The following is a 70,925-nucleotide window of genomic DNA, read 5'->3' on the forward strand; positions in this document are numbered from 1 at the left end:
GGGCCGGCTCTCGCCGCGCCGGAAAGGCCTCAGGTGGCGTCGCCTCCCTCAATTCCCCCCCACCCTGCTCGCGCAAACCTCATGTCGCGTCACATTCTTTTTTTAATGTATTGCATTACATTATTAAATTTAGACATGGAAGTTTGCTGAATTGAAAGTTTCTGTTCACGTTAAATGAGTGCACTTAACAATGGAGCAGACTTCAGTGCATTGTTTTACGTGCTGCAGAAGATTTTTCGAATCCAGTCATAAGTGTCCTCTCGCTCGCAAGCAAAAGCCACATCGAGGTGATGATCTTCCGACATCAATCTTGCTGTGCCGGTCACGTCATCCGGATGTCCGACTTGAGACTCGCAAAGCAAGTTTTATTCTCTCAGCTCAGTCAAGGAGTATGCTCGAGGGAGAAAAAAAATGCTTCAAGGAGGTCCCCAAGGCCAACATGAACAAGTGCAACTCTTGGGAGACTATTGCCCAGAATCGTTCCAGGTGGAGGACGTATTCTGCTGCAACGATATCAGCACTTCAAAAGCCTACAATGAAGACAGGAGAAACGAAAAATATCAAACTAAACTCTTTGTATTTTACAGGATAAGGCCCACTGAGCTATACAGCTCTTTCTCAGAAGCGACCTGGCCACAAATGATAGCTCAACGAAGTAGCTTATCACGTGGAAATTTATAGCACCCAAATACTCCAAACGGTGTTTAAAAATGCAGATGTCAGGGTCGGGATCGAACCTACGATGTTCTGTATACCAGGTGAAGTAGTTAAAATCTCTCCACTATGGGTGTGGCAGAAACAGCCGTGTGGTCGCAGATTGAATCAACAACCCAGAGCTACCTATCCCGCTAGGAAACACTTCCCAAGCTGCGACAGAGTCTGTCAATCTCGGATCAGTCTCATCCGCTGTCTTCGGACCCACAAAAGCATTGAAGACAATTATCTTCGACTGCGAGTGATTGCCAATGAAAGGATGGCCAGGGGGACGGCGACACGTCTTAGCGTGAGTGCGTTCACCACTTAGTGGAGAGATTCACCGTTCTCATCCAAAGGCCACCCCGATTGTCACCGCGGGCAAAATAACCATGGCAATACTACACGCCGCCTGTTGCACAGCCGACGTTAAAGATGTCCCCGATGTCATTCGCAAGAGTAAGACCGTTGCGTGGCAGTGTCAGGGCCCAAATTGATAAAAGTCGAAAATAATTCAGAAATTATTCAATATGGGATTACACATACCAACATCACCCCCCACTGGCAGCCTAATGCCCCAGGTCACTTGCACACGAGACTCATCCTGGTCACTTGAGTTCTCACCTGGTAAAAAAAAATGAAACTTGAAATTTAATTACGTAAATATGTAATTCATCCTTTATTTAAAATCGATCGAGATCCTGTTGAGACCAAAAGTCTCTTTTTCATCAGAAACCTGAGTAACAAAACAGAGGCATTAATCTGATATTATCTCATGTCATGAATCTGATATTCATGTTGAACGTTAAAAGACAACTATGAAACATTATTCGCAATAAATTAACAATGATCAATGCATACACCATAAACATTCATGCAATATAAACTTAAACATATAACATCATGAATAATAGATTTGTTTATCTATGTGTAGAGGAGTAGAATGGGGAAGTGGCGTCACGTGTGCTGTCCAGTGCGATGACGTCACGTGACGTCATAAGCTCGGGGCAGCAGAATGACGTCACGGCTCCTCAAGTATAGAGGGGACCCCGTGACGTCAGCGGGGTCGTAGCTGGAGAGTAAGGTCTGAGAAGGGTGGAACGGGGAGCCAGGGGGAAGAGGGTAGGGATATGGGAGAGCACAGTGCCAGGGCTAGACGTGGCTGTGCTCCTCGGTCGGCCGTGTTGGCTGATCCCACGGCCGGCGCAGAGGAGACAGCACAGGGCAACCGACTGTGTCGGGACCTAGCCCGGGACCCCTAACCCCTGGGAAGTTGTTCACCCCCTGTGTGTGTTGTTAACATTTGTAATAAACCTTTGGTGGAAGCCCTTAACTTATCTCAGCCTCCGAGTGGGTCGTCGGGAACTTCTCAACATATGGAACAAGCAACAGTTTGACAGCAATTATATGCAAGTTGCCACACGACAAATCTACGTTTACATAAAACATGGACTGGGAAGGAATAGTTTAAAACAAATAGGCTTTCGCGACCAATATCGATGATACAGGTTTTTTGGGTTAGATCGCGCCAATACAGATGTGTCGTTAAACCCGCCGCCACCCGACACAGCCAATTAGTAAGGTTTGTCACGTAAACAAAACATGTCAAGTTGTTACTAGTACAGCACACCGGGAAGGAAGTTTTGAGATGTTGCCGAGTTGAGGCTCTAAGACCAAAAATGTCTAGCAACCAGTGCCCAGCAACAAATGGCACGATTGAAGGTGTTTGTTATTATATTCCTGCTTATGGCAATGTTAAGAAGCTAAATGCCAATGCCGATGTCTGATAGGCACAAGGGGGGCTTCAGGAGAGAGTTTCTGTAGTTTTGCTGTTCCTCGGCTGAAGGAGCACAGACCACAGTGGTTTGCATGACCACAAGTTACACTGCTCTGCCTACTGGACCTGTCTGCTGTGTTTGAGCATCTTAGTCGATCACCTTCAGAGCATTTATGGCATTCATGGTACCGTACAGGTCACCGGTGACATGCCGTGTGCCACTTGGCCCGGTGCTGTGCTTCCTCCACACTGGCGTCCTCGTCGGCATGGCCCGTCATCATAACGGCGTGCGTTAATATTTTTTATATGCCGATGATATACAGCTCGACTTTCACTCAAATGCCAATTTGTGCGTCTCTCGCATCCCATGCCTGATATCGTGCGTTGCCGACATAAACAGCTGAAGTTGATTTGGAACAAATCTGAATTCATCACACGCAGGAGCTGCCATCAGCTCGCATGACAAAATTGTGAGTCCATCCGCATAAACGGCTGGGACATTCCAGTGTCAGATAAGGCAACGTGTCTCGGCATTCTTGCCGAGACACGTTGCCAACCAGACGGTACGTCATGTGCTGACCGTCGAGACAGCCAGGGATGCTCGTCCATGCGTTTGCCTTCAGCCCTGTGGACGACTGTAACAGCATCTTTGGCTGTGCCAGCGCTGTGCAACTGAGTCCGCTCCAGTCGGTGCTAAACGCTGAAGCCCGTCTGATAGTTTGGAAGCGGAAATTTGACCCGACCACGATGTCGATACGAGACGATCTCCACCGCTTACCTACTAAACATAGCATTGCTTACAAACTGTGCCTTCTCATCTAGAGGGGTCTGAACAAATCCGCTCCGTCCTATCTTGCCGATCAGTGTGTACCAGTCTCAACAGACCCAAATCGACGTCATCCACGATCCCCAAGCCCACGATGATCTGCTGTACCCGCGTGTGAACCTTGTGTGGCGATACGGCAAGCAGTGCCGTTTCGGGGTCTCCGGCCCAAAGACTTGGAACGAGTTACCAGCTCAATTTCGGGATCCATCCCTGAACCTGAGCCAGTTTTGCAAGAGACTCCCAAGAGAGTGTTATTGCAAACAGCTTACTGCGTGTGACGAGTGCGAATTTGTGATTGGCTGGACTCACAGGAGCGCGCGATAAGAAACGCTCAGGCTTACAATCGCACGAGAATGTCTCGTCTTCAATTTGCCATACATGAAGGAGACATTCACATCGACCTGTTGATGTTCTGATGATGCGGTTGATAGTTACACCAGCGTCTTTGAGAAGGAATGTCAAAGCCAGGAGGTGCGATGTTTGGGTCTTGAATGAGGCGTTTATTCTGGACATGAGTGCTGTTCCACTCTGTTGGCCAGTATTGGAGGAGAGTTACTATATTGTTGAATTGAGAAAGGTTGCACGAATTTGGGGAAATACAACCGTGGGAGATCATGGCAAAGAGCAGTGCGAGGGAAAAAGCAGAGAGAAAAGCGTTGTGACCTGCAGTGTGGTGGATGAGTTAATACAGTCTGGTAGTCCTCAACACGTGTAGACGATTCAACAAGTGAAGTTCACAGGAGCGTCAACCATGATCGTCGACGCTCCAGTGGGGCGAAGTGGAGGCTCCGAGCCCCCCACCCCACCCCGCACTGTGTCGACAGCGATGCCCCGTGGCTTCAGCTACTGGCTTAAGGCTGCCTCATGCCGGTCGAGCCATGCTCCTTCAAGGAGTGGGTGCGTGGGCCTCACGTCAATCACCTCCACGCCCACGCCCGCCACCACGAACTCCAGCTCCCCCTCCCGCCGACCCCTCCGCCAATCGAACGCAGCCAAGTCGGCTACGTGACTCAGGCAGCTCACGAGCGGCTCGGCCGTTCCAGCTCCGGTCGCCACGGCGACCAGTCGCCACAGAGACAGGCGCTGGTCGGCGGACACGGCGGCGACGGTTGCCTCGGCGATGGCGTCCTGACGAGGTGGTGTTGGCACGGAGATGGCGAGCACGGCGACGGCCGTGACCTGCGCAGCGTGGGCGTGGTCAACGCTCACCGACGCGAGCGAGCACAGGACCGGTGGGGCCCGGCCGCCGGGCGTTTCCACAGAGATGGTCACCATGGAGATAGCGCCATCGTCACCGCCGCTGACAACGAGGAGGCGGTGGTGATGTCGCCCGTCCCCATGATCGTTGTCCACCAGTTGGACCCGCACGCAGCTCACCCCCGACTGGTGGACGCGAAACGCTCCGCACGGCGTGCCCAGGTCTGGAGAGGAGAATAATGTCTTCTCATTCTCAACTTTACAAATGATAACAAGACAGTGATTTCCTGGTACAACGAGCATTGAGGCAATGCTCATCACCTGTTTACAGCCCTGAACCAGTGGTGGAAATTCTTCATTCCTATGATTGTGGAAGTGTTAACCATAGACATCTACTGTTGACTTCCCAACAAAGTGGTACCCCCAACCAGGATTTTAACTTGGAACCTTCCGATTGCAAGCCGTTCGCTCAAACACGGAGCCACCTGGCCGAATTACAAATCTGCATAACGGAGCACATGTGCGGTCAGTTACATGAGGTGTAAAATTCAAGGATTCGTGAAAACATTCGGCCATCTATTTACAACTTTTAATTATTGTTTTTTTAAATAATTGATCCAATATTTCGGCGGAAAAGAAAAACAATCGCCATGTTGCGGCAGGCCGTCTCTAGCCGGCGTGCCGTCTCTAGCCGGCGTGCCGGTGCGCGCTCGCTCACCAGCCGGCTGGCTCGTCCCTCCCGGCTCGGCGCTCGCGCTGGGCCGCCCGCCCACGAAGCGGCCGACGTCCCAGAATGCAACAGTGCCATCGGTGGCACCGCTCGCAAGTAGAACGCACCTGAGGAGGCCGCGCGGTCAGAGACAAACAGCAGGCGAGGAGTTGCTCTCCCAGCCACCGCCCAGGCCAGCAGCCGGTCCAGGATTTTGTTCCAGCCGCTCCAACGAAGCCCGCTACCGAGGTGCGGCCTCCATTTGATTTATTTATTCATTCATTGTTCCCAATTCTATTCCAGCTGTGCTGGCAGCGGCATGTCAAGGGACAAAGAGAATCCATTTGGAATTCTTGCACAGCAGCGCATCGCTCCGTGGTATAGAATGGTCTGGCAGAAGCAGATAACACAGCAGTACTTTTGAGATACCTATACAAGTTACCTTTTTATACACTTATAAAACAAATGAGTTTATTTAGAAATACATGCTTGATATAAATTAAGCGTTTGTCTGTTGCTCAGTGTCCACTAATAGGCAACTTCATATGCCAATTTTAAGCCTGCTCATCGGAAAACAGTTTTTGAATTGTATTTTCATCAGGCCCCATGGTATTTAGTAAAGTCTCCAACTATTATACATTCTCCTGGGTCTCTATAAGTATGTGCTATGAAAGACCATTGCCTGAAACGTTGCCTATTATTGTGGGCGCCATGGTGGCGAGATTTTAACTACCTCGCCTGGTGTACAGGAGGTCATGGGTTCGATCCAGACCCTGACACCTGTATATTTAGTAGTATTTTGGCTCCTATAAAATTTCCACATGATAAGCCACTTCATTGGGCTATCATTTGTAGCCGGTTCACTTCTAAAAAATAAGTATATAGCTCAGTGGGCCTTACCTGTGAAATAAAACATATTTTATAGTTTGATAGTTGCCTTTTAGCTCACCCTGCAATATGACTTACTCAAGTTTGGCTTCGAGAGCTTTGACTGTATTATTATTGTTAAAATAAGGCAGCATCACGATTGACATGAAGCCAGGATCCCTTCCCCATCCTCCACCCCGCACCTCCGGCCGCCAAGGTTGGATCCCAGGTCCACGGAGTCGACGCAGAGTACGCAGCGCTGAAGGGCGTCCGATTCGGCCAGCAGCTCCAGACTCCTCGCTCGCTCCTCAAACGCAAAGAGCCTGCTTCCCGGAGAAGAGACAGCGGCACGCGGATCACGTAGTGTGCAGAGCGAAGACGACAATGACGATGATGACGACGATCGAAGTGACGGTGCAAGGCGGGTGGCTATGTCTCCGTGATCTGGTATCAGGGAATATAGGTTTCCGCAAAACTGGATTTTAATAATAATAATAATAGTCAACTCGTATCGCTCTGCTTACGATCGCGTAGAGAGGTGATGACTCAGAGGCGCAAGAAGGAAGCACAGACAAGCGGGAAGGCAGCAGCAGCCACACAGTGAGCCGATACCAATACTTTCCTAAGCTCAGCGGTCCTCTCTAGGTGATGATATCTCACCCAATTAATGAGTGTTCATTTAATGTGATGTGCTGCTGGTTAATATTGTAAGCAGCACAGTATAAGTAACGTTCGTATTTTTTGGTATTTTCTCTCCGACGTGTTTTCCTGGGCGAATAAAGATATATTTGTTTACACCGGCACCAATAAGATCTTGGGTTTGAATTCTGCTTTCAGCCTTCCATGATTAAACTGGGTTCTCAAGTATAGCGAGTTGATAGTCTCAACCCCATAACCAATGACTGTACAACCAAAACTATCCCTTTAAATTTGGGTTTTCAAATAAATTGGCCAGTTCAGCTTTGTCAACATCTTTGCAGCAGGGCATTGTGGAAAAATATAGTTTCCCTTGTATGTGCGATGAAGGGCCCTTGTCAGAAGCATTGTCTATTATATATGCGTATGACCACAATGTTATTGATGAACGTGTTTACGTTTTTTTGTGGTATGCGGATTAAGTGGTCACTCAAAAAGGCATCTCAGAATTAATTTTAGGCTACCTGGCTTCTACGCACCATGCTCTGAAGCGCAGGTGTCTCACCGCTCTGCGGGCATTCCGAGCGGACACCTCTTGTTCTCATGACACAAAGCCGAGAGCACAGCCAGAATAAAAGACAGCAGCATGGCTGTTCTGATAACATCACGGCACCTACTTGAGGAGCCGGATCAGGAAGGCACACGCACTCTCGAGATCCCAGCTCTCGCCCACTCCTCATGATGCGGGCGTAAGAATAATATTAATCTCCAGAGAAAGGTCGTACAACGCACTCACATTTTGCTCACTTTGCAACGTAACTGGTTTTGCAGCGCAATTATCCACGTGACAACTCGATTAGCTTGGCTGTGTCAGGTGGTGGAGGGTTAGTGCTACAATATGCACGATGATCAAACCAAAAACACAAATCATATCGGTGGCGAAAGCCCAGGTATGAAATTAATATATAAACGAAATCGACATTGGCGAGCGGGCGAGCGAGCAGCCTCACCTGACGTATGCGTCACTGCAGGCGGCAGCCACCAGGTGAACCCCGCGCGTTCCAACGCTGGGCCCTACCACACACACGCACATGTACCTGCGCCGTGGCGGCAGTGCGGGGGGAGAGAGGTGAAGGAACCGGCACTCCACGTCAGGTTTTGCATCGTCGAGTAAATTTACCATCGCAACATTTGGACGTGGGATCACTGCCGTGATGTGGCGATGAGCATGCTGGGCCTGAAATCCAGAGGTCGCCGATTCAATGTCCCGGCACTGCAGCAGGAAATATAGCAGAGGTCATTGCCGGAAGTGTCGTCTAATATATGCGTATTCCTGTTTAGGGCAGCGTTATTGACGAATGTGTCGAGTTCTCCGATTTGCGTTTGTCCAGAGAAAGTGCGATGCTGCATTTTTATCTCGGCATCAAAAGCAGCGGCGGTACCAGCAGCAGCACCGGCAGCAGCATCAGCGGCAGGAGCTGCGCTCATGCTCACCGAGTCTCGGGGTCGGCCTTGACGAACCGGTGCCGGTCTCTCCGCCGCTCCCACTGCGCGTCGAGCCGGTGCGCGGCAAGGCTCTCCACGTGGCACGCCGTGCCGCCCGGCGCCACCGTGATGCGGCAGCAGCGCAGCTCGGCTCGGCCGCCCGCCGAGAACAGCAGCCGCGAAAACCCGCGGCGCCGCTGCACCGCCGCGTCCGGTTTCGGCTGCGCCAACAGTGGGGTCCTCGGCCCGCCCGTCACCCCTGCTGCCGCTGCCACCGGCGGCATAGTTACTGAGCGGCCGTCGGAGGAGGTGCCCAGCAAAGCGGCGCAGTCGGCGATCGCTAGCGCCTTGACGCTCGACACGTGTTCCCGAAGGGTGAGGAGGGTCACGAGGTCGGGGTCGCAGGGGTCGCGAGGGTCGCGAGGATCGCGGAGATCGTGGGGAACAGGGAGACGAGAGACACGCACGGTTGTGTCCTCGCTGGCCGTGACGATGAGCCCGTCGCCAAGATAACGCACACACGTCACCTCTCGCCCATGCAGGCCCTCGCGTAGCACTGGCTGGAAGTGGTCGCGTGACCTCCGGCCACTACGGCATAAACACACCCGGCCAGCTGTCGACAGGAAGGAATGCACACAGATTATGCTTTGATTAACGCGTTGCGAAGATTTCAATGAAGGCAAATTCACTTGCTTCTTCATTCAAGAGCTCGCGAAATAAGCATATAATCAACCCTCTCTGCGATACCATCAATAGCCCTGTCACGAATTCTATTCAATAACGTTTTTGTTTCTACTTTCATGTACTGTTTGTACAGTCTTGTTCTCTGCATTCGTCTAAACGAGTTATTCGCGTATAATTTTCATGAATCGTAATTAACCTGTTCTCCCGCACGAGCAAAGTCGGACACGTATCGTGAGCATAACAATACATTTTGATCGTCAAAGCCACGGTCCGTTACCCGCCAACCATGACTCGAGACGGACCTTTGATGTAGGCGAGGGCCCTGGGGCCGAGCTGGGGGCCGCGCGAGTCCTGCTGGTAGGCCCAAGAGCGGTGGCCGCCCCCGCACGGCACACTGGCCAGCAGACGACCCGTGCGCTCGCAGATCGCAACGAAGTTCCTCGACCGAAACCCTAGCACCACGACCCGCGGCTCCCGGGCGTCAGAGTCGACGTTCACGTCTGCCGTGGACGGCGCGGCGTCGTCGATCAGCAGCAGGCGTTCGAGCCAGTCGGCTCGCTGGGCCGGGCGATGCGCGGACAACGCAACGAGGCGGAGGCCACGACCGGGCCTCGCTGCTACGGCCGTGGTGCGGTAAACGCCGTCGCGACCCGTCGAGTAGACCACCGTGGTGTCGCCGCCACCCTCGTCACCACCGTCCATACGCGCGCGCACGACCAAGGACGTCACGCCATGCCGGCCGTGCAGACCGAACAGCGACGATGCGGGGCCTGGGATGCCGTCGTCGCTGCCGGCACTTTTATCCTCTTCGCTGCTGCAGCCGTCGCTGCCGTCGCTCCTGCCGATGCCTCCGTCAGTGTTGCACTCTTCGCTGGCGCGCGCGGGGCGGGCGCTACCGGGTTCGGCAGCAGAAGGTGGCGGTGCAGCACCTGTGTTATCACCCTCGTCACCATCGTCATCGCGACTGCAGCCCTCACCAGCAGTGCCACCTACTGACTTCCCGACGTTACGGGAAGACACAAACAGCAGCAGGGAGCCGCGGCGGTCGCCGCAGACGACACTGGCCCGCGCCGAACCCGGCACAAAAGAGGCGCACGTGTGCCAGCGTTGGCGGCACATCGGCAGCCGGAAGCGGGCCTTCTCCCGCACGGTGAGCCCCGGTGCGTTCGCACTGCCATCGCCTGCCGGGATCGCGACCTCCCACCAGATGAGGAGGCCATCTGGTCCGGACGAGAACAGGGACCGCGGCCTCTGACCCGTCGCAAAAGCCACCGCTACCGCCCCTCCACCGTCCGTCTGTGCGTCGGCCCAGGTCAGGTTGTGAACTTTGCCCTCGTACGGCTGGCTTTCCCAAGACGTGCCCGGACGGACGAGGGGAAACACCCGGACCTTCCCGTCTAGGTTGCCGAGGGCGATCATTGTTTCCTCGGCAGCGGTCCCCTGGGTGACGGCCATGAGGGAGTAGGAGTGGAACTCTGGGTGGGAGAGCATGGTGCGGGTTGTGCCACCCTCCAGGTCACGCCACAGGACCTCTCCTGCGTCCGTCATCACGATGAGGTCCCGCAGCGTCGGCAGGGCCAGGATCTTGGGGGTTCCCGCTGCGTGCAGACCAAGCTCCTCAGTAGCCATTTTGCTTTCGTCTCCCCCCGTGGCACTGCCCTTCAAGTTCAGCTGGAGGTGAAGGGGGCATGGGTGTCACAGCGATTATTTCACTTTTTAATTTAGTCAGTGTCTCGCTGTGGATTTAATTTCGTCATGCTCATAGTCTCGTCGACTAAACCATCAAACTTGCGGTCCACTATTACTCAAATGTTGGTGTGAGGGGTGTGATATTCGTGACGCCATGATATTATTTGGTCAGCCAATTGATGAACTAGTTTCACATACATACAAATATAGCCAAATACCATTCTTGGTTTTCCTTAGTGCACTATCTTCCACAGTGTACTCACAATCGAAAATCGATCAACAGGACCAACTAGGACCACCCCGAACCCCCGCCAACCCCCAGCCCACCTGCCAGAGCCGCACGGCGGAATCGGCGCCGCCCGTTGCCACAACGCCGGTGTCGGCGTGCACGGCGAGGGCTCGCACGCCGCGGCCGCCCGGGTGGCCCCGCGCCGAGCCCAGCACACGCCCGTCCGCCAGGTCCCACATCAGCACGGCGCCGTCCTCGCCGGCACTCGCCGCCACGCGGCCTCCAGTCCCGGGGAGCACTCGCACCACGAACACGCGCGCCTGGTGCCCGAACAGCACCCGCTCGGCCGGCATGTCTGGTGGAAGTCGTTGGCCCGCGCCGCCGCTTGCGCCACTGCCGGGGCTTGTGCCGCCACGGTGACCCGTACCTTCATCACTCCGCTCAGAGCAGCCGTCGCCGTCGTCGTCGCCCGGCGCGGCTCCGACACGGACCGACCTTGTGGTGGAATTATCCGTTTGCTCGGGAGGGTGGGCAGCGTCGAACGTGGGGTCAGGCGGGTCGACCGTGGAGCCGCCGAGGCGCCACACCCGCACGCTGCGGTCATCGGACGCCGACGCGAGAACGCCCGACCGCTCGTCGTAGTCGATCGAGAAGATGACGCCCGAGTGGCCGGCCAGCCGGCGGAGCACCGGCGCATGGCCATCCGGCCCGGCCTGCGGAGGAAGAGCAAGCGATGCAGGACTAGCGGCGGTTATGGCCGTACTTTGGTGGCTCCGGTAAATAAAAAAGTCCGAAATGCAATCGCATCTCAAAATGCCGTAAAAATTTTAAAACAAAACCACATTAGGGTGGAAGGGGACTGAGGGGGTGCAGGGGTGGGTTATCAGGCCAGGAAACACGGGAGAGAGGAGCGACAGTGCCACCACGGCACGATTCGGGACGAAGCGACTGCGGCTCAACGCTGCGGTGGTTTTGCGTACCTGCGCCGGTTTCCACAGCACCACGTGGTTTCCCACGGTCCCCGCCAGGCAGCAGAGCGAGTCCCACGTGGAGCCGACGAGGCGAGCCGAGTAGAGCACCTGCGTGTCGGCGCACCGCGCCTCGCACCTCACCACGCCACGCCGCCACTCCCACAGCCGCACAGCATTGTGGGCCAGTGCGACTGCCAGCAGATCTGCCAGGCAGGGGCGAGAGGGGAGCAGTGGGAATGGGGCTCCGTGGTGATCAGGTGACGTGCGCAATGTAGGGCGGTGATGTGGAGAGGTTTGCGGTTCGATCCCTTACGGCCACCCTGGTTAATGCTGCCGGTGTATTGCAAAAATACTCGATTTATGCTTCACACTGCAAGTAAAAAATGCGCTATTATGTTGTATGAAAGAGGCCATGTGTGTTGGTGACACAGGCTAAGCCAAATTTGAAAAGAATACTCGCGAATTACATAATTGAATATATTCACTTTATCACCAGACCTAGGCAGCATATACTCCTCTGTGAAACACAGGGCCTTCGTGATTGGAATTGCACTAGAATAGTGCAAATAACATGTCTGGGTCGTTGGCATGGGTTGTCACGCGGGAGGCAAGGCTTAATCTCATCCGGGTCTGTCCGGAAAATATTTCCGCACACGGCACACCACATCCAACAAACCACCCTTCACTATGGCAGTGGCAACTAGTAGTCGCGAGCACAAATCAGATTTGAAACACGGCAGAACGAATTCTTCTGCCGTGGCTGATCATTGTTACAACGCTGTGGGTGATCATGATATTGTTTTCTCCGATACCAAGGTGCTCTGCAAACCTACCGGTTATTATCAGAGATTTGTCCACGAGGCCATCCAGATTTACAATAACAGACACAACTTCAACCGAGAGGATGGTTTCAAATTGAGCAATCACTGGAAAGATGTTATAAATCAAGTCAAACGTTAGCTGCTTCTCAAATTTTTTGTACAGCCATTTCCTTTTCTCAGTGGTTGTATATCAAACTTCAGCTACCTTATAATTGAACAGCCGTTTGCACCCGCTTTCAAAATCCCCCCGACCCCCCACGCAGCATCAGCCGTTTTGCACCCGCTTTCAAAATTTCTGCGACCCCACACGCAGCATAACAAAAGGTGGGTTTTTTACCCACTCCCGTGCAGTGCGAAGTGGTTCTTACCCGCAGGAACCTATCAAAAGGCTGCTTAACCCAGCCCTCCCACCCACCCACGCCCCCTTACTGACTCCTCCCCCCTCCCTTAACCTGTATATAATCCCGGTTGTCTCTGAACTGTGCTCCTGACACAGATACTCTGCGTTGACTTTTCCACCTGAAGACGGAAGCTTGTGTTGCCTCCGAAACGTCGTGATTTAATTATTTTCTTTTATTTTATCTACGTGACTTTACCGAATAAAACCAGAGTAGTAGTCAACATTCTGCATGCAGTACTCCAGTCTCCCAGGGAAATATTCGGTGAGAAATAAATCCCCCCTGGTCGAGGGTGGGGAAGTGACCTGCGTGGGTAGTATACCTTCGTTGCTGCATCCGGAATCTTGTACAAATCTCGAGTCCCAGATCCAGTCGCGCTCCACGCGAGGTTCCGAAAGCTTCTCAATGAACGGAGTACGCGGCCAGCACTCCGCCGTTTGCCCCGCCCCGTTCTCGCGCTCCGACCAATGGCTGCAGGCGGCTCTCTCTCGCCCCGCCTCCTTATTTCGGAGCCCCGCCCCACTGTCGCTAGAGCCCGCCTCCTGTTCGACAAACCCCACCCGTTGATTAGCCCCCGCCCATTTAGTTCTAGGCCCCGCCTCTTTATCAACAGACCCCGCCCCTTGCTCAATAGGTCCCTCCCACTGCTCGTCAGACCCCGCCCCCTTGTCAACAAGTTCCACGCCTTCGTCGCTAGGCGCCTCCCATTGATCGTCAGGCCCCGTCCCATTATCAGTAAACCCCGCCCCCTCATCGCTAGACCCCTCCCACCGTTCGTCAGTCCCCGCCCACAGCCTCGCCACAGCGAATTCCTTCCCTCCGAAGGCCGCGACCAAGTCCCCGGCCTCGCCTGGACGCGCCACCCGGACGCGGAGGCCGTGCACCCGGTGCGACCCCAACAGCAGCAGGCGGAGCAGGGGCCCCGGGCGACGCGGGTCGCACACAAGGAGCCAGGGGCCCTCGCCTGGGCGCGAGAGGAAGGAGAAAAAAAAAGCAAAATAAACGCGCGCAGGGAGACGCCACGAGACGCGGCGGTGAGCAGGCCGCTATGAACAGCTGATTGCCAATATGGCAGCGCCCATTGCAGCACCATGTGTGCGCCTTCCACACACACACGCACGTGTCAGCTGATTGCTAAACGCTAATTGCAATTGCGGGTGAGTAATCACAGTCGAGGTGGCGGTGAACTCGGTATCAATATTCATCAATCCACTGCTGGATGAAGACTTCGCTATCTCACACCTCCGGGAATTGTAATTGAGTACTACCTCGCGCGACTTAAAACTCGCCATGGGGCGATAAAGTGAGAACCACTTTGTGCGATATCAGCCACTGTTTGTAATTCGGACTGACTTCGCGCCCCGCCATACCAATATGGAATTACCACCAATGGCTAAGGTACTGTAGGAGCACGAGCTGAGAGCGACATACATTGAAAGCGAGTTTTTATCATAGCCACCAATCGGCGCTGAGAGGCGGTGTTAGGGTGGTTCGTGAGAGACTTTGACTCACCGATAAGCAAGTATCGGCCCGCAAACTCCAGAGCGGTGATAGGCGCCCGGAGAAGCGTGGAGGCCGCGGCGAAGAGTCGAGGAGGGACCTGCCCCGAGGCGACCCCAGGCCTGGGGGTACACGGGGAATCGGGACCCCGAGGCAGGGACGGGAACCCGCCTGCCTCTTGCTCCATTCCGTGGCCTCGATGTTCGCTTCTTCGTCCGGGCTTGGTTGTCCCGAGCGCCCCCTTGTGTACGTACCGTGCGTGTGTGTGTGCTGTGTTTCAGGGGAGTAGTGGCGTAGTCGTTAGCGTATTTCGACTCGAACCCGGCTTCCTGAGTTCTAGTCCCGTGCACGGCCAACAGTGACGATTATCTGAACCGGTCCTGGGCATCCCCTAGCTCGACCCGGCCTCAAATGAGTACCTGGTGCGATGTGTAAAAGCATCGCCATTGGGGAGACAAAGGCGGTCTGGGCGTGGTGCTGGCCACCCACCACCTCTTGTGCTGTGTCGGCTTGCGTAGGTGCTCGCTAACAGCACTTGTCCCAACAATCTGTTAAGGATATACGGGGGGTCTCTGTATGGTTAAGGAAAGTGGTTGGCCTACTCCAACTCTCAAACCCGGCCACCCGAGTTCGATTCCCGCTCATGGCTGCCTTCAATCAGTTTATTTTGTTACATTGCCCTTTGCGGCCCACAGCATAGCATTGCAGCAGCCTATAATACCTGTTTCTTGGATGGTGGTAGCACATACAAGCATTATTCGGGCGCAACCCTGCTCATCTTCTGAGATCGACGCATTCCGGGTGATTTGGGCACAGGCTGGCCTCTATCACGACCAAATTGAAACAACAATGCAAGATCTCCATTGCGTGTTTTCAATTATGACTGGTTTCTTATTCCCCCGGCAGGAATGTAGAATTTCTACAAACATAGATCTGCAAAGATATGACCCCCACCTCTGCGCTCGTTCAAGTGGTACACCATATTTGTTCACGTCAGTATTCTCTTGTTTGTGTTTTCCACAGGTTCCAACTTTACCAGGACCCACCACCCTTACTGGGACCACCTCCATAACTAGGACCACCTCCTCACCCGCCGATGGCGATGCCCGCTCCATTCCGCGCCCCCAAGCGCAAGCGCTGGCCTCGCGAACCGTACGAGGGGCCCTTTCCGGTGCCCATACGTCGTCGCGCCCCTCTCCTGCTGGACGGTTCATCGCCCATCCCTCCCGAGAACGAACCCTCGGACGTGGGCGCCGCTGACCCGTCCACCACAAGGGGTATCGGGGAGGCGCGCCAGCAGCCTGGCAGCGTCGCTCACGCCGCAGGGCCGAGCGCCGCTGTTGAGAACAAAAGTGGTTCCACGTGTGGGAACCTCGGTCTGCCTGTTGCCGCTGCTGCCACTGTGACTTTCGGCGAGGGGAGAAAGGGGAGCGAGGGGAGAGAAGGGAGCGATGGGTCAGAGCGCTACAGAGGAGAGCTGGTGCACGGTGCGGTGCTGGTGCGAGACCGCGGGGACATGGAGGCGCTGTACAGCCGAGTAAGAGCGCTCGCTCCATTCTGCACGTGTGGGTGTGTGCTTCCTAGACCTGTGACGATTCCCTACCACGTCCCCACTCCGGCTCGCAGTGCGATGCGATTCAACGTCGTCATTTGCTTCCGTAAATTGTGTCGTCTCGGTTGTGCCGTTTGGTGTCTTGTCATGAGATGAGGAATCAATTCGGAACCCTTCTAGATCAGTGTCAACACTGTGCTAGAGAACGGTCCACAGAAGTTGATGTAACAGAACTACTTCGAAGATCCCTGTCAGTGTGGAGACAACGGAGACTAGTGACACTAGCGGGTAGACTGTAGAGATCCCTAAATTCACTTGGATTCTCACGTCAACATCCCTTTTTATTATTGTTTTATTACAAGATAGAATTCAGTTAATTAACACCACTATCAACCTTGAAGCCGAAAGAGTTGACTAAACAAGTGAAATGCGCTGCTCGAATCGTTTTTTCCTGTTTTGTTTTGCAGGGATTTTTTGGGAAAGGGTTTCTGTCGAAGAGCAGACCTCAGTTTTCTGAGACCCGACGTTTCACGCCTCCGGGAAGCCAGCCTTGCCGGGACCCTCGGAGGGATCGTGAACAACCCGGCACGTTACCCGGCACGCGCAGCGTGGAGGCAGACTCACCGCTTTGCGGCGCCGCTACGAGCAACGGCGACAATGACGCCGTCGAGGACGGCGCTCGCCCCCGCCAACGCGTTGGTTCGGCCGTCGGCCGTGATGATGGAGATGACGCAGCACGACGAGAGGTGGACAGGGACAGTGGCGGTGCCGCATGGATGGATTCAGCGCATGCCGCTCATACGGATTCAGGGGCGACAACGGCGACCGAGGGGGTGCCGGATGAATCGTGCAAGCCCGTTGTCGGGTGCCAGCAAAAGACAGAGCGCATTGCAGAGCATCTGCAGCTAGCGCCGGAGGAGGTGAGTGAATTGAGGACCTCCTTGGGGATGAATTAAAAATGGGGCAGCAGACGGCAGTGTAGAAAAATCCGTTGTACTCAACTTTCCATGCGTCCAAGTCGGCGATCTCCTGGTTCGCACTGACCGGCGTGCTGAAGTATGGTGACTCGCATGGTGTGGAGAAGCCCTCCATACAGCACTGTATTGACATGGTTGGCTACGTACGGTGCGAAAGAAGTTAAACATTCATACAAAGGGCTGTACAAGTACATTTGGAAATTGAAAATGTAACACTGGAGGGCTTCCAGGAAATAAATTACAAGGGAATCCATTTTAATCTGGCCAACCGCTTATAACACATTAGCTCAGGTTATTAACTTTTTGCATTACAGTGCTTACATCATGCTGTCTGTATAATTTTTGGTGTGGCGCTTCTGTTTTTCTAACTTGGCCCGGTTGTATTTTTTTTGCTTCAGGCATTTTTTTTGGCATACGCCCTGGGGTGCCTGACCGTCTCCCTAAACGAGGTAAGCGATGATGGCACCCTGATGACGGCGATGGAAATAAACCCGGGGCGTGGACCTTTAATTGCATGTTGACAGGCGTTCTAAATTCAGTCCGCCTGCACCATGCACCACGTGGCGTGGCGAGACGGTGAGAGGTGGTGACGGCCTCTGGAAGCCTTCTTCCAGCAGTGGATGGATCGTGGCTAGTGATGATGATGAGTGTATGGGGCGACATTTGTTTAATTCCAATAGCGCTTGTCTCTACAGTCTGTTAAAGGTTGCACGGGGGTGTTTGTCTTTCATGTGAATGTGCGAGTGTGTTCAAATGTGCATGTGTGCACACGCGTGTATAACAAAACCAGTTGTAGAGCTCAGGCCTACAAGAATATCAAGAGACCATAAACAAACAGCACTTTCAAAGTTGTAATAGAGTTTGTGCATTTATTGACTTGTGCAAGGTTACATGAGCTTGGAAAAAATAGATTTTAGGAGGAATTTCGAAAGTAGATCAGTGCCTGAGAAGAAGCAGAACGAGAAGTACGGTGGTTGACACCGTGTGGCTGGGGTGTGTGGATGAAACGTGTGTGTGTGGATGAAACGTGTGTGTGTGTGCACACACGTGTGTGCAGTAGTGTAGCGCGTAGCGTGCTGTGCTCCGAACCCGGCGACCCGAGTTTGATTCCCGCTCACGGGCCAAAACCAGTTACGATTATCTGAACCGGTCTTGAGCATCTCCTAGGTCGACTTAGCCACAAATGAGTACCTGGTGTGGTGTGTAAACATTGCCGCTAGGGAGACAAAGGCGGTCGGGTGTGGTGCTGGCCACCCACCCCCTCATGTACCATTGCGGCCTTAATAGGTGCTCATGAGCAGCACTTGCCCCAACAGTCCGTTCACGCTATACGGGGGACCCTTGTCTTTGTGTGCACGATGCAGGAGGAGCTGTCCCTGAGTGAGCTGTGGAGAGTGTGCGTGCGCGCGTGCCCACGCTTCCTAGCCCTCTACCCGGCCTATCACTACTTCCGCTCCCGAGGCTGGGTCCCCAAACCCGGCCTCAAGTACGGAACCGACTTGCGTGAGCACCAAGCACGGCACCAGCAGCAGCCGACGCGTGCCCTCACGCTCTCACACACACCCTCCGTCTCGCACGCCCCCGCTCGCACTCTCACATACTCACCCTTGCTCTCTCTCTCTCTCTCTCACACACTCACCCTCGCTCTCTCACTCTCACACCACCAGTAGGCATTGCTCACTTGCTGTCACACACAGTTCCGAGAGAGTAATTACAGTCGACTTCTCGATTATCTGGGGTGGGGCAGGGCGGGACTAATGCAGGCGGCTTTGTGGCCCAGGGTTTCCGAATTTGAGCATCCTCAAAAAATATACACAGCTTGGTAGCCGTTGAAACGCAATACTGTGGCACGATGATAAATCCTCTCGGGAATTCTGTAATTAAAACCATCGCGACACCATGTGTATCACTGCCAGTTGTGTGCCAAAATTAATATAGTTTTGTTCCTTGCTAACTTTGACTTGGCTTGACAATTTGTAAATTGCATAGAAATAAGAGACCCCCCCCCCCCCCAAATACAACAGCCCCAGGCTCCTCATCAAATTTTAGCGAACCTGGGAGGAGGACAGCGGACAGGGGTATCCTGGATAAAACCAAAGTGCAGCTAATGACAGCGGCCTAGCGGTAGTCATCGTGAGTAATTTATCATTACGAATGCGTAACGTGCAAAGAGAAATGATTCGGAGGCGTGGGAAACCACAGACATGGGAAGGAGCCAAAACTGGCTACGGCAAATTGCCCAAGCTCCGTGGCCCGATATTGGGATGTTTGGCCAACTCCATTTATCAGTGTTTTTATACACGTGGGAGGAAACCGGAGTACCTGGAGGTAACACTCATTCCTCATACAAATGCAAACCCAATTGAAGTGAATCCACTTGCCGTACTGCCAAGTGATGGCAACTTTGACGGGAGAATCGATTAGTTTCAGTTCGTTGCTGTTCCGTATGATTGGTTCTTAAACCCAGTAGCCGCATAGCGACAATTCATTGGAATGCCGAGCGTGCCATCATCGCATGCCCATTGATAGCACACAAGCGCGAATACTCGCGCACACACGCACCTGCATGCACACTTGCGTGTGTGCGCACACTCATAGTTTCACCTGCTCTCGTGCATTCTCACACTCGCATTGGCACACTCTCGGATGCTCTCGCATTAAGACAAAGCTCCCCCGTATAGCCTTTACAGACTGTTGAGTCAAGTGCTGTTAGCATGCACCTATGAAGGCCGGAACGGTACACGAGGGGGTCGGTAGCCAGCATCACGCCCAGCTTCCTTTGCCTCCCCAGTGGCGATGTTTACACACTGCACCAGGTACTCATTTTATGGTGAGTCTACCTAGGGGAGGCCCAGGACAGGCTCAGATAATCGTCATTGGTGTTGGTCGCGAGCGGGACTGGGGTCATCGTGTTAGTAGCACAGTGCGATAACCACTGCGCCACCACTCCCCAACACTTGCATGCATGCATGCATCCACAAACACATTTGCACCCACACACGCACGCGCACACACACACACAGACTCAATACAGCAACATAGCCACACGTTAACCACATGCGGCTTTGTCGCTGTTTAGAGGTGCGTCATAGCTCCACGCTGTGCTGTGTTGTGTGCAGTGCTCTACCGAAAAGGACCACCCTTTTACCATGCTAGGTGAGTGTCTCCTGAAGAGTATGCGCGATATGTGTGTGTGTGTGTGTTTGAGAGCGTGTCCATTGTGGGGAGCGGTGTCCCAGTGATTAACGCACAAATCGAGAGACCCGAGCACCATTCCCGCTCATAACCAATAACAGTGGCGAATGTATTGAACCGGTCCTGTGCCTCCCCCGGGTCATCTCGGCCCTAAATGAGTACCTGGAGCGATGTGTTAACATCAGTATTGGGGAGACAAAAGTAACTGCACATGGTGTTGGCCACCCACCCCCTCGTGTGCCTTGCCAGGCTTGATATGTGCTCGAGAACAGCACTTGCCCCAACAGTCGGTTAAAGGCTATACGGGGGATCTTTATCATCGTGTATTTATACGTGTGTATGCGTGAGTCTTCATCCGCGCATACGTGTTCGCGTGCCCGGCTCGCGCCCATGCCCGCTCACATCCTTCCCTCCCCCCACTTCCCTGATGTGCCGTGGCCGTGGTCACAGCTACTCGGTGGTGGTGGAGATGGTGGACGGCACCAATTTCCGCGGTGACGCCTTCCGACCCTTCAGCTGGCGCTCACTCGCGGGCCTCAACCGGACGACCATGAACGTGTCCAAGGTGGCGGCCGGGTGTTAATTTTTAATTTACGAACTCAGTGGGTGCAAATATTTTTCGGCATAGTTTTTTTCTTTTTTTTTACACTTCGTTGTAGAGGTTCGCGGTTCGAATCCAGCAGCCGCCCTGGTTAATACTGCGATGTGCACTAACCACACATGTGCGCCGTCTGCTTAACAGAGTCAATGACATTTGAAAAATAATCGCCTGTTGTGTGCTGGCGTCATGGTCCAAAGAAAAAAATGACTCGCAGATTACTTAATTGGGTGAAGTCGCATCAGAACATCGCGCTCTACTGGCAGACTTATACCTGTCTGTGAAACATAGCACCTCCGTGATTGACTTGCGCTATAGCAATAGGGCAAACGCCAATAAAAACATTTGTTTTCATCACTGCTAGATGGCGACGGCTTGGGGAGGTCTTCATCCAACAGTTGATAGATCATGGCTGCTTATGGCCGATGATAGTGACGATGATGATGATGTGATTATGTGTGTGTGTGTGTGCGCAGGAGCTGCTGCTGTGTTTCGTGGTGCGTCCTGCGGGCCTGACGGAGGAGGAGCTCTCTTCTCCCGAGTGTCTGCGCCGCTTGCGCGTGCAGGTACCGCGTACGCACAGCGCCACATGCATGCGCCACATCAAAGACAAAGACCCCCCGTATAGCCTTAACAGACTGTTGGGGCAAGTGTTGCTGGCGAGCGCCTATGAAGGCCGATACGGCACACGACGTGATGGGTGGACAGCACCATGCCTGACCGCCTTTGTCTCCCTAGTGGTGATGTTTACTACACACCGCACCAGGTACTCAATTGAGGCTTAATCGACCTAGGGGAGGCTTAGGACCTGTTCAGATAATTGTCAATGGTGTTGGTGGCCGTGAGCGGGAATCGAACCCGTGCAGACGTGCCGACTGCGTGCATGAACATCACGGTGCCGCACACACTCACAGCTCTGAGATAAAAAAATAATAATATAGTGGGAAAGGAAAACGAGGTTATAAACTTCACAAAATTATTTAACATTTTTTTGTTATTTACGTCCCTTTGCTGACGGAATACCTTCCTATGCCGTCATTTGGGATTGTTTGACTATACTTCACCACGCTGGTTCAATGCAGTTTGGTGAAGGGTGGCGGTGCCTCAGACAAATTCAGATATCACGTGCCAGTGATGTTAGCCTCGGCCGGGAATCGAACTCGGGTTGAGTTCGATTCTAGCACAATGAGCTAACCACTGCATTACCACTCCCCAGTACCATGCCATGAGAGTAGCATGTTGAAAAGCTTTGGCCATGTTTTTTTTTTACCTAGGTTAAAGATCACAGGTCTTAACGTAGCTCATTATCGGCAGCATAGGTCTCTGGCTCCTTCCGGGTCAGACTGAGTCATTGGGGACCTCTGTACGACAAAAAATAGTCAAGGCAGCATTGTAGCTGATCGACTCACTCGCTAAGAGACGGGCCTCTTGAGTTTCTTGTAATGTAGATGGAAATCGCCCTTTTGCTCTGCGTGCACATTTATATCTGCACTGTACTTCCATTTTTGAAGCCCGCGCTGTAACCGGATGAATCGTCAGGAGCACGGTGAGAGAAGTGTAAGTGAGAAGGTGGCGGGTGACGATGGCGGTGGTGTCTGTGGCCAGGAGGTGGTGGTGGGGCGGTGGGTGTCTGGACGGGAGCGCGGCAACCACGACGATCTGGATCTGTGAAACCCGCTGTGGGGATCGACGGGAGGCCGACCGAAGGAGACTCGCGAGTCGATTTCTCCGGTGCGTTGGGCAAAACGAATTTGGCGGCGTAAGCGTGAGGTTTGGACGTGATACTAATCCTAATGCTCTCTATAAATGATGAGGAAAACCCGGTAGGCCCTGAGTATACATTTTAGCGACGAATCGCCCTCGGGAGAGCCAGAACAGGTTGGAACGCCACTCGCCGCTGATTTTTTCCGTAGCTGGATTTCGCTATTTTTTGACACGAGGCACTTCCACCAGCAGTGCCGCGGGCAAGCACTTGGCAGGGCCGCACCTTGAGTTTTAAATTCTACTATTGTTGTAAAATAATATTTGATAAAAGCGTTGTCGATATTGCGCATTAAAATGATATCAATGGACAGTCGTACTTTGCTTAATAAACGAAACAAATTGTGGTTTAGTTTAGTTTTTTATGGGGCCCCCTCAGAAGTTTTCGGGCCCTGTACAATGTCCCTGTGGCACAGTCCCCCTAAATTCGGCCATGATTGTGACCACGAACTCGCTCCCCTCCCAGCATGCTTTGCATGTCACATTACATCACCTCACTGCGCATGTGTACAATGCACAACGAACCTTTAGATCACTGAGATTAATAACTATGGCTATGTTATAATTTTTCGTGATATTTTTTGTTTACGTTACTGAGGACGTACGAGTCCATGCCCTCGCAGGCGTAGGGGTGGATCGCAAGTAATTGCAAAGGCTTAGGTGGGTCGGCTCGTTTTGGCTGCTGCCGGAAGATTGTACAGTAATCGTAAAATGTGGGTCATGATGCACAAACGCTCATTATGCGATACCATCACCCGTGGAACACCCATGTGTACGTCCAACATAATCATCAGTTTTAAGGTCAACGCATCAAATTAAAACACTCGAATTTGTACACCTCATTTGTATATTTTCTGCTATGTTGCATACCTGCCTACAAGTGTGTACACGTGTGTGTAGGTGTGGTTATTTTGTGTAACATTGACACAAGTTAACACGAGTGGTGTGAATCTGCCAGTTCGTCTCGGCCTGTCGGCGCATAACACGAGGGCCTGTCCCGTGACCTCCCGGCGAAGCTGGTTATGCTTTATACGGTGTAAAAGTGCACCTAGCCAGGCACAAGCGCTGTGGTGACGTCACCATGACTTAGACGCGAACGGCGGCTGCTGTTGTTTAGTAGCAGTGCGGTGCTTTGCGTTTTGTCCTACGAAACCGGTGACACGGGTTCGATTCCCAACCTCGGATAACATCGGCAACGAGTGATATCCAAACCTGTTGTGAACCTCTCCAAGGGTGACTGGGAAGTTAAATACCTACCTGTTGCTGAGTGTAAACATCATCTCCGACGAGACATAGGCGGCGAGGCGTGGTACCGGCCACACCGCGTCCTCACGTGCCAATTTCGGCTTTAATAGGACAGGTTCTCGCGCCAACAACAGCGCTCGCCCCAGCAGTCCGTTGAAGGCTACACGGGGAGGCGGATCTTTGTCCACGCGTGGCTCTGGGTGCTTAGGCGCAGGCACTTTGTCAATTTGTCGACTGCAGCCTGGCCCAGGCAAGCGCCCGGTGGGACTGCATTCCGCGCACTGCAGCTGCCGCTTCTGCTTCAAAAAGATCAATCGTTGTGGGTTTTAGAGGAACAGTGTCGTCGCGAGAGACAGTACCTGGTGTAGTGGGCGTGTGTGTTTGTGTTCCCGATAAAGACAAACATCCCCCGTGTAGCCTACGTATTCTGTTGGGTCAAGTGCTGTCAGTGAGCAACTAGGTTCACGAGTGCGTGTTGTGGCCAGAACCACTCTCAACCACCTTTGCCTCTTATGTGGCTTTTTTAGAATCCCACGTGATAAGCCACTTCGATGAGCTATCATGTGTGGCCGGATCACCTCTGAAAAGAGCTATATATCTCAGTGGGCTTTACCTGCTAAACAAAAGTTTATTTTTTTTGTGGCCAGCATCGTGCTGATGTTACCACCCCACATAAGGTACATACTTATTGAAGGCCGAGTCGACCTCTGGGGGTGGGGGGAGTCCCAGGACCTGTTCAGATCAATACCACAGATGTTGGCCTTTGCCAGCAATAGAACTCGCACCACTGGATTCATACCACGGTGCCACTCCCCGCTACGCTACCACTCCCCATAAGGTGCTGGGACAACAGCACTTGTCCCAGCTTACTGTGTAAGCTATACGGGGGATCTTTGCCTCGTGTGCATGGGTGCCGTGCGTGTTGGAACATCGGTGCAGATTACGTGTGCGTTCGGCAGGGAGGAGCTTTGGTCAGGGCGAGTGAGAGAGAGGAGGAGGTCTCGCTGGCTGGTGCCAGGACCCCAGTTGGTGCAGCCCCCAACACCACCACCACCTCCTCCTCCTCCAACTATATAGGCACCCGAGCCGTCCGCAGAGCTCACGTTAGTGCCTGAGTGCTGACGGGACCCGTCGCGCGTCCTCTGCTACTCGGCGAAATACACGCACGCACGCACGCGTACACAGTCAGCCGGTGACAACAGCCACTCCCAAGTTTACTGCCGCCTCTCTCTCCCTGCGTGACAGCCACCATGGTGAGTTGTGCCCGCACCGTCCGTCACCCCGTGGGTCTTTCTGCTGCTCTCGACGATCTTTGACGGTGGACGTGCGCGAGCTTTTGTCGACACCGCGCGTGCGTTGCAAGTCGGCTCCGTGTGCAGGTGCCGGGTGGATTATTACAACGCGGCGTTGTCCAATGGAGGAGATACAACCCCCCCCCCCCCGCCAGATGAATGTGGAATTTCCACCACTGGCTGTGGGCTATAAATGGGAAATTAGCACTGCCGCAATGCTCATTTCATCAAGAAACCGCTGACTTTTCAACTTAGATTGAGAGATGGCGACGGCTTGAGGCGGTCTTCATCCAGCAGTGGATTGATCATGGCCTATGTTACGGTGTTTTAATATGTTAGTGCACTATTTTGTCCTGTGGTAGATGTTTTGACCCCCCTACAAACTTGCCACGTACACATTAACAGACTGAACCTGCGGAGCAGAAGAACCTTTATGAAAGATCATCTGTAACGCATTTTTTATTCCCAGCGTCTGGCAAGCCTCGTGCGTTATTACTCGTGCCGTAAACTATCATGCGACATCGCAAGCGCGCGTTATGTCGTAACACTGCGCACATTCAACACTCGGGCGGCAAAGGTGCCCAAGTTGGTGGCAACTTTGCGGCTGGTGGCTCGGTGACCGATGGGAGTGGACGTTCCAATTTTGCTCTCTCTCTCGCCCTCCCACCCCCGTGGCTTTAATTGCAAACTGCTTCGTCACCGCTGAAGTTTTAACCCTTCCCTAGCCACCGGGGCAGCAGTGTTGCCGTGCCTGCTCTAGACTTCACGTGCAAGTTGGCTGATCCCCCCCCCCCCATCGTCACCCCCCGGGGCCCGATCTATATTTGGCTGGGCGAGCACGCCCTTATCAGGACGGCATACGTGGGGGTGCGTGGACCACGCGTCCTTGGGCCCCCCCCCCCCCAAGCCCCACACGCATGCCCCCCTCGTGCGTATATATAGGTGACTGGCTGCCTGACAGCTAGCGTACCAATTTGTGGCCCGAATTTATCAAGTTACCGTAAGATGATTCGTTTGGAGCAGTGGTTCTTAACCTTTACTACAGCCTTGCACCCCTTTGGGTCTCGGTCGTTAGAAAATGTATAATTTTAATACATCCGTAGGTTTGATGAAACAAAGTTGTACTTAACGTGTGCCCGTGCGAGATGCACCCCCCCAGGTTAAGGAACCACTGCTGTAGACACGCTGTTAAATCATATGGCCGTTTCCTGTGAATGTTGGACTTGGGTGAAGATGGGACGTTCGTTCCGAAGAGTGGTTTTTCAGGTTTGTGGCCCCGTGTCGTTGGGCGTGTCACCCTTGGCGTGTCACCTCGGCGCGCGCCGCCGCCGGCCCCTTCGCGTGCAAAACTTCCGAAGATGTCCCCGCAGTAGCGCGTCGCGCAAGCTTGAGAAGACATTTCTCGCGGACACGCGGCGCCCCCCCCCCCCCCCCCCCGTGAAATCCACGACGAAGGGCTGTGTACGCTTGCTCGTTCAAAGAGGGGACATTCCGGTTTGTTTCTGAAGGCTTTGTTTTTTTGAATGCGTACTGTGGTTGAGCGGTGGTGCAGCGGTTAGCGCCATGCACTGTGACCTGGGTGATTTTGAGCGCGATTCCCTTTTAAAATATAATTCCCCCAATCATCATCCTACATTTTGCAGTTACTGATAGCAAGTCTTTTGTTTTGGTCTTGCCCTCCCATGTTCAGTTCACCGTCCAAGACGATGTTGTTTAAGGCCGCTTTATACATTAAAATCATTAGGATTTAATTTTATAAAAGTGGTCACACCCACTTGTTTTTTTTTCACCACAATCAATCAATCAGCCATGGTCAGACCACCGCCGGATGAAGGTGACTCCCAAGCAGCCAGCCACGGCCCACGATTAAAACATTTTGCTTATATAACCGGGCCAACACGGCCCCACCTTCAGTGGATGTTTGATGAGTAGCCGCCTGCCCTCTGTTTGGCGACGTTGAGGCGTAGCTGGTAACCCGCCAGGCCCCTGCGAGCGCTTCCCGTGCGTTGCGTTTGTTGGAGTTTCCCTGACGTTCTGAAGTGTGTCCTTTAGCTTGTAGCATTGAATAATAATACAAAAAAATAGAGTATGGATTAAAAACAAAAATGTATTTCATTACTATAACTTAGGTTGTATATTTAACTCCAAGGTTAACTTATTCAAAACTTCGTCATATATCCGCATACAAATAATAATTTCAGCCCTTTGTCAATCATAGATGAGGCCTCCTCACGCCATATCAGATATGGGTGTTGTTGTTTGACCATACTTCGCTACTCTGGTCAGTGCGGGATGGCGAAGGCGGAACATGGGACCGGTTCACACATCACTCGCCACTGATGTTAGCCGTGATCGGAAATCGAACTCGGGTCGCCAGGTTCATGGCGTACGCTAACCACTGCCCCACCTTCATCCCACGTAAACATTTGTGGCCTATATATTATTTTATCTATAAAACATATATATAATACCTCATAGACCTGTGTGGTTTTTGTGTGTGTACTTGTGCACAACCTCCCATTGCACCCCCCTTTAATATTTCATTCGGCTTCATTATGAAGAAGTACGCGTGGTATAGGCAATACATCATTTATAACGTCGGGGATACTTCTAACGAGAGCGCTGGGACGATTCGTCAATTTTCAGTCAAAGAGTCTAATAAAACAATAATCAGCTGTTGTGTTCTGTGGTAGATTACTCGACCCCTTTGAAGCTAAACTAAATAAAAAATGTTACCAGGTACGGCCTGCTGAGCGATACATTGTAGCTTGTTTTCAGAAGCGACCTGGCCACAATATGGTAGCTCGGCAAAGTGGCTAATCGCGTGGACATTTATCGCTGCCAAATAATCTCAGCACGTGTTTATAAACGTGGAAGGGGCGTGGGGGTGGGGAAAGACGGAGGACCCAGACAAAAATCCACGCGACCACGGGTAGAGTGAGTTTATGCAAACTCCAAATATACAGCAGTAGGCGTCAGGGTCGGGGAGTCCAACCCCCTTGCCACATCCTGCCTCCCGAAAGCGGGAACCCGCACCCTACAAGCCACACTCTGTGTTTCTTAGCTGCCCATGCCTTTGACATCACCAAGCTCCACCCGCCCATCACCTCCCGTACAGCGGCGCACGTGGGAACAGACTTGAGACTTGTTAGTTTAACACGTAGGCTTTCGCGACCAATGTCCATAATAGAGGGTTTTTTTATGGGTTAGATCGCGTAACCCAAAATTCCTGTATTGTGGTTGTCACTTTTTGTCCGATTAGCCGAAGCATCAAACTGATAATCGGTTATGTACATCATCGGATTACAGCCCAGCGACGATTCAGACGATTCATAGAACGTTTAATATATATACGCAGGAGAGCTTGGTAACTGGACTCGGACATGAATACGAGAGAGTAACACTCACGCACGACACAAATAGGTCACACACTTGTTGAGCGCTGTAATATGTACATCCATGTAAAGTATTCAGCAGGAAACAAACGAATCTTCAGCAGACAGGAACAAGGCTGCCTTGGGTACACTTCACATTGTATTGCATACGAACAACCATATTAAAAAACAATGACATTTATAATACTGCCATAATTTAACAAACTCATCTGTTCCCATAATGACCTCTATGAACTCTATGTCGTGTGAAGAAGGGCTATTGCCCGAAACGTCGCTAACTATAATTCCTCCTAAGGCCACACCCCGTTATTGAGGTACACATTGAGTTCATTTGTTATTCTCATTGTTATCATTCCATATTGGTATTCCCATATTGTTATTTCTTTTTCCATATTCCATATTTATGATTCAATATTGTTATTCCCATATTGTTATTTATGATTCCATATTATTCCATAGTGTTATTCCCATATTGTTATTTATTACATATGATTCCATATTTATGCCATAGTTTATTCCCATGTCGTTATTCAATATAATTTTCCATTATTGTTATTTATGATTCCATAGCATTCCCATATTGTTATTTGTTTTTCCCATATTGTCATTATTCCCATATTATTTGTTATTCCCATATTGATTTCACAATTGATCGACGGAACTCCTCTCATCCACGGTATTGTGGGCGACCAATCACGCGGGTCGTGTTATCTGCCAATATACTCCGCCGATCCGAGGAACGCGCAGATCGTATTAGCCGCCAATTTGCACTGCCGATCCGAGGAACACGCGGTTCGTATTCACAAATTTACACCACCGATCCAAAGTTCGAAATTTTACGGACACTTGGAATTTTGGTGCGGAAAATAGGAAGCTTTGGTGGAACCAGCTAATAATATGGTGGCAGATAATTGAACTCCAACTATAGTGATGATTCACGTGTCGCGATTTATCTTAAAAGATTGAACAGTAGCGCCTCTAGTGGCTGCAGGGGGTGACGTGAAGGCATGATAAACAACACGACATTTACCCTTCGCTTTTTCAATCCACTGCTTGCTGGATCAGGCCTCTCCATGCCCCGTCGGTCATGGAGGGGGTGGCGGGATTTGACCATACTTCACCACGCTGGTTAGTGCGAGTTGGTAACCCCTCCCCCATGACCTGCCTGCAACACCGCGTTCCGCTCGCCTTCATCCAGCCAGCGGATGGACGGATAGGCGCGAGTTGAATAGGCGGTCTTCTCAAACGAAACGGGCATATATATGTAGTGACTGACTCAGAGACATTAGGAGTAGGAGGCACTTTATTATCAGCCTTCACAGCTCACAAGAGGTAACTACAACTCTCAGTCAGGACAGCTGGCAGACTGCCTGACTGATGACGCCGAGAAGGTGAAGACGTAGACGACGAAGACTTCAGCAGCACGACAGGATCCCACTCCAAGCAACAGCCCCGAGCCTTCGCTCGGGGTCCCCTTTTATCCTCCCAGTGTGGCCTCGCTCCGCCCCGGCCACGCCCCCCTTCTAGAACCTACTGGCGGTTTCCCGGGCTTACCTCACGTGCCCCCTCTGTACTTTTCCCCTACATCTCTCTCTGGTTTATCACATGACCTGCTGGCAGACAGGGCTGCTGCAACTGCAGATCCCCTTCTCTGCCAGGAACCAGCGCTATGCGACGTAGTGACCCATTCCACGTCACTACGTCTATATAAAAGACCCCCCCCGGGTTGTGAAGTTCCTCTCTCGTTGAAGCAGTGCCGGGTTATCCTAGTAGCAAAAGTAGCTACATATTCTACGGGCCCCGCACTTTCAAGGGCCCCACGCTAAATGCTTTCAAGCTATCAATTCCGGTTCAGTGATTCTGCACTTGCTCTATTACTATAGTACTATACCGCCTTCAACTTTAACGAACGACTGGGTGTTTAAGGTTAGCGATTTGTCGTATTTTTTGGCTATATAGCAAATGCAAAAAAACAATTACTTTACTATGCAAGTAAAAACATGTATTTTGATTTAAAGCTTTCGTGACTGTAGGGATTCATATTCTTGGTTCTTTCGGTAAAGTCACGTAGAAGGGAAACAATAAAATAATAAAAATATAAAACAATAAAATTCTCACGTCGTTTTGACTGCAACACAAGCAATCATCATTAGGTGTGAAAACCACAGCAAGAAAATTTGAAAAAAGTGGCGTTTTTTTTCTTAACGTTAGCACCACGGAGAGCGATTTGGCAGTTATTCAGATGGACGAGTCCATCTATGTTCGGAAAAGAGGAGGAGGGAGACGAAGAGAATGGAATGCGGTCTGAAAGCCACCGTAAGCGTGAACAATCAATTTAGACCAGAAATGGTTTATCAAATCCTTCCAATGATTGCTAAGGCAGAATCTATCTCGGTTGAAATTGTCTCTGTGTTTGTATATGTGGATAGCTAGCCACCTATGTGGTAGTAGTTACATTGGAGAAACCAAACGACATGTCTCGGACCGCATCCATGAACACAAAGCAGACCTAAAACACGGTAGGACCAACACCTCGGCCCTAGCAGATCACTGTTATAATTCAGTGGGCTCACATGACATTGACTTCTCCAAGACAGAGGTTCTCTGCAAGCCATCTGGCTACCATGAGAGATTCGTTCATGAGGCTATCCACATATACAAACAGACAATTTAAACCGAGAAGATGGATGCTGGCTTAGAAATAATTGGAAGGATTTGATAAACCATTTCGGGTCTTAATTGATTGTTCACGCTTACGGTGGCTTTCAGACCGCATTCCATTCTCTTCGTCTCCCCCCTCCTCTTTTCCGAACATAGATGGACTCGTCCATCTGAATAACTGCCAAATCGCTCTCCGTGGTGCTAACGTTAAGAAAAAAACACGACACTTTTTTCAAATTTTCTTGCTGTGGTTTTCACACCTAATGATGATTGCTTGTGTTGCAGTCGAAACGACGTGATAATATTATTGTTTTATATTTTTATTCTATTGTTTCCCTTCTACGTGACTTTACCAAAAGAACCAAGAATATAAAAAAAACGTATGTTTTTATTACGTATGTGTTTTTTTTAGGGCCCCTTTATAACATATGCTACAGGTCCCGCACTAGCTTCATCCGGCACACTGCGTTGAAGGGAAGAGGCGGGGGGGGGGTAGCTGGAGCTTCTGGGTACACGGTGACGCGTGGGACACAAATAGGCTTCTGGTGACGAACGTGGCCCTCTCTTTGCCACGCACGCCCGCGCGCACACACCTGCTCGCGCCGCTCAACCCCGTCACTGCCACATTGGTGGCAGCGACAAGGGTGGCGGCAGTGGCAGCTATAGCGTTGACTGTCTTGGGTGTGTGTACGTGTGTATCTAGATTGATCAAATCTAGATTGAAAACTCATTTTTTCTTAGAACTCCTTCTAGATTTTTTAAATCTACATTTGCAAATTAGTTTCTTTAGAACTGCTTCTTGTGTTTAGTTTGTGGTCCTGCCCCCCCCCCCCCCCCGCAACTCCGATTCGCACGTATGCTGGAACTTATTTAGCACCGTACGTAGCCAACCGTGCTCATCGGAGGTGCAGGGGAAGGCACAACAAGGTGCTGTCGCCCAGGCTCTCAGACTAATAATATGCCCCCTCCAAAAGTGTACAGGGTGGCCTAAAAGTTAGGACATATAGGGTTGTATAATTCATTTTAATACTGGCATTACAAAATGTTAATCGTTTATTCTTTAAGTAACATTTTGTATCGATTATCATTAATATCTATATTTTTCTTTTTCCTGTTCAGGCCACCCCAAATTCGTCTTTGATAAAACTCGACCAAGAACCCTGCTTAAATTGAGACGAAACAATAATCGATTAATATTCATTGATTACACCTGTGATCTTTAAATATATTTCCTACATTTATTTCAAAAGAGAATTCATGCATGCATTAATGTTAATCCAAGTCAACTGTAACATTTATTCATGTAAATTAAATAACCCGATGTGAGTTGTCAAGATAAATATACTAACCTTATGTGTCCTGAATTTTTGGGCCACTCTGTATGTATACAGGAGCTTTATAATGGTTTAAATGTAATAAGTACTGCACCATTGAGATAAACCCGACAGGGTGATAGAGCTTCCAATTTGGTAACTCAGCCATACAGCGTCACGAGGTGCGTACCAGGGTATCTCGTATTACTTATTCCACTTGTTGATCCGGGAAATAGTCACTGAATCTCGCGACTCTTTTTCAGGATGGTCCTGCCAACAAGTGCTCACAGTAGGGGGGGATGCCATGCTAATTACAATTGAGTAACTTGCGGGTAATTGTTTTTGTTAACTTTAGTCAATGACGTCGGCGTACATTGGCCTAAATCTTGCGAAGGACGTCACGGGATATTTAACGTCCACTGAAGCAGTCGGCGTATATGGTTTTGATATTTAATACACGCGCAGTATTATTCAGGGCGGCCGCTGGAGCCAAGCCGTGACCCTCCGTGCCAAGCGGCGAGCGAGATAAACTGGATTCTCCCGAGTAACAACGAGAGGGTCCACACGGCTCTGAGAGTGTTTTATTATTTATGAGTTCCATATGGATGCTTCGTGTCATGATATCACGATCGGGATAAAAGAATGCTGACATCGACCGATCGTGCCCTACCCAACGTACCGCGCTCCAGGCCTCGAACCTGGAGTGATGGCCACTGTGGCTCTGCAATTCCCTGCCCTTGGAGGTTAGGAATTCGCAGTCGTTGGATGTATGTTGAACTTCTTTCGCACCGTACGTAATAGCCAACCGTGCTAATCGGAGGTGCGGGGGAAGGGCAACAAACTCAACACACAAAAACTGTTCTAAAGAGATGAGTTTTCAATCTAGATTGAAAAGTACATAGCTCCAGTGGCTTCCTAATATCGGAAGGAGAATGAAGTCCCAGCTGAAGACCCCACCACCTATTTAGAACTGGCCTCTCTCTCCAGTTCTATATGTGTTCTCGTTCATCGTTCTCTCCCCAGTTGCTTCTCCTTATTTCTCGCCCATGATACACATGGCCACTCTGAGAGCAAGTATTAAATGGTGCCTTAAAACATTCAAAATTATTGCTCAAATTGGGGGGGAAAGGCAAGATATCTTCTTTTAAAATACATCATGAACCATATGTAGATTGTATACGTGCGTGTGTTTCTATTGGCTCGGTGGAGCAGTGGTACGAGCCAGGCAGGAATGCTCGCTCGCTCACCCTCTCGCTCGCCCTGCCACATGCTGCCCCAGCTAGCCACCTCTCGGCCGACCGTGGCTTTACACCAGCGGTGGGGAACGTCCGGCCCACGGGCCGTATAAGGCCCACAAAATCATTTGGTCTGGCCCTGCCAAGGCAACCGCAGGCGGGACTCGAAATTCAATAAATCTAGGAGCAAACCTGGAAAAGCAGTTGCGAGTAGCAACATCATCAATACCAACTAACATCATCAATACCAGCTAACATCATCAATACCAGATAACATCACACGCCTCGCCAAAGAGAAGCAGTTCCAGCCATCGCATTAGGGGTGAGTTAATTAAATGTTTGACCAAATATAAAAGGCTAATTTTTAAGTTGATCATTTTGTATGGCCCACGAATGATGTTTTTAAAATATCCAAATGGCCTTTGGCAGAAAAAAAGGTTCCCCACCCCTGGTGTAGACCCTGCGCAGCTCTGCGAGTTGGGCACCACGAACACCCCCTCGCACTGCACGTACGCACACGACTCCGTGTCTGCGTTCAAGTTGTCGTCCTCCCCCCCCCGCACCTCCGATTTGCACGGCTGGCTACGTACGGTGGTGCGAAAGAAGTTCAACATACCTACAGTGCATACGAGTTTATTTGAATATACCCCGGTGAAAACTCAAGAGACTGGGTGGCAGCGGGGGGGGGGGGGGGGGGGGGTAGTGAGTCTCGTTTAAAAAGAGTGACATGTGTCACCCAAGTGAGTAACAGCAACGAATCAAATAAATAAAAATCGGGAAGAAAAACAAAAAAAATCACAACTGCGTCACACGAGCAATTGAACAAGCAAACTAAACAACATTCTGCATGTGTGCGCAGCGCGAGTGCATCTCGGTACACGTCGGGCAGGCCGGCGTGCAGATCGGCAACGCGTGCTGGGAGCTCTTCTGCCTGGAGCACGGCATCATGCAGGACGGCACCCTGCAGGACAAGCAGTCGCAGAGCGCCCTGGCCGCCGCCGCCACCGTCGCCGCCGGCAGCGGGGGCAGCAGCGGCGGCGGCGGCGGCGCGGCGAGGCCGCAGAGCGACCGCAAGGACGCGTTCAGCACCTTTTTCAGCGAGACCGACGCCGCCAAGTACGTGCCCCGCGCCGTCTTCGTCGACCTGGAGCCCACCGTGGTCGGTAAGCTGAACCCGGACGATGCGAAACCCGCAGCCCGCAAACCCGCGGTAACTCGGCGGCAGCGGGAGGGTTCGAACGTCGTGGGCGCGGTGCGTTTTGGGTATGGGCCGATGGCGAGCACCCGGCCAAAAAAAAAAATCTGTTGAGAGCCAATCGTTTCAAAAGTGGGGCTGTGAAGAAGGGCCATTGCAGACGGTGCTTCCCGTTCTCTCTAGTAACGAGAAGAGAACAGGCCGGCTAAAAGAAAAATATCCATTCGGCGATGGTAGATGTTATTCCGCGTTGTGTTCTTGTGCCCCCATCCACATCACGCGGCTTGCTTTGAGATGATCGGACGACTTCACAAAGAGGGAACCACGATTGGGTTAATGTGACGGCGACGATTTGTTCAAAAGTGCTCTCTCCTGGGGAGTTTTCGCATCTCTGCAAGCGGCGACCAAGAGGCACCCGTGTCAGCCCATAAGCTCATTGGATTCCTCCGGGCTAAATAAAGATTCAGAATTTTTTCTGACCAATCCTGTGTAACACAAGAATAACAACAACCATATTGGTTGCACTTTTTTTACGCACTAAACCGAAGCCTTTGCACGCATCCCGCCGATCGCAATACGCTCACTACAAAAATATCGTCACGCTCAACCTCCCCTGCACGTTCCAAGAAACCTATTATTATATTTTGGTACCTGCAAAGGAGGTCTAATGAGGTAGATGTTTACCCAGAGCCCTCATTACTTTGATAGTACATTGTGTTTGAGCTGTACGCCTTTTGGCGTCCTCTGGTCTAGCACCAATTGAGACGAGGCTCAAAAGCCGTCTCTGGACCAATCAGTTTCAGGGACAATGCATATATTATCAGTGTTTTTTTTGCATTTTGTGTGGTTAATGCACACATGATTCTTTGTAAAAAGGTTTCAGTTTTGTTGCCAGAAAAAAAGGGGAAAACTCTATTATTGATCTATGATACACACCTAGGGTTGCCAATCCTCCCGGATTATCCCCGGAACCTTTTACCAGCATTGGCATCGATGTCCTGGTGACTACTGGAAGCAATTTGGGAGATTTTAATCCTCGGATATTTTAATAAAATAAAAATAAATTAATCAATAGCTTCAGTCAGAGGGAGCAACCTTCTACACACCGGCCATCTAAACCTTTTATCTTTTAGGGGGGGAGCGTCACGATGCAGCAGTCCTTCAAGAGCCACATGCACCTCCGGAACCGCAGGTTTCCGACCCCTGACCTAACCCAAAATAAACCAATTATGAATAGCGATATACACCGATTGGACAATTCTTTCTAATAATATTCATACATTAACCCCTAACCCTTCATGCCCCCCCAATTCCCCCCTAAGTTTCTATCACATTCTCCACATGGATCCCAGACCGATCGGTTCACAGGGCTGCAGGGCTTCCCAGTGGGGGGGCGAAAACCAATTACCCCCCCCCCCCCACCGCTGCCCCCCAGCCTGCCAAGTTTGGAGGAAGAGGGCGACAGTCTGCTCCCCTCGCTTCCTCCTGTGCAACGCCGACACGCGCGAGCCCCAATCGCGCGCGCCTTGACCCCCAATCGCTCGCGCCTTGACCCCCAATCGCGCGCGCCTTGACCCCCTCGTGTGACCCCTCTTTCAGACGAGGTGCGCACGGGCCCGTACCGCCAACTCTTCCACCCCGAGCAGCTCATCACGGGCAAGGAGGACGCGGCGAACAACTACGCGCGCGGCCACTACACCATCGGCAAGGAGATCGTCGACCTGGTGCTCGACCGCATCCGCAAGCTGGTACGGGACGGCGGAGGTGGTGGGCCGGTGGCGATGGTGGTGGGGAGCGGTGGTGCAGCGGTTAGCGCTACGCTGCGCTACGAACCCTGGCTGCCCAAGTTTGATTCCCCGCTCACAGCCAGCACCGGTGACGATTAATTGAACCGGCCCTGGGGCCTCCCCTAGGTCGACTCAGCCTCAAATGAGTACCTGGTGCGGTGTGTAAACATCACTACTGGGGAGACAAAGGCGGCCGGGCGTGGTGCTGGCCACCCACCTCGCGTGTACCGTGCCGGCCTTCATAGGTGCTCGCTAACAGCACTTGCTCCTATAGTCTGTTAAGGCTACACGGGGATCTTTGTCTTTGGTGGCTGGGTGGGGAGGAGGAGGGCAAGCACCGTCAGTTTTTGTAACTATTTTCCACCGACGTTGAAAATGATTACTGGTACCGCTGCGCTGCCCAGAGAGGTTCCATGTAGGCCCCGGGGCTGGAGGCCCTAGACATAATTCCACGTGGAGCCCCTTGATTCATGAGTAGCATAAAATCTGAATGTTGTGGAGTGGAAGATGGCAGCCTCCACGCGGCCCACTCTGGTTAAGTGAGAAATCAACGCGCGACCGAACGTCGAGCATCCCCCGGTTTGCAGAGCAACCACACAAGCCACGCCAACGGCAACGGCCCTGTTCAGTGCCAGATGGGCCCTGAGTCAAGGATCCTCCAGAAATGTTGTGGGGTCCTTTTGGGGCAAGTTGCACCTTCTGCACCCCCTGCTTCACCCTCTCTGGGCGGCCCTGGCAATAGCTCTGTCCGTCCGTCCAACTGCCTGAAATGCTGCACATAATTAGGAACCACTGTGTATCATTATGGGGAGCTACATGCATTCCTCTACGTGAATAGGGTCAGGCATAGGCAGAGGAGAAGAGGAAGCTCCTGAACCTGGACTTGAGGAAGGGAAGGAGTCGGCAACTTTATTGACACTTTGTGGTGCGTCTTATTTTCCGGAGCATGTTATAATCGGAAAAGTACGGAAATCAATTGTCCACACTCCATATCCGTTTGTCAACACTGTGCTCCACGTCCGAAAATTCACGTTTCTTCACTCCACGCTCACTCCCTGGGTTTGATCTTCCACGAAGCTCATAGTCCTGGTGGGGGAGGAAATTTCAGACTAATGGGGGGAACATATATTCCTCGTCACTGACTTGGATCGTTGCTACTGCTGCTGCAATCACGGTTACAGGGGCTGCCTGTGTTCCCAATCGCTGTCCTCACCCCACGCCCACCCCATGTCCCCACCTAATGTTCCCACATGGACCGTAGGCCGATCAGTGCTCGGGGCTGCAAGGATTCCTGATCTTCCACAGCTTCGGGGGCGGCACGGGCTCGGGCTTCACGTCGCTGCTCATGGAGCGCCTCTCGGTCGACTACGGAAAGAAGTCCAAGTTGGAGTTCTCCATCTACCCTGCGCCACAGGTGAGTTGGCGCTACGGTTCGTGGACAAGGCCTCGGTGCTCCGGATTTAAACTAAACTAAAAAAAACTAAACTACTTTTTTATTTTAACAGGTAAGGGCCCAATGAGCTATATAGCTCTTTTTCAGACGCGACCTGCCCACGAATGACCGCTCAACAAAATGACTTATCATGTTGAAATTGATAGCAGCAAAATAATGTAAATAATATAAACGCATGTTTCTATTGCATTACTGACCTGCCCCAACTCCAATCGACTTGACCTCACCTGACCCGACCGATACCAACCTATACCCATTCTGACCCGTTTCTCCATCCTTCCGCGGCCCTCGTGTTGCGTACGGCACAGGTGTCCACCGCCGTGGTGGAGCCCTACAACTCCATCCTCACCACCCACACCACCCTGGAGCACACCGACTGCGCCTTCATGGTGGACAACGAGGCCATCTTCGACATCTGCCGCCGCAACCTGGACATCGAGCGCCCCACCTACACCAACCTCAACCGCCTCATCGGCCAGATCGTGTCGTCCATCACGGCCTCGCTCCGCTTCGACGGCGCCCTCAACGTCGACCTCACCGAGTTCCAGACCAACCTGGTGCCCTACCCGCGCATCCACTTTCCGCTGGTCACCTACGCGCCCATCATCTCGGCCGAGAAGGCGTACCACGAGCAGCTGTCCGTGGCTGAGATCACGACGGCCTGCTTCGAGCCGGCCAACCAGATGGTGAAGTGTGACCCGCGGCACGGCAAGTACATGGCGTGCTGCATGCTGTACCGTGGCGACGTCGTGCCCAAGGACGTCAACAACGCCATCGCCGCCATCAAGACCAAGCGCAGCATCCAGTTCGTCGACTGGTGCCCCACGGGCTTCAAGGTGAGGATGCCCAGCGTGAGGTTTTGCGAAACGAAATTCGCGATGGAAATATTTCGTCGACGAAGCGTTTTTATTTTTGAGTCAGCGATGGCTACAAGTGGACTTAAAAGCGTGACAACTGACTACCACTGCTACCCACCACCATCATCACCATCACCAGAGAACAAAGACCAGCTGACCATGACGAGACAAATCTAACAGAGTCTAAGTGAAGACACAGACCGAGATAATGTAGTAGCATTGCTAGAGACTGCAGTGCACTGAGGAAAACCGAACAGGTAATTAGCTCTGTGTATTTAACAGGATTTACTAAGTTTCATAATTGGCTGACCTGATAACGGTCGGAGGAGAAACACTGCTACACAGACACCAATATTTAGCAAACGAACGTGTCTAACGACTAAATAATTAACTGATTTACTCTACTAGACGAAGAGAATGACGACATGGAATCCGCAGAGACTCGACTAATATTTCCCATAGTCTCATCGACTAGACCAGGCCGAACACTCAAGCAAAAACTTCTGACTGCATGAGCACCGGGCAAAGCCAGTGTCGACAACGTAGCGATCTTGTCGAAAGATCTCGAGGCGTTTTGTGTTTCCATAGCGAAGAAAGTTTATCAGATCGACAAGTATAGAAACTCTAGCGCTCCTGCCCGTCTAACCTCCATGATGCTGTTACAAATAGTTCTCCCGTGTGTTTTTGGGTTGTGGTTTTAGTTTTGTTGTCCTTTTGCCGCACCACCGATGAGTACGGCTGGCTACGTACGGTGCAAAAAAAAGTTCAATATATATACATTCATACGTACCGCTATGTGTTGTTTGGAACGATGTCCGACGTTTCGCTCCTACGTGCTGGGAGCTCCTTCAGGAACTAATGTCAATGGTGAGAGCTACTACGGAACTCAGTTCTTCGAAAAAACTTCCAGGTCCTGGCACAACATATCAGACATGACGCTGAACAATATGCGGTACAACCCACAATGCAACGGAAAGAACGTACGCAGTAGCAGTTTTATGACGGTACCTTTCATGATGACACCTGACAACGCGCCCTTTCTTGTACTTCTCCCCACAACTCATCCGGTGGCCTTCACCGCCACTCCCCCTGGTGTCTCTCACCACCCCAGGTGGGCATCAACTACCAGCCCCCCACGGTGGTGCCGAGTGGCGACCTGGCACGGGTGCAGCGCGCCGTCTGCATGCTCAGCAACACCACGGCCATCGCTGAGGCCTGGGCTCGCCTGGACCACAAGTTCGACCTCATGTACGCCAAGCGCGCCTTTGTGCACTGGTAAGTTTACAGCAGCAACGTTGATCATGGTTGCCACGGTGGCGTGGATGTTAACTACCTCGTCTGGTACACAGAATGTTGTGGGTTTGATGCCGACCTTGACGCCTGCTGTATATTTGGAGTTTGCATCTCTCTCTCCTCGTGGTCACGTGGAGTGAAAATAAGAGTAAGAAAAGAGTTTATGTTCTTTTTTATTTTAAGGAGTGGGTTGCCGAAGTAGTGGTTAGAGCATTGCTGATAGGGCTGTAGATTATGATGGTGACGATGCTGATGAATGATGAGGATGCTGTTTCTGATGTGGGTGATAAGAACGTTGTCGCTCCAAATGCGATGAATGATGTTGATGATGGTGATTTGGCCACAAATACCGTTGCCGAATGTGGTGATTCCTGCAGCTGAAGCTACTGCCAATGATGATGACACTTCTACTCTTTGTTGGTGATTCTGGCGTAACTTATGATGGTTACTGTCTTGACGATGATGACGATGTTGATGCCTCGGACTTGCCTGCAGGTACGTGGGGGAGGGAATGGAGGAGGGGGAGTTTGCCGAGGCCCGGGAGGACCTGGCCGCCTTGGAGAAGGACTACGAGGAGGTCGGGGTCGACTCCCTGGAGGGCGACTGCGAGGACGGGGAAGAGTACTGACCCGTTGACCCAATGACCCGGTGACCTGGCCTTCCCTTGCCAGCGCCATGGGCCTTCGTGGCTGCTGCCTTAAAGCTATCGTCAGACGCTAACGCAACTCAAACGCCACAGACAGGGGGCACACAGAGGCTGTGCTCGTAAAAATGAATTCCCTAGCTCGGTTATTCATTCATTCGTAAAAAGGTAAAGATGCAGCCCTGCAATTTCTTGCTCGCACAACTGCTGGCAGAAGGATCTCGGCTAGAGGGAGCGCTAGAGAGACTCTCTCGAGGGTATTGGCACGCCAAATCCATCCCACCTTTTGTATGCAAACTTTATAGCATTATAAGAATACCGGGTACAATAATACTGGATAGTATTATTACGCATAAGCATATCTTGTAGCGGTAGTGCCGTACACCGACAATCCCTCCTCCACGTCCAGCCTAGAAGCGTTCCGGGGAATGTTGAGTGAGACATGAAGCCCTGTGTCGTCGAAAAGTGTGGTGTCTGGGAAATGGATTAGTGAGGTGGTGGGGGGGGGGCAGTGTTTTCAACTTTTTATTTCAGAACCCCAACATTTTCCTATCCTCAGCAATGATAACTATGGAATAGACGTTGAAACGTCGACACCGCGATGCGTGTTTAGGAGCGCAGCCGGCGTGCGATGTTCAGCTTACAACATAGTGCACCGATATGACATTCAAATACACAGTCTGTGAACGCCACGCGTGTCTGCTGTTATTTTTTGTTGTCGTGAGCGGTGTGTATATGTGTGTGTGTGGGCGGCCATGAGTTCGGTACTGAGTGAGGGTTAGGGTTAGGGTCAGGCCCGTTTTGGTGGATGGAGTTAAGTTGGTGAGGGATGATTGAGGGGGTTGTGGACAGGTGGCAGCTCAGAAGTCAGTGCCATGCTGAAATCACCCGTTTTTCCCACTGGCACATCCAAGCTGAGCTAGCATGGAAGGCCCTTCCGGTACCGGTGGTTTTCCACTGGCTATTTGGCAAGCCAAGCTGTGACCAAAGTGTGATAAGCTGGCTTCAAGGGACACCTGTGCCGGGTTGGCTCAGTACAGCCTTGGTGTGGCTCACTTGTACAGAAGGACAAAAAAGAGACAAGAGTTTGTGTATGTACATAGATATGGATGAGTGTATGCATGACACCCTCACGTTGAAGATATCAACGCAGGCCCTGCTCCACTCTACAGCTGTGCTCCAGTGTGGAGTGCCAGCCCTGTCACACAAACCTTGTCGACATCGAAATTGACACTGCACTTCGTATCATCCGTGGCTTCCTGTGCTGGCGAACATCGCTCCAGCCAACAACCAACGTGATGCTGCGACGATCTGGGAGTACAACAAGATCATGAAAAACTTCGCCCTGCCGCTCCACCGAGACATAAATAAAACCCCACGCCCTAGGCTTAAATCAGTCCGTCAGAACCGACGATGATGATGGAAAAGCCCCATATTCCAACACAGAAAGCAATGTATGACCTTGATGAATCCCTGATAATCTCTGCACCACACTTTCCCCTTGAAGTACAATGAACTTGGCCCCTCAACGTCATCATCATCAGTATTCCTAAGGCTTGGATTCCCATCCAGAAGGCCTTTTCGTGTACTCACTCCTCAAACCACCCAAAGCACACCTGAACGACTCACATCTGCATCAGGGAATTGCCTTGCTCCTCAAGTGATTCTCTCGGGCAGGGGAGGCAGGTCGTGCGGGTATGGCTTTTCTCAAGATTTATCTTGACTTTACTTTCTGTGATTATCCCCATGATTCATAATTCTCCCTATTTCAATGAACACGTCGCATTATTTCAAACTTGCATTAAAAGACGACAAGGTTTGTTTTGTAACTGTGACTTAGCAACCTTGCGCGTCCTTTGGATGTGACCATCCGTCCTTACCCTACCCCCCCCCCCCCCCCCGGTTATCCAATGGTTAAAAGTCAGAGTAAAAAATACAACCCTTGTCATCTTTTATTGCAGCCAACGAGACTTTTTAAAAATATATGTACTGTGTCGTGAAAGCACCCGTCTTTGAACGACGGCCCTACGCTAACATCCCCGCCTCCACCCCGCCTCCACCCTGGGTCCTTCGGTTTTTTCCTCCGCATTTAGAATCCACATGCATTTAGAGTATTTGGCTGCTATAAATTTCCACGTTATAAGCTACTTCATTGGGTTATCGTTTGTGGCCAGGTCGCTTCTGAAAAAGATATATGTATCTCAGTGGGTCTTCCCTGGTAAAATGCAATTGTTCAATTTCGATTTAAAGCTTTCGTGACTGCAAGGATTCATCTTCTTTGGTTCTTTCGGTAAAGTGACTTTACCGAAAGAACCAAAGAAGATGCAATTGTTCAGTCTTTCGTTTTAGTAGGAAAGTTGGAAATCGTCAAATACGGACTTCTGACTCAACATGCATCCTTCACGTTGCAAAGCCTCTAATGTCACACTCAACCTAAGTATTGCTTTGTTCCAAAACATGTGGCTTCCATATTCACGACGTATATATCATTATCTGGATGATAAGACTCAACCCTTGCATTTTAAAGTAAAAGTTGGTGCATGTGTAATCAGATCTGTATAATTTTATCTACACTCTTTTGTGGTGCGTCTTGTTTTCTGGAGCGTGTTGTAATCGGAAAATAGGTAATCAATTGTCCATATCCATGTTCCAACACTGGGCTTGCACGTCGGAAAAGCCACGTTTCTTTACGCTTAATCTCTGGGTTTGATCTTACACGAACCTCATTAGCCACACGAAATCGCATATAACGACGCAATGTCCGACCCACAACTACGAAGGAGACATTACGCTATCTGACTTGACCACCTGAAAGTAAAATCGTAGTTATTGTTCTGTGTCTACATCAGTCATACGAAAGAAACAAGGAGTCTGGCTAACCAAGATTCCATGCTCCACATCAACAGATCCGAACCAAGTTTTCCTAACTACACTCGGTCTAAGCTCCATGCTGCAAACTCAGACTAATGTTTGAAAGTTGATCATGTGAACGACTTAGCCTCGTATACAGGAGGTCGTGGGTTCAATCCCGACCCTGACGCCTGTATATCTGGAGTTTGCAAGTCTATCTCCCCGTGGTTGTGTGGCTATTTCTCCGGGTCCTCCCGTTTTGCCCTCCACATATATATAAACATGTGTTTAGATTGTTTGGCTGCCTGCAATAAATTCCCACATATGATGCACGCCACTTGGATGAGCGAGCATGCGTGGCCAGGTCAACCTGGTAATAGCTCGGCTTTACCTGCAATTTCACATCAAGGGTGTCCAACACATTCGACCACCATTGAGCCGTAACATAGCCAACACGGTGGCGTGCAGCAGAGCATCGGCAAAGCTCGATTATTGGAACTCACTACTCTACGGGATGTCTGCCAAATAATACTACCGAGCTGCTGTGTGTACAACGTTCTCTGGCACGTGTCGCGATGAGTAGTGCAAGATCCGACCATGTTTCAAGCTTTGAAGTTTAATTTATTAGGTATGGCCCTATGAGCCATGCGGTTCTTGAGTCGGGTGCAACCGCAAACAAACATCCAGTGCTGGCTGAGCTGCATTGGCTTCCGGTTGCTGAAATGAAACATAGTAAGGTCGCACTCAGTACACACGCAAAAAGTGCTTGCCACAGATGAACCACAATACCTTGCTGATCTTGTTAAGGAGTATAAACCATCACGCGATCTCTGGTCATCATCGCAGCGGCGTTTCGTTAGCCATCGGTCACCGCATCGCACGCTTTCAGCTGCGCTTCTGCGGCCGTCTGGAACGCTCTTCCCTCCGATGTTAGGAAGCCACTGAAGCTATGCACTTTTAAATAATCTAGACTGAAAACTAATTATTTAAAGCTGCTTTTTATGTTTAGTTTGTTGTCCTTCCCCCACACCTCCGATGAGCACGGTTGGTTACATGCGGCTGGCTACGTACGGTGCGAAAGAAGTTCAACACATACATACAAACCTGGTAAATATAATAGTACTGTAAGTAGTCGTTTGCCCAATATCCATGTTCCGGATATCCTCCCTCCATGCTCCATATTCCACTCGATACCAAGAGTGGGAATCCATGCCTCATGTTCCACTCGATACCAAGAGTGTGAGTCCATGTTCCATATTCCACTCGATACCAAGAGTGTGAGTCCATGTTCCATGTTTCACTCGATACCAAGAGTGGGATTCCATGCCTCATGTTCCACTCGATACCAAGAGTGTGAGTCCATGCCTCATGTTCCACTCGATACCAAAAGTAGATTCCATGCCTCATGTTCCACTCGATACCCAGAGTGCGAGTCCATGCCTCATATTCAACTCGATACCAAGAGTGTGAGTCCGTGTTCCATGTTCCACTCGATACCAAAAGTAGAGTCCATGCCTCATGTTCCACTCGATACCAAGAATGTGAGTCCATGTTCCATATTCCACTCGATACCCAGAGTGCGAGTCCATGCCTCATGATCCACTCGATACCAAGAGTGTGAGACCGTGTTCCATGTTCCACTCGATACCAAGAGTGTGAGTCCATGCTCCATGATCCACTCGATACCAAAAGTACAGTCCATGTTCCATGTTCCACTCGATACGAAGAGTGCGAGTCCATGTTACATGTTCCACTCGATACCATAAGTAGAGTCCATGCCTCATGTTCCACTCGAGATACCAAGAGTGCGAGTCCATGCTCCATAAATGTGGAAATCCGTGTCGGGTTGGGTTCCCATCCCCCCCCCCCTTCACCACTATGGACGCCTCGCAAACTCCGTCGTCGCCCGAACGCGCTACGCCGGAGAAGATCCGCCAGCTCCTCTCCACGTTCATATCGCCGGAGAAGTCTCCCGACGTGGGGTGAGTTCGAGGGAGCGCGTTCACCCGCCTCGCCGGATCTCGCCGTCTTCGCGATTTCCCCTCACACGCGTGAAGTGCGCGGGAAAGGCCTAGCGCCGGCCTCGGATAGTTTTATTTTTCTCCTACCGGCTAGGGGGCGAGGGTGACCGGGCAGGCCCGTGCGCGACACGGGGATGGGGGTTTGGGGCGGTTAGTTTTGTGGGCAAGCGCGTATCTGGCAAGTTTTATTGTATAAAGTTGTGGAGTGTCAATACATTAACATCGGACACGTGGACACTGACGACATTGGATGGGGGGACAAATACGATGTTACAGTATGCTGAACTTCTTTCGCACCGTACGTAGCCAACCTCGCTAATCGGAGTTGCGGATTGAAATCGGACCGAAATCTAAATGATTAAATAAAGAGGCGCACGACAGCTTGGTGTTAGACGTGGCATGGTTCAGAAACTTCGTCCTTGATGAAATTTAACAAAAACGTTTGGTACAAACTTTGGCATAACCAATGTAGCGCCTAACCCAGGGGTCGGCCAGCTGCGACTTTTTACGGACTGCTTCGTGATATCATAACACTGTCACACAATTTTAGTTTCTGGGTACTAAGTGTTATTTTTTTTAATTGCTTATGCCTAAAAATTATAGCAAATGGCCATTATTCCCCACAAACTTTGCTTTTGTGACCAGGACTTTATGTGAAGGAAAGACACAAATGCACACCACGTTTTCTCATTGAAAATAGGTGAATTTCAAAATATCACAAAAGCAAAGTTTGTGGGGAATAATAGCTATTTTCTATACTTTTGAGGCGTAAGCAATTAGGAAATACCATTTACTACCCAGGAACATTTTTAGTTTGTTACACAGTGTTATTAATGGAGTGGATTATTAGCTTTGCTTTTGTGTCCTGGTCACAAAAGCAAAGTTTGTGGGGAATAATAGCCATTTTTTTGTACTTTTGAGGCATAACCAATTAGGAAATAACACTACCCAGAAACAAATTTAGTTTTGTAACACAGTGTAATATATACTCACATGAATTGCGGCGCTTGAAATACTGCATTGAATTTTGTACCGAATTCGAAAAAAATGGCTCTTGTTTCCCCGACTCCAGGCCTAACCCTATCCCTTAGCCAAAACTAAACTTGCATTATTCCCCTTAAGGAACACATGCTTGGGAAAGCGATTGTTCTAATTACACTGGGTTTAAGCACTCACTAACATCACCAGTCATATTTGTCCATTACATTCCGTAAAGTTTTTTATTGTGTTGGTTTCTGTATGGACATGTGCTTTTGTGAAAAATTCACCTAGCCTGGCACAAGCGCCAATAAGTGGTAATGTCACTGTCGCTTTTTGGCGGACGGTGGTTGTTGTTGTTGTTGTACGTGTGTGTCTCTGTGTCTTTGTGTGTCTGCAGGCAAAAGAGCCCAGAAACCAGAGTAATATTGTCTCGGAACCGAGAGCGCTTCCTGAAGCGCGTCGAGACCTTCACTATATCCTTTTGGGCATCAGTTCTTTCAGAGGGTTATCGTATAAGACTTTTGTTAATGAGGGTCAACGTCATTCACGGTCTGGCTGTGCGGTTTTGCAATCTAAATGGTTCGTTTGCAACAATTAATCACTCAATTGATAAACAAAACATTTTCTCACGGTGTATTACATACTGCATTTGTATGAATTCACAGATGGTGGAGCAAGTGTCATGGTTGTTCATGCACTGCGCTATCATCTAAAAAAAATCCATGATAAAACCTCAACTAATTTTCTCATCCGAAATAATTATATTTAGTAGCACACATACATTACAAGGGGGCTCAACGGTGGTGGTACACTTGTTTGTGTTCTGCACAATGAACCGAGCCGTCTGAGTTTGAGTCCCAGCCATGGCTAAAATCAGTGAGAAGTGTTATCTGGACCAGTCCTAGGTCTCCCCTTCAACTTTCACTGACCGACATGGTGAAGTATGGTTAAACAATCACTACAACCGATGGCGAGGGGGAGCCCTACATCCCACAGTGTATTGACACAGGGCTGTACATTTTATGAAATCAAATAGGTGAATATGTTTCAGACATGTCTGTTCATCAATATGAAAATAGTCGGAAGTAATATATAACAGCTATAATGTGTCCCGAACCAGTAATATTTCTTACACCAGTAATGCTTAACCTTCTTGGTATGGCTGCCCCTCCCAATCAAGACCACTGGTCCCTGTGCCCCCACCTTCTACTCCCAAAAACGCCACTAATTTTACGAAGGCCACATTACTAAAATACCACATCAGCAGCGCTCAACAAGGCATTTGTTTGAAGTTGCGTATTCGTGTGGCAATGATGTTCCCCCGTGTACAATATAAATGTATCCCGCACGGTATCCATGCCACAGCCTGCACCCCTGCTATAAAATGCTTGTCGAGCCTCTTTGGAGTGGGAGATGGACTTGTCGGCGGGTAGAGAACCGCTGTCCGATTTGTTTGTCTTGGTTTAATCGTTGTGCACTTGACGATGACCCCCTGGCCCTTACCGGGGTTCTGTACCCGTCTGCGTGGGCCGCGAAGCCCAGCTGCCTCTCCCCGCTGTGCTGCGCCGCGTTGGGATGGGAGTGTGTGGCCCGCGACGTTCTGTGCTGCTGCAGCTGCCGCACCGCCCAGTGCATCGTTCTGCCTCCCATCTGGGAAACTGCGCGTTGTGAGTGATGGTGCCTGTCGGTCGGTCGGTCGGTCTGTTCTGACGGTTTGCCGATCATCTGTTCGGTTGGTCAGTGTGTGCACGTGCAGCAAAAGTGGAATTGACGAACTTGTCGATACAGCAAGGTGATCAGATTGGAGGTGGTTGGGTGGATCAGTGATTGAGCCCTGAGCTGAGACTCCGATGTCTTGGGTTCGAATGTGGTTTTCTTTGAGTTGATGTTCTCAGCCTGGTCACCTGTTACTACACACAAATAATGCCAGATTATATTGTTTTTTGGACTTAATTTGGATGTGCTACTTAGAATACAAGAACTCTCCGCTATAAATTGCCGCATTATGCATTTCGCATCGCATATTTGTTGCCGATTAATTAGGGATTAGAAGTGTTTTGTATTGCATATGCGTTTTTATTGCACAAGAAACGGTTCCGCGATTTCCACGAGAAACCCATGTGGTGAAAACTAACTTTTGCAAGGTAATACCACACTGTACGAGCATAGCATATACGACCGAAAATCCCTCCGCCACATATTCAGTCTCTGCCAGCCCGCAGTTTCGTGTGGTAATTTGCGCACGTGTTGGGTGTAAATGTAGCATTGTGTGGGGAAGTGCTGTTTCCCCGACTGTCTGGGACTTGAAGTGATCTCAGAAGAAGCTATGTGATATCCGATTCCGTGGGCCATTAGTTAACGTGAACAAATGTTTCGATCTCTGCATTAAATTCCTCTAACTAACTTTAAGATTATATTTCTATCATATGTTTTGATTTCATCTCACTCCCTAAGGCATACCATTTTGGAATTTGCAATTATTAATCGGCATTCATCCAGATAATGATGTGATCCTCTGATTTGTAAAGCTCAGAAAACCAAAGCACATTCACTTCAATCATTTACCAACATTTTTAGTTTACTTTCCTTTCAACAGGTCAGAACTCAACATCAGGATATCCTCATTTCCAATTGTGAGCTGGCTCATTAAAATGACAATAGCAAAACAAATAACTTAAAGTAAAGCAATGAAGGAAATAGAAATTAGAACAAAAACCAGTGGAGTTAACAGGGCTTAATTTCTCACTGAATGTTTTCTGAGTCACTGATAGACTGGAATAGAAACATGACTGGTATGTATGTATCGTGAACTTCTTTCTCAACTTCATGGTCGAACCGTGCTAATTGGAGGTTCATCTGCAGAGATATATACTGGATGTGGTGTGATGGGTGCAGAAATCATTTGCAGATTGCAAACTCGGACAGACCCTCCTGGAAATAAGCCATCGGCATTAATATCTTTGTGGACATGCGCTCTTGCATTCATTGTGAGTAACCTTGCACGTGCGATGGCTGCTAATTTTATTCACTGTGTCCCCAGACGATGAAAAACTCAAGGAAGTAACAGAATCTCTGAAGACGTCGCATGCCAAGTACTGCACTTGGCCCGATGACCCCTGTCCTGGTAAGCTTCCTGCTTCACACATCAGGGCACTTCTACCGCCTTTTCCACTTTGGCACATCCGAGCCGAGGCAGCACGGGACCCTCGCGGTACGGCTAATTTTCCATTTTGACTTAAAACTCTCGTGACTGCAGGAATTCATATTCAGCCGCCTTCGGCCACCTCTACGCGCCGACCTCGACGTGGAGGTGGCTCTGCGATCTTACATCAACATGCTAATCTCTCACATTAACATAGCCATCTCAGCACGCTCGCAGTGGATGCCGCTCTCCGATCTTACATTAACATGCTCATTTATTTTTACCTGGCAGCCCTTTAATTGGTGGAAACTCACTACCAGTACCGTCATTGAACCATCACTGCCATTAACATCAGCTGCCCCGCCCATGCTGCTGACACTTGGGCTACGCCCATTTTAAACCTTTATAAACAGTTTTCCTTTAGAGGCTAACCCCCTTTTCTTGATGATGACCACGTGTGTTGCGATCGAAACGTCGTGGTTTTTATTTTTTATTATTTTTTCTATCTACGTGACTTTACTGAAAGAACAAGAATATAATTTTCCATTGGCTATTTGCCATGCCAAGCCACAACCAAACCGTGATATTCTGGCCTCACAAGACATCTGAATCCTACTGGGTGCCACGAAGGGCCACAGGCAGGTATAGCAACTCGTTTATTGCATGTGACGACAGTGAGTACACTGAGAACATGGTGTCACTTCATCATTTACGTTTGTGTAACGTCAGCGGCACGGTATCTGCAGTGGAAAAAAAACTTGCATCCTAAGTCGCGCCAGGCTGGCTTGGCACCTACCTGGCACGTTTTTGGTTGTACAGTGGAAAAGAGGTATTGGTATAATCGTCTCTGAGTATGCGTGTGTATAACGTGTGTGTGTGTGTGTTTGACGTGTGTGTGTGTGACGCGTGTGTGTGTTTGACGTGTGTGTGTGTGTGACGCGTGTGTGTGTTTGACGTGTGTGTGTGTGTGACGCGTGTGTGTGTTTGACGTGTGTGTGTGTGACGCGTGTGTGTGTTTGACGTGTGTGTGTGACGCGTGTGTGTGTGCGCTCGCTTGTTCCTCAGACTGGCTCTTCTTGCTGCCGCTGCATGACCCTGCCCAGCTGCTCTCCTCATTCTGCTCGCGTTTCCAGCAGCTGCGTGCGCTGCCTTCGCTCAGCCCTGCTGCCTTGCATGACGTGGTCAGTATCAAACGGTTGCACCCGCTCGCCCACACCGGGGTCGTACACCAGGTCATATTAACTTGGGACAATGGTAAAACGTAATGGTGCAGCCCTGAATTTGCTTGTTCATGTTACTGCTGATGAAATGGGCTCCACAAGAGCAATTTTTTACATGGTATTTGGTCTACTGTTCCAGTTGACCAGACGTATTTGGTTGAGGTGGGCGTATCCACACTTTACCCCACCACACACGACATGCCGATCAACTAATCTAATTGCGGCATTACCCATTTATACCGCTGGGTAGACAGAGGCGTGGGGGTTTTAACAAACTTGCAAAATAGTTTGAACTGCTGCGCCCGAAGATGGATTCGAACCGGCGACCTTTGGATTGAAAGTCCAAGTTGCTAACCATTATACCACTGTGGCCGCTGTCATCGTTGAGGCATGTTCTAATTGATCGTGCACATCATCAGTGGTGGGCGACTTCCGATCCACAACTTTATCTCGTACGTACCATGGCCACATGGAAGGCCTACCACTTAAAAACGACTCAAAAACGGTCACTGCAATCATCTTAGCTGCACTAATTGGGTACTCGAGTGGAATGTTCTTGACCTGGCAAGTCTGTGTTCCTTATTTAGCACAGTTAGTCACTCCTGTAATTGCAAGGGCTTCTTGCATGACAAAAGTGACTGAAGTGTGTGTTAATGTGTGGCTCACAAAAGGTATCTGAAAGTCCTGTTCAGCAATCGGTAACGAATACTCCTGATGCGCAGCCCTTTTGGTAATCCACTGCTGGATGAGGCTCTTCCCCATGCTGTGTCAGTCATGGGGGTTGTGTAACCATATTTTACCAGGTTGATCAATGTGCATTGGTGGGGGCGCTGAGGACCAGTTCACATGTCCTCAACGCTCGTCTTATAGCGGTGGCTGTGAATCGAATTCAGGGAGCCAGGTTCATAGCGTAGGATATGAACTGTTGCACCACCACTTCATTTTACGTATATAGCTGGGCGGTGGTGGCAATGCATGGCTGTTATCCAGCACTGTGAAGGCGAGGGTTGGTGGATTGCATAATTGTTCGTGATACCCCCTTTCTATGGGCGTCGAGGTTGCCATACCCTGGCTCGCCATGAGAACGCAGTACAGTAAGTGGACTAATCACCATCTGTTTTCATCTGTTCGGGGATAAGGTGTGAGTTTTTTGTTCGCGTGCTCCGGTTTCCTCTTCCCACGTATAATCAAAAACTCATGAATTCATAAATTGGCTGAAAAACATTTCAAAATAAACCCCAATGCAGGACCCTCCTGGAAAAAAGTCTTATGACTCAGTGTGGCATTCCTGATTAAATTAAATAAGTCAATTATTACTAGATATAATTATTTTAGATTGGGTAATTTGTAAGGGTTTAACGATGAATTTGATGATACTGCATTGGCAGTGGTACACGAAGAACAAAACACATCATGGGACCTCTTTGCCAGTACCAAAATATGAGAATAGGTTTTCCCCTTTTTTTCTGGCAACAAAAAGGTGTTAAGATGTTAAAACACCAAACTGAAATCTTTTAGAAGGAATCATGTCTGCATTAACCACAATAATTGTGGTCAGAATGCACACAAATACTTACTCTGATAATATATGCATTGTCTTTGAACTGATTGGTCCACACGCCTTTTGGCGTCCTCTGGTTTAACACCGTTTGAGACGAGGCTCGAAAGAAAGCTGTCTCTGGTGTGGACCAATCAGTTTCAAAGACAATGCATATATTATCAGTGTTTTTTTTTGCATTCTGACTCAGCGCATTAGTCTAAGACCGTACGTGTGTGGCCTTAAAATGAAAATACTGTAATATAATCGGCGAAATTTCAGGCAAATGCTCCTTCGTATCACATATATGATGAATCTATAGCTTCAAGTTTATTTTTGTGCTTACGAGTCGCTCATCGAGTTATGCGTGTCAGAGTCTGTTATTGTTGAGATGTATTTTATTAATCTTGGTTCTTTCGGTAAAGTCACGTATAGGTGAAACAATTTATTTATTGTTTCCCTTCTACGTGACTTTACCCAAAGAACCAAGAATATGAATCCCTGTAGTCACGAAAGCTTTAAATCTAAATTTTACGTATTTTGTTGTTCGTAATTAGTTAACGGCAATGTTTTTAAAATATATTCCTGAATCGAATCGCGCGGTTCTCTTCAAGGCGTGAGTGATTTGTTGCGGGCTTTATTATATATCTGTGAGTGTCTGTCTTGATTATGGCTTGTTTAGTTTGGCGCACGCAACGGCCTTGGCTTACGCACTTGTGTGTCACCAGGGGATTTCAGAAGACACGATGAAATTGCTGCTGCAAGCATTGGCTCCCGCCAAGAGAGCAGAGCACGGCGGTGACGCAGAGACTGACGGAAAGAACGTCTGCGGAAGAGAAGGAAGCAATGGAAAAAACGACAGCCTTGAAGGAGCGACAAAAGGAGAGGTAGAAATTGCAGGAGCAACGAGCGCGATGGACAATGGCGAAGGAAAGGTCAGTGGCGGAAGAGGAACAAATGGAACGGGCGGCCACGACGCAAGCGCCAGCGGGAAGGATGACGGCAAAGAGGTTTTGAGTGAAACGGAGGGCGGTGAAGGGGAAACTAATGGGAGGAGCGGCAAAGGGGAGGGAACGCCCTCAAACGTCGATGCTGACTCAGGGGTCCAAGGCAAGGACGTAGAGGGGGAGGCCGCCGTCGTCCAGAAAGAGGCGGCACCTGGAGCGAGCAGTGAAGTTGGAGAGAAGGTGGATGACGGGGTGAAGGTGGACGACGTGTCGAAGGTGGACGGTGGGGCGACGGTGGACGACGGGGCGAAGGTGGACACTGGGGCGAAGGTGGACGAAGGGGCGAAGGTGGACGACGGGGCGAAGGTGGACACTGGAGCGAAGGTGGACGAAGGGGAGAAGGTGGACGACGGGGCGAAGGTGGACGACGAGGCAAAGGTGGACGACGGGGCAAAGGTGGACGACGGGGCGAAGGTGGACGACGGGGCAAAGGTGGACGACGGGGCAAAGGTGGACGACGGGGCAAAGGTGGACGACGGGGCAAATGTGGACGACGGGGCAAAGGTGGACGACGGGGCAAAGGTGGACGACGGGGCAAAGGTGGACGACGGGGCAAAGGTGGACGACGGGGCAAAGGTGGACGACGGGGCAAAGGTGGATGACAGGGCAAAGGTGGACGAAGTGACAGTTGACATGGAGCCCGGGGCAGTGGCTGCCTGTGTGCTTGCGCTCTGCGGCTGGGACGCCAGGTGGGTTGCGATTGTGAGGCGGCACGTACCAAAATTGTAAATGGGCAAGATGGCCTACGAGGGGGTGGCTCGGAAATTTGGCGATTCGGATGGCACCGCTGAGATCCTGGGTTTGGATCCGGTTTCTGACCACGCCGTGGTTAAAATGGGTTCTCAAGTGTAGCAAGTTACTGATCTCAGCCCGCTCACAAATTACTGCACAAAATTTTTGGAATTATCATCAGACATGATCAATTTTCTCCTGGATGAAGGCCTCCGCAAGCCATCATCATCATCTCTCAGTTCTGTGATGCAGCATTCCACCTTTAATAATCCGAATCCTTTACTGGAAGAATCCACTGAGCTATAAAGCTCTTTTTTGCAGATGTCCACTAGTTTCACGAGGTGAGTTCATCGCTCCATCTCTGGGCGTGTTCCCTCCTAGGCTGCCACTCCGTCGTTAGTCTCGACCCTAAGCCGTCCGGACGACTTGCGATGTGTCTTGCCCAAGCCCCGCGTTCCTTGCTCTGCCACTCGTGCAATGCTGATGCTTAGTCAAGGCCGCTTCTTGCAGGCTTCGTCCACCAGAGGGAGCCCACTCATTGAATTTGAACAACTCCACGGAGTGAGTGATGAATATTTAATATTAGTTGGTGGTGCTTCTGTGATTGTCGGCGGTGCACAATCACATTTAAATGAAACCCTAAAACGCTTTCGGCAATGACACTGTGGCCTTTAATGAAAAAATATATCATAGACGACATTTCATGCAGTGGCCCATCCCGTGAAGAAGGCCGTTCCCTGAAACATCACTTACATTTTTTTTTATTTAAAGGCAGTGTTATTCACGAATGTGTTGAGTTTTTTTTTAGTAAATGGGACTTGTACTAAATGTGTTTCCAGTATCAGCCCTTTTTTATCCTTCAACTATTTGTCCATAATCCCCAGCTGGGAGATAGTCCCCTCTTGATAATTTGTTCCTGGCATTAGGGTTAGTGAGGTGAACGTTCTAATGAGCGTTGCCGTAGATATGTCAAAACGGTATACAGTAATGTGTACGATGGTTAGCATAGAGTTTCATAATATGCAGTGTGATCTATTAATAGATAACACAATACAATATTGAGAAGAAAGATGTTGAGAGTGCTATTAGCCAAACTATGGTTAAATTGACATTTTACTTTCTCAAAGCTGGAATGTATCCATAGTAAGTACAGAACCAAATTAAATGTCATGAGTTTTTCTGTGCTGACATTGGTGTCTAGGCTCAGACCACAATTCACTACACTTGTTAACCCGGTTTGATTACAACCCAGTCGATGCGAGTCTTGTTCGCTGTGTGAGTGGTTTTGTATGGAAGTCGTTGGTGTCTCGGCTGAGAGCAATTAACTCGCTGCACTTTGGGAACCCAGTTTAGAAATCTGCACATGAACCCCGGTTCTTGGCAGTGCCAGCTAAGCACTACAATCTCTGAGCCACCCGCCACCTCCCTCTTTGACACATTTTCAAAGTAGTATTTTTTTCAAACGTTGGTGAAGCAACAGTGGGCAGATCTTTGCAGCGCCGTCTAATAGGGCTATTTTTGAATGTGTGTTCTTGCGCCTTGTGGACCCAGCCCGAACGTCAAATCCATCGTCAGCTGCACGATCTGCTGTCGCCGCATCGGCCTGTGGAACTTCAAAACGCAGGATGCAGATTCTGAACGGAGTTGCGACACCATGACCGTCGGCAGTGTGACGCCATGCGGCAGGCCTTCCCCGGCCTCCGCCGCCGTCATTTCTCCGGCGTCGCAGCAAAACCTCGTCTCTCCGCCTAAGCAGGTGCAGGACAGCACAAACCTTAATTTCAAACGATATTTTTCTTACCTCCCCGGTTAAACAAAAACATTGCCACGAGTGAAGGGATTTTTGTTTTGGCGTTGACACGTTGTTTGGTTTGTGTGCGTGTGCTGCTGGTATTGCTGCTGCTGCTGCCGCTGCCGTTCGTTTGCGCAGCAGGTGTCCCCCGGGCCGCGAGTCGCCGTGGGAACCAAGAGGCCGATCGTGGAGGATGCGAGCGGGGGCCATGATGGCCGTCGCGATGACTGCGCCAGCCCAGCCAAGCGCAGCCGCACGGTTTGTACTCTTGTCCACTGCGCTGACTCGTCCCAAACGGATTTCACGTTTTGGGTCCATAAACTATTGTTTCCACGCAAGTGTCAGGTCTTAAAGGGTTTGCTTTTTTTTATTTGATTATCTGTCGTGGTTCTTGAGCACAGGCCCAATGGGGCCAAAATGCCAAGCATCCAGCAATGTCCAGCACTTTAGGAGGTGTAATAGATAAATAGTTAATATTGGTCTTGAATTGAGCAGGGTTGTAAGAACCTGGGAAAAGTGACAAAGGGAGGGAAATCCTAAGAAGATCAGTGTGAGGAAAGAATCTGAATGAGAAATATGTTGACCTGCAGTGTAGTGAGCGAGTGGGTTGAGTGTGCTGTTATGACCTGTGTTGTGGTGGTTGAACATGGTGTGGAAGAGACGAACAGCCTGCTACACCGAGGCCCCAACACGGGTGGAGGAATCGGTGAGTGAAGTTCATAAGAACAGTAACAGTGGTAGTAGCGATGGCAGTGTGATGAGACGACTGACCACCAGGTGAGCGAGTGACTGGAGTGAATCGGTGAGGTCTGAATCGTTCAACCTGACTGGTTTGCGTTGTGAGCCGTGCTAAATATTGCAGTGACTTGTAGCATTGCATCCTAAATGTCCCAAATGTTTAGTTGTGACCACACGGACATTAATGGAAATAAACTGTTCCACAGTATAGGTCGATGTGAAGCCTATTAATTGATATGTAACATCCCCACGGATCTTGTGGGTACAAGCGCTTTAAATATTCCATGATGTAAAGGAAGACCTTTATACATTCACTTAACCTGCACTGGGCACACCTGTTATGGTTTTATTGCACATTTTGTAAATTACTTTTTTTTACGACCGAGTTGATTTTGCGGTTGTGCTGTCTAGCTCTCCTGACGCTTTGTGAGGTTGTGCCACATGCTGTTCGGCAATTGATATTCTGAAGTTTTGCTCCACGTGCTGTGAGTTTCTTCGGGAACTGCTGCGAAACTTCAGACATCACGATGGAGAACTTGCTGCAGCCCGAAACGGCCATCGGAGAGAGCTATAGACCGATGTTTTTGATTTTGCTTCTGTATTCAACGAGCGCAACTCCCTGTCTCTCGTGCAGGATGGAGACAACATAACCTTTCACCCCATTTCGGAACACCGCCATTGGTGCCCGTGGGTTTGTCCCGTGACGGTTCCCGGCCCATCAGAGGCAGACGAGGGTGCGTCACAAGACAAGGTGCCAGGATGGAGGGCAGCCCTGAATACAATGCTGCCGATGATTGTGGGAGAAGGGACCGTGAGCACTCTGGTAAGGACTGCGTGCAGTTCCTAATGAGAAGTCCTCTGTCCATGTACGCAGCATGTCATCAGGGTTCACTGTCATGGTAGCATCTGTACATTTCATCATAATAAGCCAGGTTTAACTGGGTCTCTGTGACCAAATCACCAGGAATTTGCACGATCCCATACAAACTCAGAAAGATTTGTGCCTGGACAGTGCTTAGATGGGCGACCACCTTGCACAAACAGGTTGTCACAGGTGGCTGCCATGTTTAGCGGAGGCCAGTGCAACAAATGCCATTGTACTGTGCTGTGCTCTCACGTACTATGCTCCCACATCTACGCAAGTGAATCTGTTTGTCTCGGCTCATGGGTAAGTCTATGGCCCAAAGCTCCCCCTCCATCCCATCTGTTTCCACCCTCCCCTCTTAACCTCGTAACACCGTATTCCATACGAGGGTTCTTGACCCATAGCTGGATTAGGACGGTCGAGGTGCCTCTTTGAGCAGTGTTGTTTAGGTGATGCTGGATGAAGCTTAACGTCACACCCAGGGCACATTCAACCAAATAAATGCATTCTATCCTGTTACTAGACTTTGGCATACACCCACGGCGGTATTACAGAATCGATTAATTGTTTCATGGTTTCATTGTATTTTCTCATCCTGGGCAGGAACCCACGGACGTGTGGAAGAAGGTCCACCGCTCCATCATGTCCTGGCAGGTGTCCGGCTCGGGATAACCATCCTGCTTCTTTTCGCGCACTCGCTGTGTAGACTGTTGGCAACGGCGTGGCACATTAGAGGTGTGGTGCCGAGAGCACCACACGTCCACGCACCGACACAAAGGCAGTTTGACCGAGAAGAGTACCGCTCGCGTCACCTCGCTGTGTCTGGTGTCGAACCAACGATCGCACACATACACGTAGATAACAGAATGTTGGGGGACAATTACTGTTTGCGAGCATCTAGTGAAGGTCAGCACTGGACACGGGAGAAGTGGCATTGTCGAAATTACGCTCGGCCGCCTTTGTCTTCCACGTGCCGGTGTTTACACACTGTACCACCTACTCATTTAAGGCACGAGCCGCCCGCGGGGAATCCCCGGACCGGTGTAGCTTTTCACCCCCGATGTTAGCGATGGCCAGGAATCAAACTAGGGTCGCCGGGTTCGTACCACAAGTGACGCTGACCTCTACCGATCCCCGCAACACACATACACACTGCAACACACACACACACACACTGCAACACACACAAAGCACCCACACCCTCGTGTCGGTGGGGGTGTCGGATGTGTGGGTGGAATTGTGGCCTCGGGCTGTAAATAACCGCTACGTGAGGAAGAAAGGTCCCAGGTGAATGTGCGCACCTGTCCTCGGCTCGGCCCCTGCGGTGGCGGTAGTCGAGGCGTCATGGTTCAGTACATTTCCCGCAAAAGCTCATTGATGATTGCAATCTGAATTTGCGGATTTATTTTCAAATGATCTCACATTGACTTTTTTTTTTACAATTTTTGTTATTTTTTTCTGCTGTTCGTGTATGTGTGTGCGTCGCCTATAATTTCGCACAAGTGTAACCGTTGGCAGTTGTCGATTGATTTGAAAGGCAAAATAAATCGTAAACTGTGGCAGTGGGATTTTACCAAGCTGGTGTCTCTGTAAGCCACAGACGCTTCGTCTGTCGCGAGCAACTGTTTACCCATAGCGCACCACGGGACGGGGAGTGGCGTCAATGGTACACTGTATCGAAGTAGAACAGGTAACGGGAGAAGGAAGAGAGAAGGGAAAGAATGGGAAATGAGAGTTAAGGGAATGGAAGAACTGGACCAAATGGCCAGGAAAGATGAGGATAGGGAGGAAGAGGGGAAGAGGCTAAATCAGGGCCTTCACGCTGCTGCATGGAGCAACGTCTGCTGTTTCCACTGGGCGGGGATAGGGCGAGGGATTCAGCGTGGAGTTGGCTACACAAATCATGTAATATACAAAGTTTGTTCATTTATATGAATAGATTTAGCACAATCTATCAGTTCATAAGCAGACCGTGCTTGACTTGTTGGTTGTGGGAGGTACAGCGAGGGAAAAAAGTATTTGATCACCTGCTGATTTTGTACGTTTTCCCATTGAAAAAGAAATAATCAGTCTATAATTTGAATGGTAGGTTTATTTGAACAGTGACAGACAGAATAACAACAACAAAATCCAGAAAAACGCATGTCAAAAATGTTATAAATTGATTTGCATTTTAATGAGGGAAGTAAGTATTTGACCCCTCTGCAAAATATTACTTCATACTTGGTGGCAAAACCCTTGTTGGAAATCACAGAGGTCAGACGTTTCTTGTAGTTGGCCACCAGGTTTGGACACATCTCATGAGGGATTTTGTCCCACTCCTCTTTACAGATCTTCCCCAAGTCATTAAGGTTTCAAGGCTGACGTTTGGCAACTCGAACCTTCAGCTCCCTCCACAGATTTTCTATGGGATTAAGGTCTGGAGACTGGCTAGGCCACTCCAGGACCTTAATGTGCTTCTTCTTGAGCCACTCCTTTGTTGCCTTGGCCGTGTGTTTTTGGTCATTGTCATGTTGGAATACCCATCCACGACCCATTTTCAATGCCCTGGCTGAGGGAAGGAGGTTCTCACCCAAGATTTGACGGTACATGGCCCCGTCCATCGTCCCTTTGATGCGGTGAAGTCTTGTCCCCTTAGCAGAAAAACACCCCCAAAGCATAATGTTTCCACCTCCATGTTTTACGGTGGGGATGGTGTTCTTGGGGTCATAGGCAGCATTCCTCCTCCGAATACAGCGAGTTGAGTTGATGCCAAAGAGCTCCATTTTGGTCTCATCTGACCACAACACTTTCACCCAGTTGTCCTCTGAATTATTCAGATGTTCATTGGCAAACTTCAGACGGGCATGTATATGTGCTTTCTTGAGCAGGAGGACCTTGCGGGCATTACAGGATTTCAATCCTTCACGGCGTAGTCTGTTACCAATTGTTTTCTTGGTGACTATGGTCCCAGCTGCCTTGAGATCATTGACAAGATCCTCCCGTGTTGTTCTGGGTTGATTCCTCACCGTTCTCATGATCATTGCAACTCCACGAGGTGAGATCTTGTATGGAGCCCCAGGCCGAGGGAGATTGACAGTTCTTTTGTGTTTCTTCCATTTGCGAATAATCGCACCAACTGTTGTCACCTTCTCACCAAGCTGCTTGGCAATGGTCTTGTAGCCCATTCCACCCTTGTGTAGGTCTACAATCTCGTCCCTGACATCCTTGGAGAGCTCTTTGGTCTTGGCCATGGTGGAGAGTTTGGAATCTGGTTGATTGATTGCTTCTGTGGACAGGTGTCTTTTATACAGGTAACAAGCTGAGATTAGGAGCACTCCCTTTCAGAGTGTGCTCCTAATCTCAGCTCGTTACCTGTATAAAAGACACCTGGGAGCCAGAAATCTTTCTGATTGAGAGGGGGTCAAATACTTATTTCCCTCATTAAAATGCAAATCAATTTATAAAAATTTTGACATGCGTTTTTCTGGATATTTTTTTTGTTATTCTGTCTCTCACTGTTCAATGTTCAGTGTCGTACGACACTGAACATGCCAACGACATTAATCAGCATGAGGCGCAACGATGCATGGATTGGTGCTCCCTTGCATCTGTGTATGACCTATGTCTTCAACTTCGTATACCTTCTGTGTGATCAGTTCACATGACCCTTGCCACTTTTTCTCGGCCCACAACCATTCACAATATAAAAAAATACATTGATCCTTAAATCTGGACAATTGATCCGATCTCCCGGGCCGGGGGGGGGGGGTGAATCTTCACACCTGTGATTGGCACGTAATTATTCGGTGAAGGAGCAACGGGCGGAAAGCCTTTAAATGCTGGTTGTGCGGACAGCTGGCTATGTGTGTTCATGCTGGTTGTGCGGACAGCTTTAAATGCTGGTTGTGCGGACAGCTTTAAGTGCTGGTTGTGAGGACAGCTGGCTGTGTGTGTTCATGCTGGTTGTGCGGACAGCTTTAAGTGCTGGTTGTGCGGACAGCTGGCTATGTGTTCATGCTGGTTGTGCGGACAGCTTTAAGTGCTGGTTGTGCGGACAGCTGGCTGTGTGTGTTCACGCTGGTTGTGCGGACAGCTTTAAATGCTGATTGTGCGGACAGCTGGCTGCGTGTGTCCACGCTGGTTGTGCGGACAGCTGGTTGCGTGTGTCCACGCTGATCGTGAGGGTCTTAAGGACTGGCGTGTAAGCCAGAGAACGGAACTGAAACTGCTCGGCTTTTTTAAACTGGCGGGGTGTCTGCGGCACGATCGACTAAAGCCGGCGTTTCCATGGCGATAGCAAACACCCGACTATTATGTAATGCGAGGGTGGTTCAAGTCGGCACTTCACACGAACGCAGCCGCCCGCTCGCACAGACCGAAGACAAAGATCCCCCGTATAGCCTTCGACTGTTGGGGCAAGTGGTGTTAGCGAGCACCTATGAAGGTCGGCACGGCACAAAAGCGGGTGGGTGGCCAGCACCACGCCCGGCCGCCTTTGTCTCCCTAGTGGCAATGTTTACACACCGCACTAGGTACTTATTTGAGGCTGAGTAGACCTAGGGGAGGCCCGGGACCGGTTCAGATAATCGTCACTAGTGTTGACCGTGAGCGGGAATCGAACTCGGGTCACCGGGTTCATAGCGCAGCGCGTTAACCGCTACACGACCGCTCCCCCACATGGTAACTACACTCACTAACACGGCTGCGGTGGCGCTCACTATCACGAAACAATTGTTTGGGTCAATGCTGTGGGTGGCCAGCACCATGCCCGGGCACCTTTGTCACCCCCTTCCCGGCCAATGTTGATGTTTACACACAGCACCAGGTAGGCATGTAAGGCCGAGTCGATCTTGGGGAAACACCAAGACCTTTTCAAATATTCGCCACTTATAAAGACAGCCATCACACGCGCGAACGCAGCTGCCACGCTTATAAAAAAAAAACAACCACCTCTACGGTCGATGACCATACGAACCACCACGCTCACAGCCACCCACACTTGCACCACTTTCAGGAATCAGAATATACCGGAGCAGGAATCCGATGAGCTATAAAGCTCTTTTTCACAGATGCCCAGTTCGGGGCGGCTCAGAAAGTTACAACGATAAATAGTCCAAAAACACGTTGGGAGTGCAAAGCATAAGAAAGGGAAGCAAATCACTTTTTTATTTTATTTTTCCAGGTATAGCCCACTGAGCTCTTATCTTCTTTTTCAGAAACGATCTGGCCACAAATGATAGCCCAACGAAGTGGCTTATCACGTGGAAATTTATGGAAACCAAATTATCCAAATCTCAACGCATGTTTCTAAATGTGGAGGGAAAAACCGGAGGACCCGGAAGGGGGACATACAGACTCTATATGGGTTATTCAGGCACAGCTGCCAATTCAGGACACGCGTCTTCACTTTGTCATCTGATGAGGATCGTTGCCCACTTGAATTTTCCTTTCGTGGGCCACAAAGATCGCAATCGCTGGCAGATAAATTCCGGGAATGATTCGTGCCACACCTCGTAGATCATCACGTCATTGATGACGATGGATTCTTTCGCTCACGATACTTTCATCCAATCGTGCGCCTTGAGAATCGATTGTGTACCGCGTGCTCACATTCTATGTTCATGGACATTTTGGGTATAACGAACAAGACTGAACGACGAACGCAACGGAATGCGTGATGCAGATGATCACGCACCAAGTGGGATGACTTGCGGAGATGGAGCAATGAGATTTGCTCATTTGCGAGTTCTGGGTTAGATGCTTGCATCGCGGCACCGTGATGATTAACGGCTTGGAGGAAGGCCTTCATCCAGCAGTGGATAGATCATGACCGCTGATGAGGATGGTGAGTTATGCCTCTAACTCGCCTATGTATTATGCCGCCTGTGTTTTCTGACACCAGCGTCACGGAGTAGACGAGCGAGCAGAGAGGATAGCCGAGCCGGGCTGGACGCGAGTGAGTCACTCTCTTGCACCGCGTCGGTGTCACGTTTGTGTCGCAACCCGTTCGGCTGGGCCTGGGGGCGAGCGACGAGAGGACGGAGGCAGAGTGGTGGTGGTGGTGGGGGGTGAGAGGCAAGGGGATGAGAGGCGGGGTGGGGGGGTGGTGAGAGATGAGAGACGCGAGCCGGTGCCCGCGCTCCCAAGCTGGCGCGACTCAAAACGCGGGTGCGCTTCAATGCGTAATGAGGCGCAACTCGACACGACCGCTGAGTTGACTCGCCCCCCTCCCCCCCACCACGACCGATCCCCCGCGTGGGGTAAGGGAGTGGGGGACGAGAACCCGACACTCGCTCCCTACACTCACCTAGCCAGCACTCACCTGATACTCACCCGGCACCGGTACTCACCCGGCACCGATACCCACCACAGACGATACTTCCCACTCAGTCGCCCAGCACTCGTACTCACTGACCCAGCACTCACGCGATACTCAATCAGCACTCGCCGGATACACACCGAGCACTGATAGTCTACTCCAGGGGTGGGGAACGTCCGTGCCGCGGGCCGTGTAAGGCCCGCGAAATCATTTAGTGTGGCCCTGCCAAGGCAACCGCAGGCGGGACTCGAAAATAAATCTAGGAGCAAACCTGGAAAAGCAGTTGCGAGTAGCAACAACATCGTAAATACCAGCTAACATCATCACACGCCTCACCAAAGAGAAGCAGTTCCAGCCATCGCATTAGGGGTGAGTTAATTAAATGTTTGACCAAATATAACGGGCACATTTTTAAGTTGATAATTTTGTATGGCCCGCGAATGATGTTATAAATATTCAAATGGCCCTTGGCAGAATAAAGGTTTCCCACCCATGGTCTACTCACTCAGCAAGCGGATACACCCCGCTCACTCATCGCTCACCTGGTTATGTCAAATTACCAAACAATCGATATTATATAAGAGTTGTTTTTTTGTTGTTGTTTGTGCAGTCATTGGTGACAAAGCTGAGGCCTTCAACTCACTCCACTTGTCTTCGCAGTCGCTCTTAACTCTGCTCGCCCAGCAACTAACGACTCGCCAAGAACATTCCGCAGACTACCCCTTGACGCCCAGTATCACAGAGTCACCCGCACTCGCCCAGTACCCACTGCTCCTGCCACTCACCACCACTCGCTCACACGTCCAGCGGCCTCTGTTCACAGCCACCGGGTGACGCGGGGCGGTGAGGCGGCCCAGCGGTAGCGCGTTCGCCGCTTGTTTGCAGATCTTCGCGGTTCGATTCCAGCGGGCCGCCCCCGATCAATAATACTACCGGGTGCGTGTCAACACTAACATATACTATCCGCCGTCTGCCTCAGAGCGGACGTTAAATATCCAGTGACGTAATTCCCAAGAGTTAGATCGTTGTGTTCCGGCGTCATGGTCCACATTGACCACAAGTGATAAAATAACACAGCAAATGACTCAATTGGAATATGCATAGCAGCCCATCACCCCCTACTGAGACTCGCTGAGTCATGACACTCAGTGAGACTTTCCTGGACGAACAAGCATGACAAGCCCACGCCGTGTAACTTGAGCGGTGGTGTTATTTGTGTTTATATCCAAGCAGTCGATTGGATCAGCTGTGAACGCACATTACCGTACCCGCACACACACAAAGCGCACTACATAAACAAACACACCGCGTACAGAGATACGCACACCACACACACACACGACGTGTATATGCACAGCCCATCCTGTCCACCCACACGCTGTGTGGGTCTTTGATGTTGTTGTGCATCGATAAAACTACCTCGGCACGGGGCTCACCTCGAGGTCACCACCCTCCCGGTCTGTTCGTCTTAGTGCGGCAGGGGTCGGCAACCTGGGGCTCTTCAAGTACTGCTTCTTGACGTCTTTTTATGAAGGCCCGTCTAGTATTAACGTGCATTGCGACCCTTCAAACATTGAGTTCATAGTCAATGAATTCGAAAAAAAATGGCTCATTGTTATTTCCGTTGCCGACCCCTGGTCTCTATGGCTTCATATGCAAGTCCGTGAATCTCCACGCGAGCCAATATCGCAAACCGTGGGCCACCTCGTAACGTGCACTGCCCGCTGCGATCATTCGCCGGCAGCAGCGTTGCAGGTGTTCACCACGGGGCTCCTCCTAAAGCCGCCCACTCGCTCACGCAGTCAGCCCCACGTGAACACAGACACCCAGCGGGTCGACTCCTCTCCCATACGAAATACGAATAAGACGAAATAAGAATAAGACTTCTATGCTTCGCCCCTCCTCCGTCTCCCTCCTCCATCGTCATTATGCTTGGGCGATGATGGAGCCAGACGCATGCACAGTTTAACCCCATAATTCCGCAAGCTACTCTCCCACTCCGAGATCCCCTCCTCCCCCCCCCTTCACCCTCATGGGTGGGGCAACTCCCATCTGGCAACTCCGGCATGACGTGCGTGTGAATCCGAGTGTGTTCCGCGTGTGTGCGTGTAGAGGGGAGCGGTAGCGTAGCGGTTAGCGCGCTGCACCACGAACCCCGCGAACCCAGTTCGATTTCCGCTCACGGCCAACACCAGTGACGATTATCTGAACCTGTCCTGGACCTCCCCTAGGTCGACTCAGCCTCAAATAAGTACCTGGTGCAGTGTGTAAAAACATCGCCACCGGGGAGACAAAGGCGGCCGGGCGTGGTGCTGGACACCCACCCCCTTGTGTGCCGTGCCCACTTTCACGAACAGTATGTTAGGGCTATGCGGGAGATCTTTGTGCATGTACAAGCGCGCCCGTGTTTTTGTATGCGTGTGCGAGTACACGCGTGTCTGTGTGTGTGTGCATCAACCGGTGCGTGTAAGACAGGTGGAGGTGGTGTGATCAGCACCACACCACTCGAACTCAAGTCGCCGGGATTGTAGCTCGTTAATCACTTCGCCCCCTCTCCGCACAGGATGGACACAAAAAGTCACACACACGCTCGCAACTTCCCTGTTCCGAATCTCCATGCACAGCCCTATTACGCTATCGCGAGATTCGTCGCGCAGCACGCTCACCACTTCTCCACCTCTCCACCCATTAGTGGCAAAGACACAAAGATCCCCCGTGTGGCCTTAACAGACTGTTGGGGCAAGTGCTGTTAGCCACCCGGCGCTCCGCTCGTTGTTGTGATCGTCGCAAGAGGCCGATCTTGACACCGCTGGTACCAGTCATCGGTAAGTCCACTCAGCTCCACATCCTCCTGTACCACATCACTCGAATCTCTTCTCTAGCCCGTGCCTTGTCCGTTTAGCCCCCTCGATCCGGCCGAGTAAAAGTTGTTTAGGCATGCGGTGGCTGGACATGCGGGCTACATGGCCCAGCCAATGCAACCTTGCCTGCCGGAGGAGCTCACCGATGGGACTTTGTCCAGATCTTTCAAGGATTTGTGAGCTTCTCACACAATCCTGCCTGGTTAAACCCAGGATGGATCGTAGGCAGGCCAGCGTAAATGTTTCTAACCGGCGAAGATGTTCAATTAGGGGGGTCCACGTTTCGCAAGCGTAGAGAAGGGAGAGAATGACTGTGGCCGAGAAGACCTGAAGCTTCGTGCGGAGCGACAGACCAGGTAGCTTCCACACAGCGTTACGCAACCGATGAAAATATAATGCCGCTCGACTGATTCGGAATGAGACCTCTGCTGTCAAACCGGAGCCGGTCATAAGCACACTGCCCAGATATTGGTAACTCTCCACTCTCTCCACAACTGCCTCATCACCAATTGGGAGTTGTGGGGGTGGAGTGTCCGATGGTACAAAATACCCTGGCAGGTGCTTAGTTTTGGTGGGATGATGGTAAGGCCCCACCTCATAGTGGCAAGCTCCAGGTTTAACAGCAGCGCCTCCAACTCCTCCTCTGAGTGAGTAGCGATTACCAGATCATCGGCATACATAACATGGTTGAGCAATAGGGAGCCATCCCTTGACCGCACCCGGGCATCAATCAGCCTCCCATTATATCGGTACAGCTATTGAAGGCCTCACGAACTACGTGGTCAAAATAGATGTTAAATAATGTGGGGACCAGAGGACATCCCTGTCGCACCCCAAGGTGTACAGCGAATGGCTCACACTCACACACACTCTCACAGACTCACACACTCTCACACATTCACACCACACACTCACTCTCATAGACTCACACACAACTGCCATTTGCCACTAAGTGGCGGTGACGTCACCACGACGCTTGTGCCAGGCTATGTGCATCTTGCGGCCACGTGAAGTGTCGAGCGCCCGCTGGCAGGTCACGGGGCAGACCCAGGTGCCACGGGTCAACTGACTGAGATGAGTGGCTGGTGCACCACCTGTACCCCTACTGTGCCAACTTGCTGTGCTTTAGACACCCGGCGCTCTGCTCGTTGTTGTGAGCGTCGCTCCTCCGCCCTCCGTTGTTGTTCGAGGGCGACTGCCTCCAACTGCCCAGTAGCATCCTTCACGAGCCTCCTCCACAGAGGCCGATCTTGGCACCGCTGGTACCAGTCATCGGCAAGTCCACTCAGCTCCACATCCTCCTGTACCACATCACTCCATCTCTTCTCTAGCCCGTGCCGCACCTGTTTAGCCCCCTCGATCCGGCCGAACAAAAGCTGTTTGAGCATGCGGTGATTGGGCATGCGGGCTACATGGCCCAGCCAACGCAGCCTTGCCTGCCGGAGGAGCTCACCGATGGGACTTGTCCAGATCTTTCAAGGATTTGTGAGCTCCTCACACAATCCAGTCTGGTTAAAGACAGCATTGCGCAGCCGATGAAAAGATAATGCCGCCCGACTGATTCGTAGTGAGACCTCTGCTGTCACACACACTAACACACTCACACACACTAACACACACACTCGCACACACACAAAGGATCGCGTATGACAGCTGGCACCCGCACCTTTACCCCAAAACCATCGTCCCGTCTCCATCGCTCTACCCCCTCTCCTTCCCATCCTCTCGTCGTCATCACCATCGTCGTCTCCCCCCTCTCCGTCTCCTCCACCCATCTCATCCTCGACGCTCGCCTCTCATCAGTAATTCATCAGCTCAGGTGTGGATGGCGGCGCGCACCTGCGAAGTGCCTGAGTCACGGCTTCCTCTTCCTGTCCGCGTGGGGACATTAGACATTCACCTCCACCCACGCATCCCAATGCCCCCCCCCCTTTATGCGTGGGTGCTCGGGGGGGTGGGTGGTTATGGGTTCCTCCGGGCAAGGAGATAGCAAGAGGCGGTGAAGGGACACCTCTCGGCCGATAGAGTGAGCAACGGTAACGGCGTCACTGTCATTAGAATCGTCGCGAGGTTTCATCAATGCGGCCTCCGTCAGCACCGTGGAAGGATCCATCGGCAGCAACAACAGCATCGTCGACTGCTCCAGCAACATTATCATTAACGGAATCATCAACGTCTCCATCAGCATAAAACAAAGCCGTAATTATAATATATATTGGGGGGGGGGCACATACCCCCCAATATTCAAATATGCTCAAAATGCCCCCCCCCCCCAAATATATTGCTATAAAATAGATTTCTGTTTATGTGATTGTGGTTATGGTTGTACTTTAGAAATCCCTAATCTCTGCCATTACATGCAATGAAACAAGAAAAGGTAAAAAAGAAAAAAACAGAGCAATGTAAATACAATACACTATCAGGCATTATTGTAAAAATACATAAAAAGTCCATCCCATGTGTTAGTCAATTTGTTTATATTTTAGGCAGGAAATTATTTTCAAATTAAGATTTTTTTTTCTGGGGGGGCGACCCTCAGACCCCTTGGAAGATTTGCCCCCCCCCCCCAATGTTGACTCCATGGCTACGGCCTTGGCATAAACACACGATCCATAAATACGAGCCTCATCAGCATCGTCATCAGCAACCACATCACCAACCACACCGACACCACCTCCGTGAGCATCACTGCCTACATCAGCATCGCCACGACTACCGTCATCGGCGCCAGAAGTGCCATCGACATCAGCACCACCTCCATCACCGCTGTCAGCATCGCCACAATGTCCACATCATCCCGGCTCCCCGTGTACTCTCCACTCCGTGTACTCTCCACTCCGTGTACTCTCCACTCCGTGTACTCTACCCCCGTGTACTCTCCACTCCGTGTACTCTCCACTCCGTGTACTCTACCCCCGTGTACTCTCCACTCCGTGTACTCTACCCCCGTGTACTCTACCCCCGTGTACTCTCCACTCCGTGTACTCTCCACTCCGTGTACTCTACCCCGTGTACTCTCCACTCCGTGTACTCTCCACTCCGTGTTCTCTACCCCCGTGTACTCTCCACTCCGTGTACTCTACCCCCGTGTACTCTCCACTCCGTGTAATCTCCACTCCGTGTTCTCTACCCCCGTGTACTCTCCACTCCGTGTACTCTCCACTCCGTGTACTCTCCACTCCGTGTACTCTACCCCGTGTACTCTCCACTCCGTGTACTCTCCACTCCGTGTACTCTACCCCCGTGTACTCTACCCCCGTGTGCTCTACCCCCGTGTACTCTCCACTCCGTGTACTCTCCACTCCGTGCACTCTACCCCCGTGTACTCTACCCCCGTGTACTCTCCACTCCGTGTACTCTACCCCCGTGTACTCTCCACTCCGTGTACTCTACCCCCGTGTACTCTCCACTCCGTGTACTCTACCCCGTGTACTCTCCACTCCGTGTACTCTCCACTCCATGTACTCTCCACTCCGTGTACTCTACCCCCGTGTACTCTATCCCCGTGTACTCTACCCCCGTGTACTCTCCACTCCGTGTACTCTACCCCCGTGTACTCTCCACTCTGTGCACTCTACCCCCATGTACTCTACCCCCGTGTACTCTACCCCCGTGTACTCTCCACTCCATGTACTCTTATCTCCTTCACCCTCTCTTCCACTCGCACGCAGAGGGGGGGGGGGCGGTGGAGGTTGAGGGGGGGGCGGAGAGAGAGGGGGGTGGGGGGTGAAAGACGGGGGGAGGGAGGGGGGGCTGGGGGGAGGGGTAGTCCGCAATCAATTAGCGGGACGCACCGCGCACTGCGGGGATAATTGAGCCTTGCGCTACCGCTATCCCACCCACCCGACCCAGAGAGATACGCGTTATGCCCAGGGGGTGGGGGTCGGGCCAAGGAGGGGGAGGGGATTCCTGTATTTTAATTCATTTACAAGACTTGTCGCCAG

The 70,925-nt window shown here is 50.8% G+C and overlaps 3 protein-coding genes across 7 annotated transcripts; 2 read left to right on the forward strand and 1 right to left on the reverse strand.

Moving 5' to 3' along the window:
- Positions 1–1,357: 1,357 nt before the first annotated feature.
- On the reverse strand, positions 1,358–14,669 carry WDR6 (WD repeat domain 6). The gene is made up of 10 exons (XM_032966434.2): positions 14,495–14,669; positions 13,305–13,946; positions 11,773–11,966; positions 10,891–11,505; positions 9,177–10,545; positions 8,200–8,803; positions 7,716–7,802; positions 6,273–6,392; positions 5,212–5,330; positions 1,358–4,717 (listed from the first exon to the last, which is right to left on the reverse strand). The coding sequence occupies exons 1-10, from the start codon at positions 14,667–14,669 to the stop codon at positions 4,140–4,142; spliced, it is 4,503 nt and encodes a 1,500-aa protein (XP_032822325.2). The 3' UTR covers positions 1,358–4,139.
- Positions 13,909–41,626, forward strand: LOC116949299 (tubulin alpha chain, testis-specific-like). 4 transcript variants are annotated; one of them, XM_032966436.2, is made up of 14 exons: positions 13,909–14,016; positions 15,506–16,019; positions 16,502–16,954; positions 17,410–17,460; positions 18,376–18,514; positions 20,131–20,167; positions 20,657–20,771; positions 21,281–21,370; positions 34,566–34,869; positions 36,501–36,649; positions 37,950–38,102; positions 38,450–38,977; positions 40,110–40,273; positions 40,787–41,626. In XM_032966436.2, the coding sequence occupies exons 2-14, from the start codon at positions 15,579–15,581 to the stop codon at positions 40,917–40,919; spliced, it is 2,757 nt and encodes a 918-aa protein (XP_032822327.2). In that variant the 5' UTR covers positions 13,909–14,016; positions 15,506–15,578; the 3' UTR covers positions 40,920–41,626. The 4 variants fall into 4 exon arrangements, with proteins under 4 accessions (XP_032822327.2, XP_032822326.2, XP_032822328.1 ...); XM_032966435.2 differs by lacking the exon at positions 13,909–14,016 and adding an exon at positions 14,585–14,728; XM_032966437.2 differs by lacking the exons at positions 13,909–14,016; positions 15,506–16,019; positions 16,502–16,954; positions 17,410–17,460 and having other exon boundaries at positions 18,481–18,497.
- A 3,972-nt stretch (positions 41,627–45,598) lies between these two features.
- On the forward strand, positions 45,599–58,635 carry ZC3HC1 (zinc finger C3HC-type containing 1). Of its 2 annotated transcripts, none has more exons than XM_076072109.1 (10): positions 45,599–45,766; positions 47,184–47,259; positions 48,303–48,453; positions 49,827–49,910; positions 50,994–51,109; positions 53,414–54,381; positions 55,976–56,180; positions 56,358–56,474; positions 57,589–57,777; positions 58,423–58,635. In XM_076072109.1, exons 1-10 carry the CDS (start codon positions 45,600–45,602, stop codon positions 58,489–58,491), a joined length of 2,142 nt encoding a protein of 713 aa, XP_075928224.1. In that variant the 5' UTR covers position 45,599; the 3' UTR covers positions 58,492–58,635. The 2 variants fall into 2 exon arrangements, with proteins under 2 accessions (XP_075928224.1, XP_032822323.2); XM_032966432.2 differs by having other exon boundaries at positions 45,601–45,766; positions 56,355–56,474.
- The last annotated feature ends 12,290 nt before the right edge of the window (positions 58,636–70,925 follow it).

Source organism: Petromyzon marinus, chromosome 36, assembly GCF_048934315.1.
Source record: "Petromyzon marinus isolate PM22_M1 ecotype Great Lakes invasive population chromosome 36, UKy_Petmar_22M1.pri1.0, whole genome shotgun sequence".
Classification (NCBI taxonomy): Eukaryota; Metazoa; Chordata; class Hyperoartia; order Petromyzontiformes; family Petromyzontidae; genus Petromyzon; species Petromyzon marinus.

Bases quoted from the DNA above. Each gene is read 5' to 3' on its own strand.
- WDR6 (XM_032966434.2), bottom strand. From the start codon at position 14,669: ATGGAGCAAGAGGCAGGCGGGTTCCCGTCCCTGCCTCGGGGTCCCGAT. The intron at 13,947-14,494 runs GTGAGTCAAAGT...TCTCGCGCCCAG, and splicing joins GGGCCGATACTTGCTTATCG to GCGAGGGCCCCTGGCTCCTT. The intron at 8,804-9,176 runs GTCCGTCTCGAG...TCCTGTCGACAG, and splicing joins GGCCCTCGCCTACATCAAAG to CTGGCCGGGTGTGTTTATGC.
- LOC116949299 (XM_032966436.2), top strand. From the start codon at position 15,579: ATGGCGATGCCCGCTCCATTCCGCGCCCCCAAGCGCAAGCGCTGGCCT. The intron at 16,955-17,409 runs GTGAGTGAATTG...TTTTTGCTTCAG, and splicing joins TGCAGCTAGCGCCGGAGGAG to GCATTTTTTTTGGCATACGC. The intron at 34,870-36,500 runs GTAAGCTGAACC...CCCCTCTTTCAG, and splicing joins CCTGGAGCCCACCGTGGTCG to ACGAGGTGCGCACGGGCCCG.
- ZC3HC1 (XM_076072109.1), top strand. From the start codon at position 45,600: ATGCTCCATAAATGTGGAAATCCGTGTCGGGTTGGGTTCCCATCCCCC. The intron at 47,260-48,302 runs ATATCCTTTTGG...GGGGTTCTGTAC, and splicing joins AGCGCGTCGAGACCTTCACT to CCGTCTGCGTGGGCCGCGAA. The intron at 57,778-58,422 runs GTAAGGACTGCG...CATCCTGGGCAG, and splicing joins AAGGGACCGTGAGCACTCTG to GAACCCACGGACGTGTGGAA.